Genomic DNA, 72,089 nt, shown 5'->3' with positions numbered 1-72,089 from the left:
AATCTCTAATCATCAAACCGACTACCTTGAAAAGAAGTCTGGTCCTTAACCTCTTCTCAAACTCCAAGCAACAGTGCTCCTCTGTCACTACTAACTCTGGTGCAAACCTAGAGAGGCTAGTAAAGGCTGCCTCAAACTTGGCCACTAGTGTGTTTAACTACTTGAGCTGAAAAAACTGATCCTTCAACTTTTCTCTAACAGTAGGAGGAAAAAACTTGTCCTAGAAAGCGTTAACAAAGGCCTCCTAAGTCACTCCAATACACCCACGTGCATACTTCCACCGCTGACCCGCATCTTCCTTCAACTGGAAAGATGCCATGGTCACTCTTAGCCCGTCGTCCTCGATGCCAAGTATCTCAAACGTCTTCACTATCTATTCTAGCCACTCATCTGTCTTTAGTGGCTCATTGGGATCATCCACAAACTCATCCAGATTTGACCAAAAAAACTATCGCTTCAGAAAAGATGGCCCTACCTCAGCTACTTGGGCCTAGACTTGATTCTTAGCCCTGAGAATGTCCATGGAGTCCCTCAAAGCTCCGACCATTTCGTGGGCTAAGGCGCGCATGGCCTGTTGACCAACTGGTTTGGCCACATTAGCCTGACCAACCCCTTCTTCTTGTGCCGAAATTTCATCCAGTAAAGGCACCTCATGCCTTCTAGACCTACCACCCCTACCACCACCACGTCCACATCCTGACATCCTAATGAAGGTAACAGAATAGATTAGCACATTTACAAATGTGCCGAAGCCAACTCACTCACGTCCTAAAGAAGTGGACAACAGTAATTCACTCTACATAAGCACATAGTCACGTAAACACATATGAATTTCATTACCGGATAATGACCGTTCCGCAGTGTTGCCAAAGTTCCAGTTAGAAATAGCAGTGATCAAGTGCTTTTCTAATAGGACTTCTAGAAACCTGTACACTCAATCAACATCTTAGAAATTTAAATCTCATACCCACATAATCACATAAGTATGTTATCATAATAGCACATCGTATCTACTAAAGTCTCTATCAAGCGAGACAAACCCGTTGTGGTAATAACCGCTCCTCACGTACCCAAAGTATTCAAACCTTATATGCTCTAATACCAAAGAAGGAGCGATGGTTGCTTTGACCTTTGCCTTGGACTTTTTCGTCCTCTTTGGTTTTTGAACAGAAGGTCGGAATTGAATTGGTTGGATGAAGACCACATTGGAAAAGCTTGCAAGCAGATCATCAGCTACAGCTGGTTTGCGACCTATCTCTTCTGAGATGGTAGTGATGGTCACACCGGTGCCAAGTCTGAAGGTAGGAAGAGCGAAAGGTAGGTTGGCGGATCGTACGCCGATATATCGATACCTCGGCATTTTTTGCTACAAGACCTTCTTGCCGAGGTGTCGGAAGGTCGGCGACGACGCTGGCATTGAGCTGGCGGAATGTGCTGAGATGGAGTCGAGGTTGACAGTTGGTTCACTGGTTTAGAAGTGGAAGCTTGGTCTATGCGTGGAGAGGATGTTGTTGTAGAAAGGGGCATTTTTCTTCTAGAAGGAACGTCGGGCAGAAGAGATCTGTATATCAGTACGTAGTTGAGGATAATGAGGGCCTTACGCTCCTTGATGGGGCAGTTCCAGAAGTCGGATGAGGTCTTGCCGTTCAATGTAGGATTTGCGGAAGGACTTGCTTGGTTGAGGAAGTTCTACAAAAGAGGAAAGAAAACATGAGAACTCGACTAAGTATAGGAAGCAGTGTTGAAAGTGTGTAGTCTAGGAAAACTAAGTACTTACCCTCATCTTCTCTAAAGACCCTTCTGCGCAAGGGAAAGAGGCACAATTCATCATCTGGTGCAAACTCCCAGCTGTCCGAGACAATGAGATAGTCTTCTCCAGCACCCTTGTTAGAGTCTGGAAGGTCGGCTGTAGGTGTTGATTAATATAAAAATAAGGCACTTCTGTGAGTCTAAGGTATACTTTTACTTGTGCACTGTTTATTTGAGTTGATATCTTGTGAGATAAATGATTGATTTGATCGTCAGAGTGTCCTTGAGTGGACGAGCTACTGTGGTATTTCTTACTCTCTTGCATAAAGGTGTTGGCTTAATCTGTTATGGCTCATGCTCTCCAGCTAAGTTCTCTGTTTGGTTATCTATACTATTATTAAAAGCCAATAGGAACTTTGGTGTCCTGAAGCCTCTCTTAGAAATTTTTTTTCATTTTTCCCAAAATGGCCATAATTTCTTAAATAATTATATTATTTTTACACTACTATCAATATATAGTTAAGGGTAACCTGATAAATTCAAACCAACCAATTCCACCACCCCACGTTTCCAAACTACACAGCAGTTCTAAATCAGCTTCAACATCTTCGAATTCTATTTTGAACTATTGAAACCGAGAGAGAGAGAGAGAGAGAGAGAGAGAGAGAGAGAGAGATCAGATCTGGTTAAGGAGAGATTGGTAGCAATTGTGCGCCAATAAAAACCTAATCGTACTCGAAGAGATACGAAGAAGTTCAATCTCCTCAAATTCAACACCATCCAAAGACAATTCTTTAAGAACAGGGCATCCATCAACAACCCTCTCGAACGATTCTCCATCGACAAATCCAACATAATCTAAATAAAGGTGCTTAAGTTGCGGCAAAAAAAACTGAATCCGGAACATTCAAACCATAGTGCTGGCTCAACAACAAATCCACAAGCGTTGTGGAGTCAAAAAGACCAGGAATTGACACATGAGTGCTCTTCACATTGAAGAACAACGAAAGCCCAGCAATAGATACCCATTCATCAATGTTGGAATAGCCATAGTCGTGATGACACTGGAGATGGAGTTTGTGAATAGTTGGGACGTCCATGAGAGTGACTGTGAACAAATGGTTCATGAAATTGATGAAATTGGAATTGGTGGTGTTGTTGTGGGGATTCAAGAGCAGAGAATCGTCAATGTTGATGGTGGGATTGCGGATTGAAGCAAAGAGGTTGTTCCATTTGATGGATAAGATGGTTGTGCCGGCGGCGAATATGATGGGGAGTTTGGAGAGGATGTGACAGAGAATCGATTCTGACAAATTGCTGATTTTGTCTTCGCCATTGTTATCGACATTGGCTAGGGTTCCATGGCGAGTTGGTGATGGACGGTTGTGAAGGTGTTTATGGCGCTTTAGAGTTGTATCCATGGGAGGTTTTGTTTTGGCCCGGAAGTCATGATGAGGTATAATTGTTTTGATGTTTATTCAATTTGATACAATACTACTGAACAATTTGATATGCTATTTAGGTTGCTTTGTAATGAAATGTAAAACAATTGTTACTGATTAGAAACATTAAAAATAATTGTATAGATTTTTTATAAATATATTATCATTGTGAGTATATTTTTATTTTATTTGAGATAATGTAAAAATATATGAGAATGTGTGTATATATATCATATTAAATTCAAAAAAAAAATAAAATTATGCAATTGAACATATAAATAAAAAATAAAAAAAACAAATTGAATGAGAATGTATTAAAATTTTTATCAATTGAGTTTCCAAATGCGTGTGCCCGGTCGCTAGTGAGGTTAAGAATCAACACCCACATCTACCGTTAGAGAACTCTAATAAATTAATATACTCGATTAATTATAATTAGTCAGATAATCGGATTATTCACAAGTTCAACATGTGATTACCTGAAGACCCCACACAAGACAATAATTGTGTTTTCCACCATTATGGTTTCTTGACTAGGATTGTGCAATAATTACATGAACTGCTTTGCAAATGGCGTTTTCAAATGATTTGCAAATACAAAAGGAGAAAATACTTTTTTAAAAAATAAATAATAAGAGTTCATTAAAAAGACATTAAGGGAATGCTGCCTCTCCACACAAAAATGGAGGGAACCTAATACCTGTCTTAGACACTACTATAAGCAAAAGCTTTATGCATTCGGTATAACCTATGACCACCAAAATTCAAAAATGAAAGAAAAATTGTAGAAACTCCTAGACATCTTCGGAGTAATAAAAAAAAAAAAAAAACCCTTACAAATGCTAGACATCTTCTGAATAAATAAATAAAAAAAAAACCCTACAAATGCCAAAGAAAAAAAAGAAAAGTTTACTTTTGAGCATTCATTTAAGGGTTGGCATCTGGTCAAGCTGGGTGCTGGAAATGAAACCGAAGCCCGTTGCAGGTTAAACCCAATTGGCTTTTCTGGAGGGCTCATGCAAGGTTGCACCACATACTAGGGATGGCAATTTGAAATCGGCCCGACGGAGACCCGATCTCCCGACCCCAATTTATACGGTTTTTTCCCAAAAAATTCCCCCGACGGGACGGGGACGGTGTTCAAAAATTATTCCCCGATTAATTTCGGGCCAGGGACGGTGATAAGTGCCAAATCCCCGACCCCGGCCCGGCCCCGACACGGCTGTCCCCGACGTGCTATATATATATATAATATAGTATGCTTTATATAATATAATATAATATATAATATAGTATGCTTTATATAATATAATATAATATAACTTTACTTTTCTCTCTCTCTCTCTTATTCTCACCAACTCATCACAGTCTCTCTCTCTCGTCTCTCACTCACTGACTCATCTCTCTCTTCTCACTGCGTTTCTAATCTCTGTATCCCTCATTGAGATCTCACTCAGATTTTTCTCACTTCTTATCATCATCAGCAATATTATCCACATCGACCACCACCACTGATCTAAACAGATCGTGAACCGTGGTCCGTCCGTGAAGCCATTCGTGGTCCGTTCGATCGATGTCTTGATCAATGGAAAGATCGTGAAGACCTCTCTCTCTCTATTCAGATCCTATCATATTCAGATTTGACTCTTTGTTCTCTAGATTTACATCCACCATTGAACAGATCTGTTATTGTTGGTGCAAATCCTATCACTTTCTCTCTCGAATCGTATTTTTTTAATTTTTTATTATGTAAATTTAGATCTGTTATTGTTGTTGTTGTTGTTGTTGATGATGAAACGGATTGCCACATAGTAATTTTATTTTTCTGTTCTTGTGTTTCGACTTTTTTTTTTTTTTTTTTTTTCTTCAGATCTGCGTTTCAGCCCTCTCCTCTTCAATTTCTGATTTTTTTTACATATGATGATTGTTGTTGAAAACAGATTATTTTTTATTTTTCTTGTTCTTGTGTTGTGTGTTGAACAAAAAAAAAAAAAAATTGGCCGGGGATATTTCGGGGTCGGGGAAACCCGATCCCCGTTAGGGGGCGGGAGCGGGGGGAATGATGGGTTCCCCGTCGGGGATCGGGGGCGGGGACAGGGAGTTTTTCACCTTCGGGGATCGGGGACGGGGAGTGCGATCCCCGGCCCCGGCCCGGCCCGTTGCCATTCCTACCACATACCAGAACCTTAGGCCTAAGCCTTTCTTAACGGGCTTGGCCTAGAAGGGCTCGTGGGCTGAGATGATGAGCGGGCTATTAGGCCGCCTCTTATGAGCGAACATGCTGGGCTTGCCATTGGGCCTACGCTAATTGAACTTATCAAAAATTTAGATATTTATCAAAAATTATCGAAGACTGATCATGTTACCTACGTCTCATAAGTCTATACAATTATTTGAATATGACTCAACGTGCCTTCAGTCCATAAAACTTCATGAGTGGTCTAACTAGAAACTTATAGGAATCCACATAATAGACCAATCTATTTTCTCTAGCAAAATTTCACTGCCAGTACATGAAAACAACATTTTCCCTAATCAAGTAAACTATATTCCACATAATTTTCCATGTTAAGCAAAAGTTTTTTTTTTTTTTTAAATTTTAATATTGATTCCACACTAACCAAGTAAATTGGAGGGGGGCTTGCAACATGAGGTTTACCAATGACATTTTTAAAGGAGACTAGATTGAATTTTTTGAGGGCCATTACTTGGGCTACAAAATTTTTTGAAAGATAACCCTTACATAAAAGTGGTGTTTCTCTAATTTTTGGGGGGTCCAAAGACCTGATTGCAGGGGCCACCAACCATGGTTTAGTTGATTGTAGGGCCTCCAAGAATTGAAGTGCATAGAATACACTAAATAAAGAGCATTCTTTCAAGCCAAATCTTCTGATATCTAGGATGAAAGGAGGTGATAACTATGTATGGGATTGAGTACAAATTGAAGGTCAAAAGAGGCAACTCGTAGTGTTCTTCAATGATTCTTTGATTTGTTCTTTTAGACTTTCATATGAGAACTTATTAAGGGCTAGTTAAAAAATGAATAAATAAATGATGATGTGAAAAGGAAAAAAAAAAAAAAAAGGAACAAGTCTGCACAAAAAAATGCTTATATTTTGAAGGAAAATAATTTTACCCTTGCAACATGCTCATCCTTTATTTCTTATTAACACCATAGCACGCTATGATGTGAAAATAGTCCGTGGTGGAGGCCTATTAAGCATAGGAGGGTAAACCTAGTCTTTTGTAAGATTACAAAGAATTGCAGCTATTATAGAGGATTAGGCACCCTTGAATAGCTATCACAGTAGTACAAGCCAAGTACCTGTTCCTCCAAAAATGGTAATAGAAAAAAAAAAACTAATGCCTTACTACCAAAAATATAATTCAATAGTATCTCAAAAACGTACATATTATTATTACCTCATGACCGCAGTAAACTCGAGTTGGCCTTGGCAACAAATGTATGATCCCTGCTCTGCTGTGCCTTGACAAATTTGCCACAACCAACAATAAACCGCACATATGAATGAAAAACCAAAATCAATTGTTTGAGACCACAGAACTTGTCACCTCACCATATTCCAATTTATTATAGTAAACCCCTTCACATTATCAACTGAACCACCATAAACCCTTATCCCAGGCACCAATTGCTTAATCTTCTCATTTTCCCCTGCATGATCCCTATTATATATATATGAGATTTTTATTGATAAGTCCAATTTAGAAGTGTTTTAACCCAAGAAGTCTATGAAGAAATTTTTTAACCCATTTAGTCCCATGTATCTATAGTTTTATTTCATAAAGTCCATTTTCTTGATTTACACTATTTTCTTGGACACTTATGCCCTTATATTTAATTTTGATACCTTTATAAATATTTTTTCAACGATTAGCAATTTAATGATGTGAACATTCATATTTTAAAATTCACATTTGTAGGAATGTAAATTGGCCCGTGGGCCGCCCGAAACCCGCCCGCGAGCCAGGGTGGGCCCGGCCCGTTGACAATGTGAATATTCACATTGACATGTTAACATTCACATTGATAAGAGTATAAAATTAGCCCGCGGCCCATGGACGGCCAAAAGCCCGCCCGCTACCCGAGGCGGGCCCGGCCCGACCCGTTGACAATGTGAATATTCATATTGACATGTTAACATTCACATTGATAGGAGTGTAAAATTGGCCCCCGTCCCGTGGCCGCGCGAAACCCGCCCACTGCCCATGGGCGGCCCGAGGCGGGCCCGGTCCGGCCCGTTGACAATGTGAATATTCACATTGACATGTTAACATTCACATTGATAAGAGTATAAAATTGGGCCGCGGCCCATGGGCGGCCAAAAGCCCGCCCGCAGCCCGTTGACAATGTGAATATTCGCATTGACATATTAACATTCACATTGATAGGAGTGTAAAATTAGCCCGCGCCTCGTAGCTGCCCGAAACCCGCCCACGGCCCGTGGACGGGCCCGGCCCGGCCTGTTGACAATGTGAATGTTCACATTGACATGTTAACATTCATATTGATAAGAGTATAAAATTGGCCCGCGGCCCATGGACGGCCAAAAGCCCGCCCGCTGCCCGAGGCGGGCCCAGCTCGGCCCGTTGACAATGTGAATATTCACATTGACATGTTAACATTCACATTGATAAGAGTGTAAAATTGGCCCGTGACCCGTGGGCAACCCGAAGCCTGACCTCGGGCCAGGACGGGCCCGGCCTGTTGGCAATGTGAATATTCACATTGACATGTTAACATTCACATTGATAGGAGTGTAAAATTGGCCCGTAGCCTGTGGGCGGCCCGAAGCCCGATCGCAGCCCGAGGCGGGCTTGGCCCGACTCGTGACAATGTGAATATTCACATTGACATGTTAACATTAACATTGATAGGAGTGTAAAACTTGTCCGCTGCCCGAAGCTCGCCCGCGGCCCGGGGTAGGCCCAGACCCAAACCCGGGCCACCCTGGGCCGCCCATGGGACGCGAGTCAATTTTACACTTTTATCAATGTGAATGTTAACATGTCAATGTGAATATTCACATTGTCAACAGGCCAGACCGGGCCCGCCTCGAGCCGCCCACGGGCCGTGGGCGTGTTTCGGGCAGCCACGGGGCACGGGCTAATGTTACACTCTTATCAATGTGAATGTTAACATGTCAATGTGAATATTCACGTTGTCAACAGGCTGGGCCCGCGTCGGCCCGAGGCCGGGCTTCGGGCTCCCCACGGGTCACGGGCTAATTTTACACTCTTATCAATGTTAATGTTAATATGTCAATGTGAATATTCACATTGTCAACGAGCTGGGCCGGGCCCGCCCTGGGCAGCGGGCGGGCTTCGGGCCGCCCACGGGCCACGGACCAATTTTACACTCCTATCAATGTGAATGTTAATATGTCAATGTGAATATTCACATTGTCAACGGGCCGGACCGGGCTCGCCCCGGGCCGCCCATGGGACGCGAGTCAATTTTACACTCTTATCAATGTGAATGTTAATATGTCAATGTGAATATTTACATTGTCAACAGGCCGGGTCCGGCCCGCCCCGGGCCGCCCACAGGCCGTGGGCTAGTTTCGGGCAGCCACGGGGCGCGGGCTAATTTTATACTCTTATCAATGTGAATGTTAACATGTCAATGTGAATATTTGCATTATCAACGGGTCGGGCCGGGCCCGCCCAGGGCAGTCCACGAGCCGCAGGCGGGTTTCGGGCCAGCCACAGGCCGCGGGCTAATTTTACACTCCTATCAATGTGAATGTTAACATGTCAATGTGAATATTCACATTGTCAACGGACCGGGCCGGGCCGGGTCCGCTCCAACCCGGGCCCGGCTTCGGGCTGCCCACGGATCATGGGCCAATTTTACACTCTTGTCAATGTTAATGTTAATGTTAATATGTCAATGTGAATATTCATATTGTGAACGGGCCGGCCCGGGTCCGCCCCGGGCGACGGGCTAGTTTCGGGCCGCCCACGAGCCGCAGGCTAATTTTAAATTCTTATCAATGTGAATGTTAACTTGTCAATGTGAATATTCATATTATCAACGGGCCGGGTAGGGCCTATTTTTTTGGCTTGTGGGCCGGCCTGGCCTGACTCGAATTTTTCCGGGCACCCACGAGGATCGACATGAGCCGGGCCCCTACACATTGACGATATAAACATTTATATTGACGGTGTGAACATTCACATTAAGGGTATTTTGGTAATTATGTCACCCATAGGACTTATTGAAACATAAGAAAATAATGTGAACTAAATAGAATATAAGTAGATAAAAAGGGTATTTTGGTCTTCTTATCTCAAATTGGACCTAATGGAATAGTAAAAAAGAATATGAGTTGGATGGAATAAATCTCTTAGAAAATGGATTTATCAAAAAAGTTCCCTATATATATATATATATAAGCATCCACAAATATAGCTAACCACTGAAGCCAAAGACTATTGTTCTATTTGATTCATTGGAATGGAATAGTGATTCTTGGGCTTCATATGGAATGATCACTCCTTTTTGACATAGTGAACATGATTCTATTTGTAATGTATTTGTCATTATATTTTTAGTCTAAGCAAACATAACTATGGATATTTTGATAGAATGATCATTCCATTCCGATTCATTTCGATGAACCAAACACTACCTAATTGTCAAGTCTATTTTAGGGTTGCTATACTTGAACAATTACACACACACATATATATATATATATATACACTAAGAACCTGCACAGCGATAAGTGTGCAACTTGAAAAAATAACATTATTCTTTATAATGACAAAAAAATATGTTCATGTAGTATGTGTTGACCAAATGGTAATAATCTTCATTATTAAACCCGTTGTCATGGGTTTGAGTATTGTTCTACAACGAATAATATTTCATCCACCGAATTTTAATTTTTACAAAGAATAATATTTCATCCATCAAATTTTATTCAACGAATGTAACAGTATTATTATTTTTTATATAATAGAATAGAAAATAGATATTTTAAGTATATATACACGCTCAGTCTTTTTAATCAAATGAAAACTATAGTGATAATCTCAACTCAACAATCCACAAAATCAGAACACATAAAAATAGAGAATGAATCGGGGTCTTACGTCTTCCAAGCACGGAACGTGGATTATCTCTGCAGGAGTCTTTTGGGAAGTTGTAAAAAAATCAACTTTCAACTTTTTATTTATTTTGAGTCATATCATCTTTTACATAACTTACTTACAAAAAAAAAATTTAATTTAAAAAATTAATTTTTTACTAACTTTTCAAAACAGTTCATAGTTGACGTCGATTGAAATTGGAATAACCACTTCAGTTCTGGTTGGGACTATCCTAGTTCCGGTAGGGAAAAGTAGATGGGGTGTGCCTCGTCGGCAGCCCAATGCCAATACGTGGCAGATGGGCAGGCTTTGTTTTGATCCAGCTGTTCACCGACTGATGTGGACGACAAGGACATTCACCTTTGTTTGTTTGGTTACAGTTGCAAACGTATACCTGAATAGTCATCATCATTCAGCAAATTTTCTTTTTCTTTTTAAAAGAATAATAATTCAAAAAATGTCTCAGAGCTCTAGAGCGGCTCTAATGACCTGACAATTGTTTGGGTCTCATTTTCTCCTATCGGAAGTGCTGTAGAGCTCTAATTAGAGCTGCTGCAGTGCAGCTCTAATGAGTTGTCTATCTTATAAAAAAAAAATTAAATAAATAAATAAAAAACAATGAATTTAAAGACAAAAAATGGGGAGGAAGAAGACAAATTAATGCTCCATTAGAGCTCTCTTTTTAGAGGTCTAAATCATTTTTTTTTCTCCTACTCCCCCTTCTCTCTCCTTTTCATTCTACCTTCTCTTGATTTCAAAATTATTTTCCTTCTCTAATCTCTCTATTCGCAGAGCTATGTCCTTGTCTCTCTCTCTTTGACCTTTTACTCCTCGACGATCTCAACTCTGTTCCAACCCCACCGGCCCGACGATCTACTCTCTCTCCGACCGAGCCTATCTGTCTCCCTCCATCCTCACTCCCGAGCAAGGATGGATCTAGGGGGGGCGGAGGGGGGCGGCCACACCCCCAAAAATTTGAAAAATATTATATATTATACTAGAAATTTTAAAATAATTTAAAATTATAGGAGTTCGCACCCTCAATTTTTTTTTAGATAATTTCAAAATTATATAGAGTAACCCCCCAATTTGTAGTTTGATAAATATGTTCAGTGCTAGTTGTGCAGTCCTAAGAAACATAATTAATGATAGAAGCAAATCGAATCAACGAGCTGAGGCAGATGGAGTTTATGATTCCATTACATCTTTTGAGTTTGTCTTCATCTTACATCTTTTGAGAGATATCATGGAGATTACTGATGATCTTTGCCAAGCTTTACAAGTAAATCTCAAGATATATTAAATGCAATGCATTTGGTGTCTACAACGAAGATACTTATTTAAAAATTTAGAGAAGATGGATGGGTTCCATTGTTGGAGAAAATTAAATTATTTTCTAATGATCATGGTATACAGATTCCCAATATGAGTTGTCCTTATAAAGGAGGCCAAGGTCGGTCTCATTCTGAAAGAGATCAACTCACCATGGAACATCATTTTTGAGTTGATATTTTTATGGTTACAGTTGATTCTCAGTTACAAGAATTAAACAATAGGTTTAAGGAAGATGTAATGGAATTGCTTGTTCTTAGCTCAGCTTTGGATCCTAGGGATGGTTATAGATCATTCAAAATTGAGGATATTTGCAAATTTGCAAATAAATTTTATCCCATGGATTTCTCCGAGCAAGAAAAATTGCATTTGAAATATCAGTTGGAAAACTATAAGCTTGATATTTCCATACTTCCTGAGTTTCAGAAGCTGTTAACCATTTCTGAGTTATGTCAATTGTTGGCAAAAACAAAAAAGTTGACAAGTTATCCTCTTATTGATAGATTGATCCGCCTTGTGTTGACTTTACCTGTTTCAACTGCTACATCAGAACGTGCATTTTCAGCTATGAAACTCATTAAGTCTAAATTGCGCAATAAGATAGAAGATGGTTTTCTGGCTAGTTACTTGATTATGTACATTGAAAAAGACATTGATCGAGGGTTTGATGTAAATTCTATCATCCATGCTTTTGATATTATGAAAGAGCGTCGAGTTCAATTGAATATGCCTAATTTTAGTATATAAATGTATGTAGAAATAATTACTACTTTTTGTAAGTGAATATGGGCAAAAAAATATTCTCAATTGTATAATCATCTTTTGGTACTCAACTATGTTGAGAAGGAATATATAGTTCAATATTTTATCGTAACATTATTGATTTTTTCCATGTTAGTAGAAATTGGTATTGAACTTCAAATTTTATTTGTTAGAGGTTAAACGTACTTTGGCCCCCCCAAAGTCATAATCCTGGATCCGTCCCTGCTCCCGAGGATCGAATCTCTCTCTCATCCTTTATCCGCAGTCCCGCCAGACGGTGGAGTTGTCTCTGTCTTCTCTATACTCTCCGACGATCTCAACTCTGTGTTCCTTATATGGTTTTATTTGTGCACGTATTTTTTATTTTATGATAACAGGAAAGTTGAATTTGTAAAAACATTTAATCTAAAAAGTAAGAATTTTGAGCATAGTGAAATTAACACCACAAACATTTAGTTTTGATTTATGAACACAGTCAAATTAACACCACATTCATTGAACACAATCAAATTAACTCTAACATTTACTTTGCTTATGTTAATTTTGGTGAGTGTGAAGTCTGAACTTGCTGTTGTACAAATAGAAAACACTGTCAAATTAGTTTTGATTTGTGAAAATGGACTAGTATAATATGGTGTATAATATGGACAAGTAGAAAGATGATATGAACTGCCCTTGCATTCATAAAAATGGACAAGTATGAAGATGATATATTACAGTTAAGACATACAAAGCAACAAGTCCACAGTTGTAGCAGCAGCATGAACAGCACTTTGGTAGCACCAAATCATCTATAATGTAAATCCAGTCCAAATTACAGTCCAAAATTCATCAACCAATTACAGTCCAGATTTGGGAAAGAGGGAACTGCAAAATATTTTCTAAATATTCATAATCTCTGTTTCTTCATCAAACAATGCAAATCCAAAGTTGGGGAGCAGAGTTTACTTAAGAAGAGGAAAGACAGAGAGGGAGAAGCTTAGATGCCGATTGCCGGCGGAGGTAGAAGACGCCGGACGGTGGAGGAGGGCGAACACGTCGGACGATGGAGGAGAGATCTGCAAATACCGAAGAGCGAGAGAGGGAGAAGAAGCGAAGATGCCGATCGCCGAAGAAGACAGAAGACGTCGGACGGTGGAGGAGGGAAAAGACACCGGACAGTGGAGGAGAGGGGCGACGTCCACCGTCCGGCGGAGGACGGACCTAGAGCTGGAATAGTTTTACACAACTTGACACAATCACACAACCATAATCACGTCTTAACGACATTATCTTACCACCATCGCATCACTGTTGTTGCCTCTATTGCTCCCATCATTACCACTGCACAATCACTACTACTTGTGCTATATTTGAACACTAACATATTAAGGTCAAGTTTGGGGAATTTGAAAAAAAGTTAAAAAGTTATTATTATTCATCAAAAGTTAATAATTACGGCTGCATAATTTTTAATTCTAATTTTTTTCTACAAACAAATTTTTATAATTTTTTATTATACATTTTTCTATAAAAAGTCAAAAAGTTAACCCAAACATCTATTATTTTTTTCTCAATTTTTTAGTTTAAAAATACAAAAAGTACACTCATTTAGGACACCCCAAACAACCCCTAAGTTATCGTTTGGTATAGTTTATTTTTTTGAGTTAGGTTTTTTTTGCCTTGAGATTAAAAAGTTCGTTTGGTTTGAATTTTTTTTTTATTTTTTTGACTTTTGTTAAAAAAAAAGTGAAATAATTATAATTTTGATGTGACATTTTACCTTATTAACTTATTTAACCTATTTTATTTTTTGTGTTTTTTTAACCCAACTAAATTAGCTAAAGAAAGGCTAAGAATATAATAATAAAAAGTTAGTAACTCAAAATTAATAGTAGATAAATTTATCTTATATGTAACTCACTCACATAATGATAAAGAATAGGTGTTGATAAAAAAATATATGATCAAGAATTGGTAACTTAGATTTAACAGATAAAACTTACCTCCGAATGTATCCCTAAAACTACAAATTTTTGTCTTCTTAATCATCATTTTAGGTAGAAATAAGGGGGTGTGCAGTGAGATTCGGTGTAATTTGAGGATAAAATTATAAATCAAATAGTAAATAACGAATTAGCAAATGACCAAATTGTAATTTAAGCGGTTTTAATTTACTAGTTGATTGAAAAATAATATTAAACAATTATCAAACATTTGCATAATTTATAACACTAATTAGTTTCACATAGTTTTTCATATATATAACACTAATTTGTAATAAATTTCACATATTAAATTTCTTTCGCATTGATTTTGACTTTAATATTTCATTAAAGGTAAAAAAAATATATATATGTATTAAGTATAGTGGGGCATAATGGTTTTGAAAACGGATTATAAATTTTAAGTCGTGGATCAAATTAACCCCGTATTAGCGAGTAAATCAAAATAAATTAGGTAATTTTAACAGATTAAGTGATATTTTGTCCAACCTTAAGTAGAAATAATATTCATTCATGAACCATCTTTCTTATGTAGTGATTGTAAGATGAAAAATACTTTACAAACTAATCAATTTTATAAATATTTTTTATTTATTATTACAATATATTATAATAATATAATAGAACTCACATTGTTAAATAAAAGAAAAAATTATTTATAAGTCATATTAGGAGAATTTATTTAATATGAAGTGCTGTGTAGTTTCTTATAGAGTTTTAAATCCTATTTAGATTAAAAGGTCTTTCACAAGGTCTTATGAATTATGAATAAATGGTATTGGCATACTATTATACCCTTTATATGTTTCTATAGTATAGATTATTCTATCATTCAACCTATTAAGTGTTTGGAGACTTTTACGAAAGTGGAATGTATATGCGTCGTCCGTGGGAGTGAATGTTGCATTGATCCCGAAATCCGGTGGATTTTGAAAATGTTGTTGGTTTGGATGTAGATATGGGTGATGCTGTCATCAAGGTTGGGAGTTGTATTGTTTGCGTTTGTTGATTTGGACTCCAAGTGTTTGAGGGAAGGAGATAAGGTGTTTTGCTTCTGATATGGTTTTCACAATATGTTACAACCATCCAATGACGTGTAATGTTACAATACATATGTGATTTTTTGCATCTGAATGTCACATCTTATATGATTTTTTGCAATGTTGTAGCCTCTATTGACGTTACATTTAAGTTGTAATGTAAACCTATATCTATAATGTTGGCATGTTTTGTACGTGTTACGTTAGGTTGTATTTGTCTTTGAATTTATGTTGTGACGTTGTTGTATTCAATATTTATGTACATGTCACGTTACATTTCGCAAACTTACTGGGTTTTGTATTTTTTTAATTAAATGTAAAAATGTTGTTAGTTTATGAAAAATAATACATGCGTACATTGGCACACTTTCATTAGCCTCCAATGATATTACATTTAAGTTGTAATGTTAATCCACATTTACAATGTTGACATGTTTTGTGCGTGTTATGTTCGGTTGTATTTGTCTTTGAATTTGTGTTGTGACGTCAGTATTTACATGCATGTCACGTTACGTTTCGCAAATTTACTAAGTTTTTGATTTTTTAAATTGAATGTGAAAATGTTGCTTATTTGTGTGTTTTGAAATTCAAAATTCACATTTATATAGATATGATCTATGGTAACATTCAATTTCCTATATATGATTTTGCCATTATTTATGATATTAACAACTAATATTGAGGGTAAATGTGTATTTTGAAATTCAAATTCACATTCATATAGATATGATTTATAGTAACATTTAATTTCCTATATATGATTTTGTCATTATTTATGATATTAACAAGTAATATTGAGGATAAATATGTCAACAAACTTTTCCACAGAACTTATGAGAACATAAGTATTTTAGTAAGGCTGTAACGCCCTCAAAATAAACCCATAATAACCATAACATTACCATGCATTTATAAAAGAAAATGAATCATTTGAGTTATTCATCAGAGTATTCTTATTGAAAGACATCACATGTAACATCCTGCAACATCAAAATAAATGCCCTAAGGGCTTACATCTTTCCAAGCTAACACTTGGACACAAAAAGGATGAGTACTAACTCATTTACAAGTTAAGCCCTAGGCTTGAATGTTTACATGAAATCTCAAAAATAACAAAATAAAACATATAACTAAAGACAAGTCTTCAAAATCCCAAACATCAAATCCTTCCAGGCTAAGTCCGTGGAGGTAGCTTATCACCTGAACCTGAAAATGATGTTCCCATAAAGGGTGAGCCACAGCCCAGTAGAAAAAATACTAAACCAAATATAAGCATTGAATAAAGCTATAGCATTCAATAGATGGTTAACTAAGATAATCAATTTTATCATTAAACAGTCTCATGACACTAATGTCTAAGACACATTTCACTTTCCATTATTATCAACATGGCTCAGAACCTGGCCAAACTTACAACAGTGAATTGTATATCATATTCACATTACTTCCAATATCAACAAAACAAACGAGACTCATGCTCATATCAAAACACTTCATACTTCCCATTTGATACACATTTTAGTGCTGTATCAATAATCATGTAGAAACACTTCAATATAATAAGCACACATAAAAATGGTGCTAATGGAGTCCATCCCCTATCTCCTCCCAAACAAAAATCCGGTTTAGAGGTCCATCCCCTATCTTCCCCTAAACCGTGGAGTACATCCCCTATCTCCTCCTAAACAATATGCATATGCAATGCTCAATCAATACATGTAATTTCTGTATTAATTCAATAGTCTAAATTTATGACTTAAACAAATTGATTAGTTTCAATTTTCCCTAATCCGCATGCAATGTCTACAACAAGCACGACTATCCTCCACCGATAGCCCAAAACAATTATTTCTAGACTCGACAAATGAATATACCAACAATTCAATAGGCGAGTGATTTATATTATCCAACTACACCATTTAATCAATAAATTTCCCAATTTCATGGATTTAACCAAATTGCCCAATTTCCTTAAATTAATTACTCAAATCAATTTAGCAATTCAACTAGGGTTTTTTTTTTCCAACATTATCAAAGTGTCCCCAACCTATCAAAATACCCAACTTAGAACAAAGCATATAAAATGGAGTAGGAAAATCCCTACCTCGAAGAAAATAATTCGTATAGAGAAGATGTAGATGAAGACCAAAGACCAACGTGCTCCAAATCCCAAGTTTCTCAGATTAAAACGAAGCCCTCAACTTACTCTAACTTTTTAATAAAGGATCTAAGGTAGAAACTCACTCTAAGTAGATCAATCGTAAGAGAGAAGGTGTGTAGAGGGAGAGAGAGAGATAAAAACACTCCAGGGGCGGTTTTTAGAAGGTTATGAAGGAAAAGTAGGTCAAAAAGTGATCCAAAAAGTGAAATCACGGACTGATATAATCGACTCTACGCTCGAGCGTAGAAAGCCCCGCTCGAGCGTAAGACACAGAATCATGCTCGAGCGTGAAGAAAGCCGCTCAAGCGTCGATTGCACCCTTCCAGAAGTTTTGCAGGCGCTGCACCCGCTCGAGCGGAGGAGCAAAAACAAGGGATCACGCTCGAGCGTAAAAACTACCGCTCGAGCGGAAGAACTGCAGAGCAAAATACTGGGAGATGGAAAATCACGCTCGAGCGTCAAAAATCCCGCTCGAGCGGAGAAGCAACAACGAAGGGACCGCTCGAGCGTTACAACTTCCGCTCGAGCGTGAAGGCCAAAATCTGGGCATCACCTATCGGCATCTAAAATCAACCAACCTGTAACAGACCCGTCCAACACAACCTATACTTCAAATACAAAGAGATTAAAGGACAACAACAACCAATAAGTAATGACAGGATCCACGGAACCTAAGTCCGGATACAATAATTTAAAGAGAAAAGACCGGGGTCGCTATAAAGGCCATATGTAGTATATGGCTTCCTGATAGGACTTATAAATAATTTTTTAAAAATAAAAATATAAAATTTATTAATTTGTCAGGATATTATTTATTTATTTATTTATTTTTATTTTTTTGGGTGACCAAGCGAGGAGCAGATGAGAAAATAGTATCCATCTAAGGAGCAGCGAAAGAAGTCCTCTCCACTGTCACATTTCTCTTAAGTATATATAGTTACAAATCAACGATCCTTTTTGATCTTCCCGAGTTTGTGTATTCGTGAATCTAAACACACAGGGCGATAGAAATGTCAAAATCCTCGTCAAGTTTCATCATCAGATACCTCCACCATCACCACCATCACCACCATCGTCACATCCCATCAAAACCCTCACCACCCACATACCCAAATTCCTCTAATGGCATCTCACAACTTCTCTCTCATCACCACCCAAATCTCACTCCATGGAGAACCCACTTCTCATCATCATCAATACCAAGAATCTTCCAAAACCCACCAAATCAATTGACCCCACAACCCAATTTGTTGCTCAATAGAAGCTTTCTAGGGTTTAGGTACTTCAGTTTCAAGAATTCAGAACTGGGTACTAAAATTAATGGGAATTTTGCTAAGAATGCTGTCAAGAATCCAACTTCTGCGGTCCGGGATGCGTTTTCGCGGTACCAGGAGGCGGTTGGGTTGCAAATTGAGGCGTTCTGGAAGAGGAATTCTCTGGTGCTTTGGGGTGCAGGAGGGCTTATGGTATGCATTTTGCTGTGGAAGGCTTTGTTTGGGGTAGCCAATATGTTTATTGGGTTATCTGAAGGCATGGCTAAGTATGGGTTTCTCGCTCTTTCCAGTGCTATTGTGGCATTTACAGTGAGTTCTTTTCTGAATTCTTCAATTCCTTTACTGTTGTTGTTTAGTTGAGACTTTTGCTTAAATCTATGTTGTGAGGGTTAAACCAAATCAATTAATTCCATAGGTGATTAATGCATATATGTATTTAAGCAGAATTTAGGGGATAGTAGGATGTTTGATAGATTCATAAATGAAGTACACACTGAGTTTTCGATTGGTTTGTCAAACATGTGGATTGGCCATCTCATTTGCAGGCAAGTGCACACAGTGCTTGTGATTTTTATCTCATACATAGAAGCCTTTCACATTTTATTGGAACTAAACCAATGTAGTTTGTTGGAGGATCCTTCATGGAACTTGTAAGTTCTAACAGGAATAGTGATTTAATTTAGCAATGATAAAGACATTGGCAAATAACTTTTTTAGATTAGTAGACAAGTACTATTACTCAACCTTGTTTTCATCTGAGTAAATTACAGTTATTCAGGAGTGTATTGCTTATCTTCTTGTTGGTCTTGCTGGCAAGACAGTAGCAATTTTGTGATCGTAAGCTCAATATTTGAATTACATTTGCTAAAACAGTGGCTTTGTTCTTAACTAGTGCAGTCAAAATCCATTAGCTGGTATTGTGTGAATTGTGATTGTGTAGATCCATCTGCTGATCTTTCTTTCTGCTTCCTTATTTTGATTATTTTCTTGTTTAAGTGGATATTTGATTATTGGCATGCTATGATCTAAATTTTCACAATGCTTTGCTTAATTAAAGAATGTTGATTGTATTTGTTTGTCCCAACTACATTAAGAGGCTCAGCCAATGGTTTTTGGCGCAGCTAATAGGAAACAAGTTTCTTTAATTGCAATTTCTTCCTGTTAAGAGAGTTATCATATAAATCACCATAATTAATTATAACAGGAAAATAGAATATGTGCAAACTCCGCAATATGCTGTTGGTGACTTTGTTGTTTCTTAGAAATAGTGAGACCAACAAGCCCTAATGAGATGTTTCACATTTGTATTTATACTTTAAATTACCAGATATGATCAAATCTCATGAATAATGGTGGGGCCAAGGTTTTGAAAAGCGGTTGCGGTCGCTGTAACGGTGGCGGTGCCGCGGTTGCGGGGTGTAAAGGCCGTAGCGTAACGGTTGCAGTAATCGGAACCGTGAATTTTTTTATTTTTCGCACAATTTGAAAAAAACTTACCGATACGCATATTTTTTTTCCATAATCATATTTATTGGGTTTTAAAATAAATATTGATCAATTTTTATAAATTTTTAAGTATGATTCACTATATTTCATATTTTTAAATCATTATAAACTGAGTTTTTTATATTTTATTTTACTAATTAAAGACTTTATATGTCCTAAATCCATATTACACTTGTGGTAAAAAAAAAATTATTGGAGTTAGACGTATAAATTTATTTTTTAATTATTATACTTGTAGAAGCATATGCAAATTTTAACTTGAATAGTTTTTAAAAAATAAATTAGACATGCTAATATAATCATATAAAAATTAAAAAATAAATTATAAAGAATTTTTTTTGGGGAGGTTTGGATCAATTGAATATTCATTCTCTTTTTAGATAATCTGTAAATAAAAATAAAATAAACTAATAAAAATTGACATGTGTAAAATATCTATTAATATATAATTATAGGTGCTATGTTTTCTAGATATTTTATAAAAAAATCAATCACTAATTATTATATATAAGATAAACCAAAGCAAAAGTAAGAATAAATAAGAGTCTAAATATATATATATATATTTTAATCAAGCCAAATCGATAATGATCACATTATTATTATGATTTTCAAATAATATATAGATAGATACATACAAACAAAATGGTTGACTGATAGTAGCTGAATAGAATATCATAGGCCTTACAGCTTCAACAAATCAATAACATATTATTCATCTTCCCTCTTCTCTCTCTATCCCCTTTTTCCTATTTTCAGTTTTTTTTTTTTTTTTTTTTTTTTTTTTTTTTATGTTTTTTTTTAAAGAAGCAGTTCGGAACCGTTACGTAACGGTACGTAACAGGCCGTTACGGCACTGTTACGACCGCTATAGCGGCCGTTACGGCCAACACACCTGTGAATTTCAATCACACTGCAAAAGCGGCTGTAACGGGTGGCGGTAACCACCAAAACCGTTACGTAACGGCGTTACGTAACGGTTGCGGCCGCTTTTTAAAACCTTGCGAGTAGATCATCTATTTTTGGCTTTCTTGCTTTAGGTCAGTGGCCTTTTCTTCCCCCCTTTTCTGTTTTTCATCTGAGGATTTTCATTGTTGTTTGTTGTATTGTTTTATTCTATTTGAAGGGCTTGTATCTCCGTTCAAGATTCACGATCAATCCTGATAAAGTTTATAGAATGGCCATGAGGTGGCTTAATACAAATGCTGGAATTCTTGAGGTTATGGGTGCCCCTCTCACTGGGACTGATCTGAGAGCATATGTGATGTCAGGAGGAGGGATTACGCTCAAGAATTTCAAGCCAGGGCTCAGGAACAAAAGATGTTTTCTTATATTCCCAATACAAGGTTCTGAAAGAAAAGGTCTAGTGAGCGTTGAAGTCAAAAACAAAAAGGGCCAGGTTCACTTTGATACTTGCCACTTTTAAACTTTATATGATGAAGCAAGAATTATTTCTATTATTGAGCAAGTACCCGTGCTAATTTATGTTTCTCTTCTCGAAAAAAATTGGAATGTTATTTTGGGAGTGTTTCTTGAAGTTTAATTTCGGATATGCTTTGTTTAGAATATCGCATTGCAAGCTTTGCCATCTAAAACATACATTGCAGTTGAGGGCTCCTGCTAGTATGATTTTCCACTCAAAACTTACTCCTGTTCAATACACATATCACGTGTCAAGTTTGTAGGAACAAATTAAATGCCTACCATTCACCAACGTTCTTTTGTGGTTGCTTCATTAGTTAACCAATGAGGGGTGTTAGTCACTCCCATCTGAACTTATAAAGGAAAAAAGATGTTGTGGGCTCATTAGATTACCTCTACGTAATATTCAGAAATGAAAAACGCAAAAAAAAAATCATTCTCAAAATTAATCTTACCTTTCATTCCCACCTGATGTAGTCATGGTTAGATGCATCATTCTAGGCATGCAGAGAAGCGATTTTGGTTAGACTTCAAAACAAACACATGCTTATTTTGAAGAATAGGCATGTACTAGTCTTAGGAGGCATGGTTCCTAATGTTGTGCTTGGTTCACTTGAATGAAAGTAGAATGGATTATGGAATGCTCATTCCTCGTCCTCCACTTACGGAATGACCGACGGTTCAATTAGCAATGTATTTTTTGTCAATTTTATAGTGAACCGAGCATGAGAATGAATATTGTTTTTTCTTTTCTTTTCTTTTTTTTTTTCGCAGTATGATATGAAGTTATTAGCAGTGGACATTCCCATGGCAACAGGGCCAGACCAGCGTATATATATTATTGGGGATGAAGCAGAGTACAGGGTTGGTGGTGGACTGATTTCTGAACTCAGAGATCCTGTTGTGAAAGCGATGGCAGCAGTGAAGGAGTTTGAAGATCACGACAAAAGGGAAGACGAGGAAGATGCTAAAAGAGAACTTCAGGAGGCAGAAAGAAGACACAAGGAAGAAATTGAAAAGCTTGAAAAGGGTAGCTAATGGCGGTGAGATTGTTCACACACATTGTGTTTCTTTTCTGTTCTTGTTTTGTTTTGTTTTCACTGGAGTTGTTTAAAGGAGACCCAAGGCTTTGACTGTGCGAAGATAAAATGTAATGTTACCTTACATCTGTACTAGAGTTGCGAGGGTTACATTTGTTGGGGATAATAGTTTTTCGGTAACTTTAATTTGAAATTAAAGCGGGATTTAACCGCCAGTTGAGGTGGGTTTGAGTGGTTTTGTATTCTTTTAGTGAAAAGATTGCAATACAAAAATAATGAGCTGAAATCATTAAGTTATGAATGAGAATTGCCTCATAAAGTGGGCATCAATTAAGTTGAGCGTAGATTTGGATTTAATCTTGGTTTGGACTGAACTTGTGCATGTACTAGATTTGGTCTTGGTCTTGGACTTGGACTTGGATTTTGACTTAATCTTGAGCTTGGACTAAGCTTTGTTGTGTTAGGTTTAACTTGTGCATGTGTTTAAGAATTGGGCTTATATCGGGTTGTAACCCAACATTAGTATCTATTTTGTAACTCATTTAGTTGGTTTATTCAAACATCATTATGTACATATTTATTTGTATATATAAAGTACATGAAAAATGTAAATTTTTGCAACTCTCATCTTTTGATAATGGAAGTTGATGATCATATTAGTGGTCATAGGTTTTCAACCTCTGTAACTCTAGCCTTAATGGCTAGAGTTGATGGCATTGGTTAATGACATTTGCTGGCCTTATTGATGTATAGCTTTTATGGCTAGGGATTACCCTACTCGTATAAATAAAGGCATTTCTCCTCTAACTTCGTAGGATAATTTTTGGAGAGATTTTTTTGTGGAAAATAGAGATGGTGTTTTGAGATAAAAAGTTGGAAATGTGTGTTTTGCACGAATGAAAATTTTTCCTATATTCTTTTGTTAACCCTTTTTTTTATTCTTGTTAGATAGAGTGCATCCATTGTCAAGTTTGCCGAAACTATTTAGAAGGTATTTTTGCATTAATTGGTTTCGGCCGTCGTATTGTAGGAGATAGACGCCAGCATAGCTTCAGCATTCATTGGGAGGTGATGAATCTATTTTAAAGAAACTGTGATATCACACAAGTTTCGATTTGTTTCTTTTCTTGTCATTTGTTCTTAAATATTTTAAAATTTAGTTTAGGGTAAACTACTAATAGGTCCTAATAGTTTGACTTAATTCTCCTATTAAAAAAAAGTCTTGATAAAATTGTCGCCAAAAATAATTTTTTTGTAACTAGTTTTTATATATGTTGCAAAAAATTAACAATTAATGATTTTTTTTGTCATGATTTTTATAAATTGTCGCTAAAATTCATAATTAGTGACTTTTTTTATGACAAATTTTTTCCATAGGACTTTTATTAGATAATAAGCCGACTTATTAGGACCTATGTAAGTATATCCTTTTAGTTTACCTCGATAAGTTCTTTAGTTATCCATGTTTATAATTTGTTCTATTAGTAATGTAATTTAATTTATTTTTGTATTTTTAGTTGTGTAGTTTATTCTGTATTTCATTCTTTAATAAAAAAAAATTATTTTGTCATTTCTATTTAATTCATGTTATATATTTTTCTTGTATTTTTATGAAAAAATAATAATAATCTTAAAACAGATTCATATTTAGGCCAAGTTTGGGAAGACTAAAAAAGTGCACTTTTTGTCTTTTTGGACTAAAAAATTGAGGTTGAAAATATGGATGTTTGGGTTAACTTTTTGACTTTTTATTGAAAAATGTGTAATAAAAAATTGTAAAAATTGATTTTTAGGGAAAAATTTGAATTGGGAGTTGTGCAGCCGTAATTGTTGACTTTTGGTGAATAGTGTTAACTTTTTAACTTTTTGAGTAACTTTTTGGCTTTTTGGCTTTTTTTGAAGTCCCCAAACTTGGCCTAAATGTTCAAAAATTAATATTTAATTACTAAAACAAAAATTTCATACTACTGTTTCCTGAGAACCTAGGATATATACTGTGCTAGTTCTTTATTTATGTTAATAATAATTGACTTTCTTAAAACAGAATTATATAAATAGTTTTGATAAAACAATTTAGTTTTTTTATTTTATTCTAGTGACTTTTGGAATTAAAATTAATTTAATTTCTTAAGAGTAATTAGATTGCTTTGAGTTGTTTATTTCTAGTAAATTATTCATGTAATTTATTTTATGTTAATTAGTTATTATTATATGAGTTCTTTGATTGTTAGAGATTAAGTTGGTAGAAGTTTTATAAAAATAAAATAAGAATTTTATTTCCTAAAATTCTTATTAATTTATTTGATTTTTGATTTTGTTTTGCAACTAATTTTCTATATAGGTTCACCTAAGTACGATTGTAGGATACAAATGAACAACGCAAATTGGTACAAATATATGGGATTATTAATTTGTGATTTGAACAGGATTATCTTTGCATAGAACGAGGAATAAGATTGGACTTTCAGTTTTTTTTTTTTTGGGACATATTGTGAATTGAAATATTCACTTTAATGTTGAATTTTATTTCGGATTTATTTTGTATATTGTTTTGAAAATTTGGTAACAATTTTGATTTAATTCGATTAATTAAATTATGGAAAAAAATGAAGTGTTGGAATTTGTGTTTTGAAAATTTTAGAAAATTCGTCTTGTCGAGAACTTTCCGACGATATAAAGGACGTTTCGGATGAATCCACACGGTTGTCAGAAAGTTTGGTAGTTTTTGTCATCAAATGATGACGTCTTCATGATTCAGAGATGATGTCAGTGCCATGTAGTAGCTTGGTCAACGACCATGTCAGTGACATGTGGCAAACCAATCAGCGACACGTCAGTAAGACTGTCATGTTATTAGTAATTTTCAAAAATTGCATTTTGGCCGCTGAATTCAGGATAATTTCATTTTGCCCCCAAAAATTTTAGAACTGCAGTTTGGCCTCTAAATTTTTTTAGTATTTGCATTTTAACCCCCCAAGTATATGATATTTGCAATTTGATCCTTGGAGTTTGTGGTACTTGCAATTTAGCCTTTGGAAGTTTATGAAGTTACGTTTTGACCCCTAAAAAAGTGGAGGAGTATATTCTTGGCTAAACAGGCCATTTCGGATGCAACTGTGAATTATGTTTTTGCAGATTTGGACAATTTTTAATTATAATGGTTTCATTTCAATTTGTAGTAGTTTTAATTTCTAGTTTGTAATAGTTTCATCATAGTGAAAAGAAATAGGGGAATGTAACACCCTCAAAATAAGACATAAGTCCACCATTTATAAGATCCATAAACGTAAAATAAACATTATGGGTATGTTTGGTTTGAGTTTGGGAGATGAGTTTTAGAGATAAAAAGTACGAAAAGTTGTTTGGTTTGGTTTTTTTCAAAAGATGTTTTGGAAAATTATTTTGAAAGAGAGTTTTGGAAAAAGTGATTGATTTGATGTGTATGAGAGAGAGATTTGTTTGGAAAACTTGTAAACCAAACAAGTTTTGGGAAATTTTTTTGGAAAAATTTGTTTGGTTTGATTACTTTTGAAAACTTATTTGTAGAGAATTTTTCCCAAAAATTTTTAGGAAACACAAACCAAACAATATTTTCATGCATCAGAGTTTTCTTTACAAAAGCTATTACATGTAACACTAACTTCTAATAACAAAATGAGTGTCCTACGGGCTTACACATTTCCAAGTCATCACTCGGTTACAACAAAAGAGTCCTAGCTCTATACATAATAAGCCTTTGGCTTGAATATACATTTATCATCAAAACGAATAACAAAATAGAGTCTTCAACTCCAAAACCTCCCAAGCTAAGATCTTAGAGGCAACATATCACCTGTACCTGAAAAATGGTGTCCCAAGTAGGGTGAGCCAAAGCGCAGTAAAAATATGCTAAACAACATATGAGAATTAACTAAAAGTTTAGTATCCGATAAATGTTTAACACTAGAAAACCAAATTACACTATTTCCATGACCAATCAACATTGACATCCATATTTCAATTCACTTTCATTTATTTATCCAAATCAGTTCATTAACATGGTTCACTTTTATCCAAACAATTCAAAATGAGACGACAACTCATATCATCAACACTTCAATCATCAACATCATTCAGATGTATATAAGATTTCGGGACTTTCACCCTGGACACTCCGGCCAACTTAATTATCAATGGAGTACATCCCCTATCTCCTCCCAAATAATGGAGTTCATCCCCTATCTCTTCCCAAACAATGGAGTATATCACATTTCTCCTCCCAGACAAAGATACATATGCAATGTATTTAAACACGTTGTCATATACAATGACCAATTAAGTCACATATTCAATATGTTAATCTAACCGTCATATTCAATGACATAATCCAGTTGATTAGTTTCAATTTATCTAATCATCATGCATTTTCTACAACAATCATGGCCATCCTCCACCGATAGCCCAAAACAGATATTTCTAAACAGATAAATAAATCTATCAAACAGATAATTTATTAACTTTTCCATAGATGAGTGATTTATTAATCCAACTACACCATTTATTCATATTTTTCCCCAATCTCATAATTTCCAAACCAATTTCATATTTCCACAATTGATTTTATTAATCATACAAATGATTTATTTAATTCAAATTAGGGCATTCTCCCCATTTTCTCAAATGTTGCACCCAAGGCTAAATTTCACCCAAGTTATACAAACAACCCCATACTCAAAACCTCACATATACATATGGAGTCCAAGGTAGAAAACCCCTCTTTCATAATTTCAAATACAAACCCCACTTCACCCAAAATCCACAAATCCCTAAATCACACCATTTATACAAGATGGCCAACATCTATGTTAAAACCCATATAGGAGAGTAGAATATCCCTACCTCAAAAAGAGAAGATAAGCCAAGCAAGGGATGAACTCCAAAGATGACGAAATCAACTTCTACTTGGATGGAATTGGAGATCTTGAAGAGCTCAATCTTTTTATCAAAGGAAGGAGGGTGAGAAGATCACTAAATCTAGGTCAAAATGTAGAGAGAGAGAGAGAGAGAGAGAGAGAGAGAGAGAGAGAGTATTTTAGAGAGAAAGGCTCTCAACTTAAGGTTTTGGAAAGTTTTAGAGAGAGAAGGTACAGAAAAAGTGATTTAAAAAGTCACTTTCGCGATCTGATATACGTACAGTCCGCTTGAGCGGAGAGTTTGACGCTCGAGCGTTAGACACATAAATTCGACCTGTTCGAGCGCAATAAAGGCCGCTCAAGCGTCAAGACACAACAGCACGACACTATTCGCTCGAGCGCAATGAGACTTGCTCGAGCGTAGAATACACTCGTCTAGTATTTTATAGACTTCAGACAGTCGCTCGAGTGCCAAAAGGGCCGCTAGAGCTCAAACCCGCTCGAGCGTAAGAAACTCCGTTCAAGCGTTAAAAACACTTCTGCAGTATTTTTGTAGACACACAAAGTACTGAATGATTGCAAACCTCGCTCGAGCGGAAGACCAAAATTCTGGGCAACAAGGTTCTAGACCAACTAGCAACCCACCTATTCTGAACACGCTCAAGACATTCCAAAACTTAATTTCAAAGAGTAAAAGGAGGAGAAGACATAAATAACAACATTAAACCACAAGACCCGAGTTCATAATACCATACGAGCCGGGTTAAAATCTAGGATCGCTCTAACTTATAAACCTTCGAGTTTAGAGAAAATCTTTAGGATTAATTTTATTATTTCCAAAGTGGTTTGATTTTTTGTAATATAAACCAAAGTATTTAGTCTTGGCTAAAGAGTATTTTTGAGTTATGTTCAAAAATAATAACTAAGATGGATTTGGTTTCAAACCTTTGTGGTTAGAAGAAGTCTTTGGATTTAATCTTTTTATTCCCAAAGTGGTAGGAAATCAAGTTTTGAAAAAGTCTTTGGTTATATAATCTGATTATTTCTAAAGTATTTTATTTTGAGGAAAGAAATCAAATTTTAGCATTAGCTAAAATATTTTTGAATTATTTTCAAAAATAACAGGCTTAGTTTTGGAAATACTGGTTAACTTTTATGAGTGGTGTAATTCTGATAGCAATTTTTAATTGCTTGTAAGTTTTGTAAACTTGATTTGTTTTAACCTAATTTATCTCCTGAAAAATTTAATTCTAAATTTGTTTTTCATGGATTAGGATTCAACATGCTCTTGAAAGTTTTGTCTAAGGTTAACTGAGTCTTAAGTGAGACCGGTGTGATCCCTCCAATCTTCCTGAAAACTTTTCTGACCATGTTCAATTTTAGGATAAGAGGTGAGATCAATTTTGAATTAAATTTCAGACTTTGGATTTTTTAGTATTAAGTTTAGTTTATGGAAAAACAGAATAGTGAAATTCTGTTGTGATTTTTCAAAAATGGCTTCAAGAAGTGACAACAGAAAACGTTGTTCCACTTGATAACCTTAAGCCTTGCGAGGTTCTTAAAGGAAAATCTAGAGAGATTAAGTGTGATTAACGGAAATTATAAAATTACATGATAATATCTCCGAATTAATCAGAGGCAATTAGTATGTTATCCTTGTGTCAATCATAACATGTATAATTGCTATGCGACTTTGCTTAAGCAAAGATAAGACAAGCCATCAGGGTGGGTAAATGTATTTTTTTGAATTTTTATAATTCTGAATATATTTTTGAATTGGTGGCTCCTAGTGAGTGCAAGATCACTAATCACAGAGATAGAAAACTGGTGGTTCCTAGGGGGTGTTAGACCACTGACTATTTAGTTATGAGATTGTGGTTCTTAGTAGTAAACAGATTACTAATCACATATCAAGACATGATGATTCATAGTAATAAAGGAGTTTACTGATCCTATGTCAAGACGTTGTGATTCCTAGTAGTGGAGTGACTACTGATCACATGTCAAGATACTATGATTCTTAGTAGTGAAAAGTCTACTGACCACATGCTGAGAAATTAGTGATTCCTAGTGATAAGACTACTAGCCATATTATGAAGTTCCGAATAGCAGACTATTGAACACTAGATCTGTATTTCCTAGGCTATTGATTTCAAAGTGACGACTTGTTGGACTAAACTTGTTTGGTGCCTTGAATTCGGAAAAGACCTAATTTGGCTGATGAAGGTCTGAGAATATGTTTTCTATGACATGATTTTAAGGATTTTATAATCATTGTGACACAAGGAATTGTTTAAAGACCCTGTATGAATTTTTGGAGAGGACGAGAGCCTTCATATAAATTCTACAAATGTGGGGATGTTATGCAAAATGTGGCAAATGTGGGGGTCTCGTGCAAAAAGTGGCAATACCTAAACCCAAGCGAGTAGGATAAACCTAAAAATTTGTTGATTTTGAGTTCAATAGTTATGCATAATATAGTAATGCATATCAGTTTTCTTGTGGACAAATCTGATTTTCAGATTTGGACAAGAATACAATCATGGAATTGAGGAAATGATTTTCATGAAGAAAGAGATAAGCCTAGAAGATGTAAACAGATTAAGACTATAAAGTTCTTCTATCTAATCTTCTTAAGCCTATATGGTGGCTAGTGAGGCTACAAACTTATTTGAAGTTGTGATTTCTCTATAAAGTAGTTATTAAATTAATGTGACCCTGCAGAAGTAGTAATCCTTGGGATGTAACTGAATAAAAGCCGACAAGATAGGCTTATTATCAAAGGATGCCGACGAATAGAATGTCTGGATTACTTTGATACGTGATCATTAGTTATATAGTGAGTGTGATAGAAATTATATGAAGTCTGGAGATACATCAAGATAGATATTTAGATAGCTTTCCCATATAAAGATTTAATTAAATAAATCTTTATAGAACAACCCAAAAAGGTTTGTCTGTTCCAAGACGAGGAAAGATTGTAAGCTTAAGAATCGTTTTATGATTTGAAATAAGCACTAAAACAATGGCATGAGAAATTTGACTACACTATGTTGACTACACTATGTTGTGAAGTGGGTATTGACAAATGTGTTTATTGACAATAATATATGTCGTGTTGTGTCTGTGTGTAGGTGACATGTTCATTGTTGGTAGTTATGAGAAAATATTCAATACTACCAAGTGGATGTTATACTCTAAGTTTAATATGAAAGATATGGGCCTTGTAGATGTGATTCTAGGTATTAAGATTACCAGAACATTTAGTAGTATTATACTTTCTCAGTCTCATTATGTTGATAAGATACTTGAAAATTTTAGTAAATCAGATACAAGTGTGTCGAGGAATTGGTAAGCTTGAGTCTACATTTGGCCGAGAATAATAGTGAAAGTGTATTTCAACTAGAATATTCTCGGGTCATTGGAAGTTTAAAGTATCTGATGAGTTGTACAAAGCCAGGTATAGCCTACTCAGTTAGCAAAGTTAGTAGATACATGAGTAATCCAAATGCTACTCATTGGAAGGGCATTATGTGAGTGTTGGATTATTTACACTACACTCGGGATTATGGGTTGCATAACACTTGCTATCTAGTTGTAATAGAATGGTACAAAGGCGTCTATTGGATATCTGATATGAAGACTACAAATCCATTAGTGGATATGTTTTCTCTAATTAGAGCTGTAACCGTGTCTTGGAGATCTTCCAAGTAGATGTGTATCACAAGATCGATGATGGATTTAGAATTTAGTATTAATGTAGCTAAATGACTTTTTCGTTTTCTTGAGGATATTCCATGTTGATTAAATCTTGCGCTAGCAATTTTCTATACTTTGCGACAACCAATCAAGTATTGGTAGGGCACAGATGGAAAATCTAGACATTCTCAAAGGCATAGTTACATACGACGACTACTCTCGTGTGTTGTCACTATAGACTATATACAGTCTAAGGACAATATTACGGATCCATCAACCTAAGGGTAAAATCGAGAGTTAGTAACGTCATGAGGAATGGGGTCAAGGCCTTTAGCAAATGTTACCGGAACGGAAAACCTAACCTAGTTGACTAGAAATCCCAAGATCTAGGTTTAAAGAGATAACCTAATTGGGTGTAATGGGTGAGTCACTGAAGAGGTGAATTCTCTTGCCCATTCTTTTATACAGTGATACCCTGTGGGGTAAAAGGTTAAGCTGATACATTTAATGACCTAAGTGCTGTAAGTAGTCAACCGTAATATAACGAGATGCTTTATATAGGTCATCTATGTGAGTGCGAAGTGGGGCCGCTTCTTTCAGATTTGACAAGGCTGGATTCTTTAAAACCACTCATTGAACCAGTCTAGTGTTCCAGGGCCAAACCGGACACAACAGTGAGAACATAATGACGGTTGGAGTAATTCCTGTGTAAGGCCTATTGTCTCAATTTATACAAACGGCAGAACAGTTCAAGACATCACATTCACTGGTTAACTAGTAAATCCGATAGGCTTTCACTACAAAAGGTTCAAGGCTAACAACTACCTTTTCTGATGTAGGGTTATTCTGTGTACTCTTTCTCCAAGTCTTTGTTGTTTAGCGTTGCCCGTTTTTCTTTATTTAGCCAATTTTATTAATGTGGGGATTGTTGGAGATAATGGTTTTTTAACAACTTTAATTAAAAATTAAAGTGGGACCTAACCGCAGGTTGAGGTGGGTCTGAGTGATTTTGTATTCTTTTAAGTGAGAAGATTACAATACAAAAATAATGAGCCGAAACTATTGAGTTATGAATAAAAATTGTCTCATAAAGTGGGCTTTAATAAAGTTGAGCTTAGATTTGGACTGGGCCTAGGCTTGTGCATGTGCATATGCTGGGTTTCATCTTGGACTTAGACTTGGATTTAATCTTGAACTTGGGCTAAGCTGTGTTGTGTTGGGTTTAGTTTGTGCATGTGTTTGAGATTTGGACTATAATCGGGTGTTGACCCAACATTAGTATCCATTTTGTAACTCATTTAGTTAGTTTATTCAAACATTATATATATATATATATATATATATATATTTGTATATATTAAGCACATGAGAAATATAAATTTTTATAACTCTCATCTTTTGATGATCGAGTTGATGACCATATTAGTGGCCATAGATTTTTAATCTTTGTAACTCTAGCCCTAATGGCTAGAGTTGAAAGCTTTGGTTAATGGTATTTGATGGCCCTATTGATGTATAGCCTTCATGGTTAGGGATTTCCTTACTTGTATAAATAGAGGCATTTCCTCTCCAACTTGGTAGGATAATTTTTGGAGAGATTTTTGATGAAAAATGGAGATGGTGTTTTAAAATAAAAAGTTGGAGATTTTTTTTTTTTTTTTTTCACTAAAGAAATTTTTTCTTATTTTCTTTTGTTAGCCTCTTCTTTGGTTCTTATTAGAGAGAGTGCAACTATTGTCAAGTTCGCCGATACTATTTAGAAGGTGCTTCTACATTAGCTGGTTTCGACGGTCATATCCTGAAAGATAGAAGCCGGCATACCTCCAGCATCCATGATGTAGGACAAGATTTTAAGAGTTTTTATATTTTTAGTTTTAATATTTTTGATATATTATTTTATTAGGATTCTTATAATTTAGTATAAATATTTTAGAATTATTAGGTTTCTTAATTTGTTTTGACTTTCTTTTTCTAATTTCTTAGGTTTTTTATTTTCCAAGAATTAGATTAGTTTATTATTTCTTAATTTGAGTAATCTTAGTGTCCAAAAATACTTGGTCTTCAAGGTTTATATTATTATAAATAGCTATGTAAGCCTCATGACAAAGAGAATTTTTATTCAACTTTTATTCAATAATATTAAGATATTTTCTCTTCCTTGTGGATTCAAAATTGAAAGATACTCTTAACAATGGCAATGGATCGAAGTTCCCGTGAGGGTGTTTATCACACAAGACGGAGTTGATAATTCGGAAGCAAACGGAGTGTTTATATATATACTGTTTCTAGTTTTTGGAAGTAAATCATAAGACCTATTGCTCCAACTATTTATAAGTATTTTGATAACTTTTGCCAAGAGTCATCAGGATGTATGGGAATAGATACAATGCTATGAAGCACTGTGTCTCTTTGTGTTTAAATTCAAACACCAAAATACTTCCAAATTATTCTACATCTTGCGGGAAGGTTTACTAATCACCAAAAGAATATTATGATATGGTGTGATCACCACTCATATCTTCATCTTCCACTTGATCACATTATAATATTGGTGATAAAACCTGAGTTGGGCATGTTAACCTTGGTACCAAAATTTTGCCTCATGCCAACTTTCATCTATGAAATTACCTCATAGATCGACGTTTGATTGTGACTTGGCCATACGTGCACACGTTTTTGTCACCAATCTGACCACACTCGTACGGATGTGTTCTCTCACTATCAACTCATTCCAGATGACTTCAATTCACTATATAACAAGTGAACAGCATCAATTTTCAGTGATAGGTTCATAGTCCATACCCAATCACCATTGACGACTTCAGCCGTACACATTTTTCATGTGTCGACCTGCACTGAAATTATTGTTAAGTACTCCCTTTAAGAACCATTCCTAAAGGTTTTCCTTAACACACCTTATCAATGACTTTTTGTTGATCAAGCAGACAATATCATCTAGTTAGCATGTTGCATATTATGGACTTTACATCTCATTCTAACTATGATATCCGTACCTTGTCAGTTCCTCTATCTTGTTACCTGACCAAAAACATGTTTCCATGCAAGATAGAGTCGCAAAACATCGGTTATCTAGGCGTCCCCAGAGTCATCCGATTATGCTCTTATATAAGTAGCTAAACCACCTAACTAAGTATTTTTCAATCCCATATTAGCTACATGTTCTCTGAATTTTTCCAGAGACAACCCTTGGGTCATAGAGTCAGCCACTATCTCATCTGAGGGTATATAGTTGACTTTAATTTCACCTCTCTCTACTATGTCCTGAATATAGTGGTAACTAACATCAATATGTTTTCCCTTAGAGCTATTTGCTCCACTTTTTATTAATGAGATGGCAGACTAATTGTCACAAAACATACTGACTGGTCTAACAGGTATACCTAATTGTAAACTGTCAACGAATCGTTTTATCCAGACTGCATTACTAACGGCTGTGCTGCAAGCTATGTATTCAGCTTCCATAGTATACTTTGCAACACAACTCTGTTTCTTACTTAACCAAGAAACAACTGTTCCACCAAACAAGAACACATGACCACTAGTAGATTTTCTATCATCTACATCTCCTGCAAAATTCACGTCAGTGTATCCTTTTATGTTTAGATCACACAAACCAAAACATAACTTCAAATTTTTAGTGCCTTTTAAATATCGGAATATTCTTTTGACTGCTTGCCAATGTTCCTTACCTGGATTGGATTGAAACCGACTTACCAATCCGATTGCATGACAGATGTCAGGTCTAGTGCTTGTCATGGCATACATTAGGCTGCCTACTGCCTGAGCATACGGAACATTTCTCATTTCCTCAATGTCAGACTTAGTTTAAGGACTCATACTTTTACTAAGACTTTGTCCCTTGCAAACAGGCATACTTAAAGAATTACAGTTATCCATATTAAATCTTTTGAGCACCTTGTCTAGATATTTCTCTTGGCCTAGATATAATAATTTTGAATTTCTATCTCTTGAAATTCTAATTCCTAGAACATAGGTTGCAAGACCCATGTCTTTCATTTCAAATCTAGATGCTAAGAAAGTTTTGGTTTTTATAATCATATCTGGACAATTTCCTGCTAACAATATGTCATCCACGTATAAAGATAATATTGCTAACTTGTCATCATTTTTCCAGATATAAAGACAATGATCTAATGGACTCACAATATAGCCCATTTCTAAAATGGCTTGGTGGAATTTCAAGTACCATTGTCTTGAAGATTGTTTAAGTCCATATAAAGATTTTTTCAACTTGTAGACTTTATCCTCATTGCCTCGGTTCTGAAAACCATCAGGTTGCATCATATAAATTTCCTCTTTTAATTCTCCATTGAGAAAAGCTGTTTTAACATCTAATTGATGCAATTTCAAATCTATCCTGGCGACTACCGCCATTAGAATTCTTATTGAGGCAAATTTTGCAGCAGGAGAATATGTATCTACGAAATCTATTCCAGGTTGTTGAGTGAAACCCTTGGCTACTAACCTGGCCTTGTATTTCTCTAAACTTCCATCTACTTTGAATTTCTTTCTAAGAACCCATTTGCAACCAATGGCTTTTCTTCTATTTGGGAGATCAGTTAATTCCTAAATATCATTTTTCTTGATCGAGTCAAGTTCTTCATTCATTGCCTCAAGCCATTGTGTAGCATCATCGCTACTCATTCCTTCATTATAACTAGTAGGATCATCTACTAAGTTATTAAGTTCTTCAACTTGAAAAACATAATGATCTTTCAAAACCGTAAATGGACGTCTTGCTCTCTTACTCCTACTTATCTCAGAATTTGAAGCAGGGAAAACAACGTCATGTAATTTGCGTTTGCTCCCACTATTAGATGGTTCGAGGAGAATATGTGGACTGTGTGACAAAGAAGGAAGAGAAGAATCCTGAGATACGTCAGAGAGCAATTCAATATGTTCAATAGGAGTAACAAGATTAGTGGATTCAAGAAAAATAGCATCTTGACTTTCTATCAATCCACGTTCGGGATGGTAAAAACGATAATCACTCCCATTTTCGACATAACCAATAAACTTGCATTCCCAAGTTTTGCTTCCCAATTTGTCCCGTAAAGGTTTAGGAACAAGTACATGTGCCTTACATCCCCAAACTTTGAGATTTTGAACATTAGATTTAGTTCCATGTCAGCATTCGTAAGGAGTTAGAGGTTTGGTTTTTGTTTCAACTCTATTTAATATGTACGCAGCGGTAGACAAGGCTTCCCCCAAAATATGAATAGGAAGATCAACATGAGCCAGCATAGACCTTGTCATTTCCATGAGAGTACGATTTCGTCTTTCTGCGACCCCATTTTGTTGTGGTGTGTATGGCATTGTAAACAAATATTTTATGCCATTGTCCTTGCAGAAAGAATCCATAGCTTCATATTCGCCACCTCTATCATTATTCAAATGTTTAATGGACCGACCAAGTTGCTTTTCTACCTCTAATTTATATTCCTTAAACTTTTCAATTGCTTTGGATTTGTGTTTAAGAAGGTAGATATGTCCATATCTTGAATAATCATCAGTGAAAGAAATAAAGTATTCCATGCCTCGATGAGTTTTAGTTCTTAAAGGCCCACAAATGTCCGAATGAATTATTTCGAGTAATTCTGATGATTTCCAATGTTTAAAAAATGGCTTGTTAGTCATTTTGCTTTTGATACATGGTTCATATATATCAAAATCATCGGAACATACTTTAGGCAATAAGCCACTTTTAAAAATTCGAGACATTTTATTTTTATTAATGTGACCTAACCTTAAATGCCACAAATCAGAACTATTACTAGTAGAAACATGCAAATAATCAGAAATACATACTTTATTATCAATAGGAAGAGAGTACATGTCATTCACTTTTACACCTTTCACTAAGACACTCCCTTTCTTAATCAATACTGTGTTAAACCTAAAATTAACCTCAAAACCTTTTTGAGTCAATACTGGAACTAAAATTAAATTTCGCCGAATGTTGGGTACATAAAACACATTATGAAGAAGTTCCATTTATAGAGAATTGACAGTTGCCGATGCCCAAAATATCACTATAGGAGTTGTTACCCATGTAGATTCTGTGTTCACCAACCTTCTTTTTAGTAAACTCCACGAACATGTCTTTATGTTGCACAATATGCCTAGTTGCAGCAGAATCAATCCACCATGAATTTGATGAAGGTTCAAGCACCATTGCTTCAGAAACTATCATGGCAACAGGGTTATGCTCCTTTTTCTGCTTCTTCTAAGGACAATTGGCTTTGATATGACCTTTTTGACCGCACTTGTAACATGGGCCAATTTGATGCTTGTGATGTTGTTGTTTTTGCCATTTTTGTGGTTTCTTCCATCCTTTCTGAATTCCTTTTTTCCAGTTTTTCTTAAAAAAAGTCGTCTTTTTCTTGTTGAATGGAGTGTGGGTATTATTCTGTGGTTGTGGTAAAGATTATTCCATCAACAAATTAGAAGACAATCCTTCTTTACGCCTGCGCTTCATTCTTTCTTCTTCCAAAACTAAGAGTACAGACAATGTTACCATTGAAATCTCTCGTCCACTATGAGTTAGAGATGTGATAACATGATCCCAAGACAATGAAAGACTATTAAATATGGTTGTTACTTGTATGTTGTCCGACAAAGAGTGATCAGCGTTGGATAATTCTTTAGCAATTAATTCCATTTGATTAACATGATCACCAACACTATCATTATCACTCATACGAGTGTTATTATATTTGTCCAAGAGCAATTGAATTTGAGTATCCGATCGAACTCCATACTTACTTTCTAGTGCTTCCATTAGTTGTCCGGCAGTTTCATGTTCTTCAAAGAGCAGAATAATGTTATCTTTCATATTATGTAACATAGTTGCCTTTGCCATTGCATCATCTTCTATCCATTTATTTTGGAACCAATTAGAATCATCATCTGATTTAGAAGTGGATAAAGTATGCAATGTTTTCTCATGTGTAAGAAGATAAGAAATGTGGCGTATCCATACTCGAAAATTATTTCCATTAAGCATTTCGATCCTTGAAGAATCCATGGTATTTTTAATAGCCATATGAAAAACAAAATGTGTTACTATGTAAATTCAAATGTGAATATTACAATACTAAAATAAAAATAAAAATAAGCAAAATTAAAAACAACAACAATAAGGAAAAGCCTTGTAGTTGTTGAATCAGTCCCTGTGATGAAAATAATGTAAAGGAATAAAACAGTACTGTTGCCTTGGGTAAGAAGAATGATGAAAACCCAAAGGCCTAGTAAACCCAATACTTTGCTTATGAGCATTGTAATAATATTTACGAGCCCAAGGAACACAGTGGTGCCTTTTAAACAATGTTTCTTTGGATGTTTTCCTAGGTGACACCCTTGGATAGCCTCCTCCTCGAATTTTGTTTTCAGAAAATTTGGTACAACGATCCACTGAAAAATTCTGGAAATTTTGGCTTTTCAATGACTGAAAATGGCCTTGAAATGAGCGAGAACGAGCCAAAAAATCGTTTGGACCAGGCTGCTGCCGGTCTAAGTACTGTGCTGGACCGGTTTGGACCGGCTGAGACCAAATCGGCATGAACCGCTGGTCAATGCGCGGATCAGTGCGCGGGTCAGAACGGGGGTCGGGCGAAGCAGACGGACGCGGGTCCGGGCGCGGTGCGCGGGGTGCTGGGGCGACGCGCGGATCTGGACGCGCGTTGGGCAGCAGCATTAGGCTATTGGGCTGGTCTGCGCACTGGGCTGGCTGTGTTTCTAGGCCACTGGGTTGCTGGGTCACGCCTATGGTCATGGGCTGCGCCTGACTGTGAGCTGCGCCTGGACTTTTGGGCTGAAGAAAATTCTTTTTAATTTTGCAGCCCAAAGGAATTGATTTCCTTGTAGTGATTCTTATTTTTGGGCCTTTTCTTTTAATATTTGAATTCAGTCCAAGGGAATTTAAATTCAACTCAGACGCTGCAACGACTCCAAAGGTATTATTTCGGTCGTTTTCTTCGGCAACTGGAGTCGGAGAGCATGGACTAAAATTCAAATTTTGAGGATCAAATCTTCGCCGTTTTTCACAACGAATTTCACCGTTGTGATCAAAATTCTGAGAAAAACAAGATGGTGTCAATTTGGAGACGCAATCCGAACCGAAAAATATTTTATAAAATTGTTTCCAATGATACAATTCAGACTCACTTTCGGCAAGGTTTGAAACAATGGCACCACAACAGTTATTTTCTTCGGATAGTTTTCTGGAAATACAATATGTTGGTGATGATTAAATAAACAAATGGAATTAACCAAAGCTAAAGATTGATGATCGATTATACTCTAAATTTTTGGTAAAAACTTTTCAGGAAATTTTTGTTCTTCCAAATTGTAATTTGACATCTGCAATTATGTGTACAAACTTGCTCTGATACCACTGAAAGATAATCTTAACAATGGCAATGGATCGAAGTTCCCGTGAGGGTGTTTATCACGCAAGACGGAATTCATAATCCGGAAGCAAATGGAGTGTTTATGTATATATTGTTTCTAGTTTTTGGAAGTAAATCATAAGACCTATTGCTCCAACTATTTATAAGTATTTTGATAACCTTTGCCAAGAGTCATCATAATGTATGGGAATAGATACAATGCTATGAAGCATTGTGTCTCTTTGTGTTTAAATTCAAACCCCAAAATACTTCTAGATTATTCTACATCTTGCAGGAAGGTTTACTAATCACCAAAAGAAGATTATGATATGGTGTGAGAGGTTTCACCATATTATGGTGTGATCACCACTCATATCTTCAAAAATTTTATTTTATTTTTTTGTGAATTTAAGAGCTCTTTTGTTTATTAGAATGATATCTAATCCCTGTGTATTCCGCTGTGTCATTCCATCGGAAAGTGGTGAATCTGTTTTAAAGAAACTGTGGTATCACACAGACTTCGGTTTGCTTTTTTTTCTTATCATTTGTTCTTAAATTTTTTAGAATTTAGTTTAGCTCGATAAGTTCTAATTTGCAATTACCCATGTTAATAATTTGTTCTATTAGTAATATAATTTAATTCATTTCTATATTTTTAGTTCTATAATTTATTATGTATTTCATTATTTAATAAAAAAAATATTTTGTCATTTCTATCTGATTCATTTTATATATATTTCTTATCTTTTTAGAGAAAAATACCAATAACATTACCTTGTTCAGCTGATAGCTGATTTGACAAATTAAATTACTTTTGTATTGTGCCCGGGCAGGCATTCTATGACAATTAGTGTTGTTGATCTTCATGTTACCTTGCAATACAATAATGTTTTCCTCCAGAACTGTAAAAGTCTTGTAAATCAAATTATTTTTTTTAATGAACTACTTATTTTGCAAGGGTTTGTAAGCTATTCTTGGGGAGAATATGGCTTTAATGGGGTTCTTGGAACTTAGAACCCGGCTTTTGTTAGACTCTTCTTCATTTTAGCTGAACATTCTCTCTTATTTCCGTCTATGAATAATCAACTCAAACTGTAGATGCTGGGAATAGTCAAGTGCATGTTGAGCATGTTTGAAATTTAATTGTTTACCGTTATATATTTGTTTGATCATTACACACTTAATTTGATTGGTAAGAAAACTTTTCAGATAAAATTGATGTTGAAGCTTTTACAGGTGCCTTCGAATCATTTCCTAATTTCTTTACAAATAGTTCGAAACATCACTAAAGATTTGAATTTGAATTGAACAGACTATTACATCTTCACTTTGGCATTATATCTAAGCAAGCATGCATACCAGCTAGTGATTTTGTAATAGTGTTTACTGTTAATCTGTTGGTACATGGCGAACGGGCATGTAGTATCAGGTTGTTCGCTCAAATTTAACTGTAACAATTATAATCCCTTTGTTCAGAACAGTTGGATCTTGCATTAGATCTCACCACTTAAATCGCTCCGTCTATACTCGGCTTGAATGGTTCAACAACACTCCCTCCAGCTTTGAATGTAGGGATTGTTCTTATTTTACCTCCTATTAAGGCCCTCAAATTTATTGGATTTTCTAAAGACAAACTTTATAAATTTCAATACGAATAATGATATGGACCAAGAGTTGTGGAAAATGACTATGCTCACAGATTTGGCTCAATAGAAGAGCAGTATCACTGCAAATGCACATTTAAGACCTGATTAGGTTTAAATTGGTTGGTTATCTGATTGTATTTTTCTTGTATTGTTTTGTTGTGATGGGTTTCATCTGGTTTGCATCCTATGGTCTCCATCTTTGTTTCTAGTCCACTAATTTTCATCAATGGAACTTTTGACTATTGACAAAAACAAGGAAAAAAGAGAGGGGTTGGTTTGACATTATTCAACTCGTAGGGGGGAAAAATTTACCCCATTGGAGAAAATTTCTGAGCAGGCATGTATGATACAATCAAATGAGTAATGCTATAAATCACTATCTATTTCTACGTTCTAATTTTACCATCTCATGTGTTTTCCTTGTCAAAACTGCAGATACACATTAGTAGTGAGATCCATGAGAGTATCTCCAATTCTTCATCTTTTCTTTCATCAAATGTTCATCAAATTTAGTGAGAGCTATTTTATTTTATTTTTTTGCCTTTTTTATTTTTATTTTTTTTTATTTATCAAATTGAGAACTCATCAAATTTAAATTTAATGAAAATTTAAAAAGATGAAACATTGGAAATGATTTTTTTTCATTAAATTTGATAAAAAGAAAATTTTGGTAGAAGAGGGGAATTTTTCAAAAGATTTTGATGAAAAGATTGGAATGATTTGTATCGAATCAAACGTTTTACTAAAAGAAAAATGATTTATACCCCCACTGGGGGTCGACCCCCAGTGAGGTGGAGGCCCATGATTGGGCGAAAAAAAACAATTTTTTTTTTTTTTTTTTTCTCGGTTGGCAGCCAGTGGGGGCGCGCCACCTCACTGGGGGTATAAGGCACGACTGTTACTAAAATTTGAAATCGAATTAAATAAAAAAATTAGTGAAAGATTGGAAATGCTCGTATATCAATATTATGTTAATAAGTGAGACAATAAACAAAATATAATATAAAAATATGATGATTATTATATTGCGAGGTCATCTCCTGAGTCCTGATCCATTTTAACGAAAAAGCATGCTCCATCTAACGCCAGAAAATGATGGTTTGAAAGAACTCCAAGGAAGGACCCTACCATGTGACTATTACATGAACCTTTTATGCAGAAAATCACAATAAAATTTTGAATGCATGAGAGTGAGGCCAAAACAAGGAATAATGAGTAATTTGATTTCTAATCCTAATTCATCATTTGTTCCTAGAACTAGCAACAAAATTCGAATTCATCATTATTTGACCAAACAAGGTGCTATTTTTATTTTTATTTTTTTGGGTAAGCAAATGATGGTGTTTAAGAATCTCCTAAACTAATTGAAGATTGTGATGTTGCTTGTTAATGAAATTGTTTGCTCTATACCAACCATGGCAATTATTCAGATTAATGGGACCACCTTTTATATAAGTAATTTTTACATTCATGAATCATGAGGAAATAGAAAGGAAAAAAGCTTGCAATCATAACTAAACCCTATAAAACCCATTAAATGCTAATATAACAAGCTAACAAGAAAAGAAAGAAAATGGAGAGCTACAAATATATGCTTGGTTTTGAGGTCCCACAGGAATTAGGCCATTGTGCATGAATGAATGTGGTTGTTGAGCATACTAATGTGATTTCAAATTTTAAATTTAATAGAAAATAAAAGAATTTTTTTTTTTCTAAATTAGGTTTCATGATTATATAATTTTAAATTATGTATAGTTGAAAAAACTTAAAATAAGTAATAAATATGTTTGGTGCAGTTCTTAATAATCTGTGAGAAAAGTAAAATGTGTTTGGTTAAACTAATTAATTACAAAAAAAGTCACTTTTAACTACTAAAATATTGGTCGCCAATTGTCTGTTTTTTGGTCGCCAAAGCCATTCTGCGACAAAAAATTTTGGCCGCTACATTTGTCGCGTTGTTATTGTCACGTTGTCACGTTATTTTAGCTTTTAGCTACTAAAATTTTGGTCGACAATATTTAGCTACTAAAAGTCACTTTTAGCTACTAAAGTCACTTTTAGCTACTAAAATTTTGGTCGACAATATTATCACGTTGTTATTTATTTATTTATTTTCATTGTACAAATATTCATAATACCCTCAGAACTTTTGTTTGATACAAAATGGATGACACTATTTTGTGTACAAGTATTTAAGCATTTCAATATATATATATATATATATAGATATTGTAACTTTAAAAAATCTTTCTTTAAAAATTTTATTTATCAAATAAGCTAAAGTTCAAAATTGTAACTAGACATCATTAATTAATTTTTAATAAAAATAAATTAACTTACAAGTGTTCTCAAACGGGATCCATATGCTTGTAGTTACATGTATTGATGGACTTTTTTTATGTAGTTAGATGGTCAATTTGATATAATTTCTATGATATTCTCTCTAGTCCAGTTCATAGACTACAGGGTGTAATTTGAGTCTATCTAGTTCATCATGGAGCTTGTTTTGATATTTTGAATTTTTCATTTTATCGAGCCTTTTATGCATATCATCTACACAAAAAATTAAGTTGGATTGATAATTGTAACTTATTTAATTTATAACATTTGTCTCTAAAAAATAGATGATAAGTATATTTTTTAAAAAATAGACTATCAATTTTTTAGTAACAAACGTGATAAATTAAATAATTACAACTATTAAATCAAAAAAAAATTTATTTTTTTATGAAGGTTATATACAAAAGACCCGACAAAATAAATAATTTAGATGATTGAAATGAGACCTATCATAAACTTCATGAACTCGAACAATGTTATCTAGTCCAAATCATAGGTTGAAGGGAATTAAGGTCAAAAATACTAGAAATCCAAAAAATTCGACCAAATTTTTTACTAAATATTTCACATAGATGTGAGACAAACATGAGATCTCTAGCATTATTGGGTAATGTTAGAGACCCCAAAAATTTTATCAAAAATTTTACCAAGTGGATCCCATGTGAGTCGTACACCCATATGGGATATTTGGTAAAATTTTTGGAGTCTCTAGCATTTGAGTGATATTACATGTACCAATTAGTATACTAACTAATGTACCAATACTAGTTATAACATTATTATTAACCTCACTCATTAATCACATTATAAATACCAAAAATCTCTTAAATTATACAACATCATTAATTGATATATTAATTAATACACTAATTAGTGAATATAATATTATTCCTAACACGTTTGTTACTCAATTTAGGTCCTTATAAACAGTTGATTAGTGCAATCAATGGTCATAAATGGGAGCCTATACTAGTACAGCTCATCAAAAAAACTGCCGTAGAGTATACAGAGAGGAGCAAGGCGTGGTGCCAGGTATGAGTTGAGGAGAACAATGAGTTGTTGGACCATGGGGACCATGGGGGATATGGACTTGACCCACAGACGTGAGCTGGGGACCGAGACCGTTCAAACTCTTGAAGCCCCACGAAATAACAACACGCTACACTATACACTCTACAAATGGCATTTTCCAGACGTATATAAAAAAACAACGCATATATATCTATACCTATATATATATATATATACACGATGTGTGTGCAATTTAAATAAGTAGAAATAAAAAAAAAAATAATGAAATTAATATTATAATGTGTATTTAGTTTAAGTGGTATGAGTCCTCGTACTTAAATCTATGGCCATGGGTTTAAGCCTTGCCCATCTCTTTGTTTAACCTTTTTTTAAAAAATAAAAAATACTGCCACATGGCATGAGGAGAGTAAAGGCATGAGGAGAGTAAAGCTTCAGGACACCATAACAGTTATGTGTTCACTTTATAATAGCATAGATAGATAGATAGATAGATATTTATACTATTATTAAGTGATAGCTTAAAATTAGTTTGGTAAAACTTTATTCTTTATGTCACGTGATAATTTTATATATGTTATAATAAAAAATATTATTATACCCAAAGTAAGTTTAAATTTCATTAAAAATATACTTAAATTTTTGTTATTTATTTTTATGGTTAATTATCTGACTGCTAGTATATATAGTTGGAAGAGAGTAAAATCGCATTTTGCACAATTCCTGAGTCTCAATGTCGCTCCTCTCCGTCCCCGAAGTCTCTCTCCTCTCTCTTTCACTGAATGTACGTTACACTCTGCCCAATTCTTCTCTCTCTCTCTCTCATTTGTCTCATATGTATGAGCTTTTCTTCTTCTTCTTCTTCTTCTTCTTCTTTTTCCCTCATGCATTTTCGTTTTTCAGAGGTAAATGTAATCTGTTGGAATTTTGAGATCTAGTAACAAGGTGTTAATTTTCCTGAATTTTTTTTTGTTGTTGAATTATGTGTTTACAGATTACAAGTCATTAATTCCTCAAAGACATTCTGTTCGTTTGCTTTCCTTGTGAGTCCCTCTCTCTATTGTCTCTCTGTTTGTAGTCAGATTTTGAATTACATGAATTATAATGTGCAATTGATATATCTTCTGTTGATGGAACCAAAATGTGTGCTTTGTGATGCTCGATGACTCAAATGCATGTGTGTATTGTGTGTAAATTTCTCTCTTTTTGTGTGTCTTTTGCTTTTGAGTGTTATTTGGTTTTTTGACATGAACATCTAATCCAAAGTCACTGTTAATTAGTGGATAAAGTTGCCAAATATTTTCTTTACTTATTCTAGGGCATAAATCTTGGCACATTACCCTTTGTTAGTCAAGGCAACAAACATGACTTGAAATTTGGTGCAAGTTTTTTTTTTTTTTCTTTATTATTCTTTTTTAATAAATTAACAGGAGAGGATTATAGGAAGAAAGCTGCAGTCGTTAAGACTTGAAACCAGGCATCATAAGTACCTCATCCACTAGTTGGTGTGAGTTAGTGAGGCTATAGAAGCACAGGTGGAGGTGCGGATGTGGGTGCGTTATGGGTATGCTGAAGGATATTACAGTCCAGTACCTTCATAAAAAAAAAAAAAAAAAAAAAAAAAAAAAAAAAAAAAAAAAAAAAAAATTGTAATTTGTATTAGTACATAACAATTAGAAAATCAAATGTAAAAAAAAAATGAATATAGTTTTGAAATGCTAACACAGAGAACCCTATGTATTTTTTTTATATATATTTTTAATTGTAAAAGCACCTAACACTTTTAAAATTTTAAAAAATAGGCACAATATAATTTTTCTAGTACCTACATATTTTTTAAAAATTATATTTATGCTTCAACGAACCCACGTACCCATGATGTATTGGAGCCATACCCATGATGTATCCAAAGCATTTCACGTACCAAATACATATTTTGGGTATCTGATACTTGTGCGGCTGTACTTGTATGCCTATCCATACAAGGTAAGTACCCGGTACTTGTGGACAATAATTTTGGGCTACCAATGTATCCATACCGAGTAAGTACCCGGTACTCGTAGGCAATAATTTTGGGCTACCAATGCTTCATAGGTGACACAGAAATCTTGAAAATGCTAATTACTCACTTTCCAGCCTCGAATACCTTCTCTTTTGCGGAACAAGGAAACAGGTGAACTTTTGCTTTTCCTTTATAATTTATTTATTTATTTATTTATTTTTTTTTTGCTCCTTTTGGTCTGGATTCTCTTTAATGACATAGCTTTTTTTTTTAAAATTTTTTTATGTAGATTACTTTTGCTAATTGTTTTTGAAACTTCTAAGTGCAGTATTTCTATTAGATATATTTCTTTATATTTTTAAAAAGTGACCTGCTTTATCACTATGGAGAAGTCAATCAAGAACATTTTTGCCCTCTGCTTTCTCATTTTCCCCCCCATAATCTTCAACCTAAAGTAACATTGATAGTTCCCAACATTTCAAAGTTACACAACATATTTTTATGCACCTGTAAAAGGGAATTATGTGTTTTACGGCCTCGGTAGTCTTCTTTGTGTAAAAAAGAATTCCATGCCCTATATATTAGTGTGAAAATTATTATATATTGAACTTAGAATGTTTTGATTCACAATTATAATGTTGGAGTGTAAAAAAAAAAAGGAGAAAACCTTTATTTTTCCACATGAAGCATTGGACTTTAAAATTGAATTTAGCTCATTCGCTATAAAGAGGCTAGGGGTGGGAAGGTACAACTTTTTAACTTCCCAAGTTCTTACAGTATATGTTGCTATCTAATTTTATATAAGTGGTAAACAAAATGGTTGGGGTGTAGTTTTTTTCTCTTTAAAATAATGATTCTCCTATGTTCTCTCTTACCAAACTTTTAACTAAGTTTTCTATTTCTTTTAGAAAGGATTTTCAACAGTGGAAAGCAAAAGGAAAACTGTAGAAAAAAAAAAAAAAAAAAGCTTTACATTTTAGTATGAAAACGTTGACAAAGGGCACCTGCAACAAAAATTCAAACTGCAATGTAAATAAATGATCATTTTGTTGAATTGTTAATCCTTTAACTTCAATGCTTTACTTTATTCAATGCTTATCAGCTTCAGGACTACCATCAACTGATACTATGCTTACATGTGCAAAAGGAAGTACTATAAACAATTGTCCTTCAGATTTAAAGGTATTATAAGGCAAGAGTCAAGAGAGAATTTGGTGCTAGTTGTATGATAAGAGTAGAACTCGGTATATTGCTTGGAAACTATGTTTTCAATGAAGCATCAACAGAATTTACATGTCCTCATTTTCTGCAGGATGTTCAGAGAGGAATTGTCTTCTTTTGTTTCTCTTCCTTGCCATGGACAATTTATGCTCAATTTTGTGTTGGTGTTTATCTGTCGTCGTTTTTTTTTTTTATTTTATTTTATTTTTAAAATCTTTACAATCTCCCTTGTGCTTATTTATTCTTATCTGCGTCTAAAACTCATTTGTTCAATTGCTACCTTTCGAAATTAAGGCACAATCAGTCTTCAGAACTTTTTGCTGTTGCACACCTCAGATCTTTCCTATGCTTGTAATGAAGCAACTGTATTCTTATTAGTACTAATATTGTTTCTTCCTCCACATACATGATCGACTAATTTTGTTTCACCATGCTTGTTCTTGAACAGGAGAGCAAAAGAGCCACTGAGGCCATATACCCCACTCTGAAACTCCCCATGAAGCTCCAATTCTTTCCAGTGGGTACCTCCATTTTCCTCCTACTGCCTATTCTTCCGCTGATTATCGGTGACCTGAATTCTGATAGGCAGGCCCTCCTGGATTTTGCTTCTGCTGTCCCACATAGCCGAAAACTCAACTGGAATTATAATCTCTCAGTTTGCAGCTCTTGGGTTGGCATTTCGTGCAATGATGATGGAACAAGAGTGATTGGCATCCATCTGCCAGGTGTTGGACTATCTGGCCCCATCCCAGCCAATACTATTGGAAAGCTAGACGCTCTTAGACTCCTGAGCCTGCGATCCAACCATCTCAACGGAAATCTCCCTTCCGATATCCCCTCCATACCTTCCCTTCAATCCCTTTATCTTCAACATAATAACTTTTCTGGCAAAATTCCCTCTTCTCTTTCCTCCCAAATCAATGTATTTGATTTCTCCTTCAACTCCTTTAGTGGTAATATTCCACCCATAATTAATAATTTGCCAAGACTCACTGTGTTAAGCCTCCAGTTTAATTCATTCTCCGGCACTATCCCCAAGCTCAACCTTCCAAGACTCAAGCTACTGAATTTGAGCTACAACATGTTCAGTGGCTCAATTCCATATTCAATCAGGAAGTTCCCAATTTCTTCGTTCGTGGGGAACTCTTTTTTATGTGGACCACCTTTGACTGATTGCTCTACAAGCTCTCCCCCTTCTCCTTCTCCTATAGTCCCTGGAAAACAAAATGCTGGCCACAAGAAGCTTGGGACAGGTGCTATCATTGCCATTGCAATTGGGGGCTCTTCATTTCTTTTTCTTCTAGTTTTAGTGGTCTTGTTCTTCTGTCTGAAGAAGAAAGATAGTGGCGGTAGTAATTTATTGAAAGGAAAGACTGCTACTGGTGGGAGAAGTGAGAAGCCCGAGGACTTTGGAAGTGGGGTGCAAGAAGCTGAGAAGAACAAGTTGGTTTTCTTCGAAGGATGTTCATATAACTTTGATCTCGAGGATTTATTGAGAGCTTCAGCCGAAGTTCTTGGGAAGGGATTTTACGGAACAGCTTATAAAGCTATTTTGGATGAGGGTGTAATGGTGGTGGTGAAAAGGTTGAGGGAAGTTGGGGTTGGAAAGAGGGAATTTGAACAGCAAATGGAGGTTGTAGGGAGGGCGGGGCAGCACCCTAATGTTGTGCCACTTCGTGCTTATTACTATTCCAAGGATGAGAAACTTATAGTTTGTGATTACATCCCAGCGGGCAGCTTGTTTGCTCGCTTGCACGGTATGATTTGCTTTAATCTCGTTTTAATTAATTAATTTTTTTTTTGGTTGTAAATTGCAGTAAAATGTTCAGTAGTGCTCTATTTTTGTTGTGACTGAACTATTTTAGTAGGAGTGCCTTACAGAAAATTACTTGATTTATTCATTATTTTCAACATAGGGTGAAGAATACCTAGCTATATATGATCTATTTAAGCAACATGATAACTACAAACACGAATAGGATGCTTAAAAACATTACAGAAAAAAAAAAAAAAAAAAAAAAACAACAGAGAAATATAGTGGGTAGGGACATTTATAGTATATCTGTGCAATAAAAGCTCTTAGAAGAAGACTTCCACTAATTAAAGCTAGAAATTTTGTTGAGTTACTGACCCTTGTTAGAACTATTTCTTTTGATGACTTTCGGATAAGAAAGTAACTTATTTATTGGGACAGTATCTAGATTATAGAATGTCCTTGAACTTGGATATGAATGCCCAACTCAACTATTGGTCTATGGCTAATTAATAAGCAACATATACTATTTGTAAGTGATTAATTACTAAGGCTACATTGGTGGGCATTATTTAACTCCTCTATGTTGAACTTGTCATTGTGACAACTGAATTATAAAAAAATTTGGGTTAAAATGTACTAGTGAGCTGTGACAGCCCTTAAAAATAAAACTTGGGTTTGAAGATCTCTCATTATTCAATCACTTATTCTCTACTTTTAACAAATAACAGGTAACAGGGGCATAGGAAGAACACCACTAGATTGGGACTCACGGTTGAAGGTATCACTTGGAACTGCTAAGGGAATCGCCCACATCCATTCTGAGGGCGGCGTTAAGTTTACCCATGGAAACATCAAGTCTTCCAACGTCCTCCTCACCCAAGATCACAATGCTTGCATATCCGATTTTGGCTTGACTCCTCTAATAAACTTCCTAGCAACCATGTCGCGAGGTCCTGGATATCATGCTCCAGAGGTGATTGAGAACCGAAAAGTCACTCAAAAGTCCGATGTCTACAGTTTTGGTGTCCTCTTACTTGAGATGTTGACAGGCAAGGTCCCTCTCAAATCTTCACGGCACGATGACGCAGTTGATCTCCCGAGGTGGGTCCGGTCTGTTGTCAGGGAAGAGTGGACAGCTGAAGTTTTTGACTTGGAGCTGATGAGGTATCAAAATATTGAAGAAGAGATGGTGCAAATGCTTCAGATTGCACTTTCATGCGTTACGAAGGAACTGGATATGCGGCCCACGATGAATGACGTTGTTAGAATGATTGAGGAAATCAGACAATCTGAATCGGATAACCGACCATCCTCCAAGGACAGCAAATCCAAGGCCTCTAATGTGGGTACGCTGCCGTGAAGTTGCTCTATGGAATTGATTCTGCTGCTACTGATCAGTTCTAGAAGTTTCCTTAGTTTGTTTTAAGAGGCCATATGAAAACTTCTTGTACAATTCATTGCAATGCATCCTCAATGTTGTGCATTTTGTGTTGTTCCTTCTAATGTAATGTTCAATTTTATGGATTTTTTAGAATCATCAGATTTACAAATATTTGAGCATTTTTCCATTTTTTTTTTTATTTGTGATGGAGCACAAAGACATTTACCAAGTTTTCCTTTGGCTCATGTTTCAAAGAGTTGTTCTAAACTACACTGAATTGATTTACTTCCCCCAACCAAACTAGACAGGTGGTAATACAATTGTTGCGCAGACCTCTCTTTAAGTGGTAATAGAATTAGGGAAATTCTGTTTGGGTGTGTATATACGATGTTTGTGATCTTTGGTTTTGATTTATTATGGCGTTAGTTATGGCTTTGGTTATACATATTATGGTGTTCGTTATAATTTGTTGTGATGTTGGTTATAATATTGTTTTAGTTATGATGCAAAAAGATTTTTAGTTATATTTTAGGGTAATACTATTTATACACCACTCATTTATTCAGTACTCACCATCTTTTAAATTTTTGTTATTATAATTTTGTCCCTTTGTTAAATTACCTTTTTAGACAAAATCTTAACCTTAGTTTTTTCAAGCACTCCAACACTAACCATTGCACCTCCTACTGCCTACCTCAAACTCCGACGACCGTAGCCTAGCCAGCCCCCAACTCTGGCGAACGTCGCCTCGCCAACCCCATCATGGTTCGTCTCTTCTCTCCTCTTCTCTCTCTCTTTCTCTCTCTCTCGCTATCTCTCTCTTCTTCTTCTTCTTCTTCATCTACAACTGGCGTCGCCCTCATTTACCATTGCCGTTGCAACTCGCCTCACCATCGCTAGAAATCAAGATTGGCGCCACCTCACACCCTAGATCTAGGGTTTTCAGATCTAGGGTTTGAAAAGAAGAAGAAGAAGAAGAAGAAGAAGAAGAAGATGGAGGGTGTGATAATGGTGGGTAGCGATTGGGTTAGAGAGGTAGCAAAGGTAAGAGGCGGCGGCGATAGAGGTGGTGGTAATGGGTGGTTGTTGAGGGTTAGGCTAGGGTTTGGGATAGAGAGTTCAAGAAGATGGGGGTAATTTAGGATTTTTTGAAAATTGATGGTGTGAATTGAGAATAAATTAAAAAATTGAAATGGATATAGTGTGTATTGAGAAAATGGTGTCTATTGAGAGTGTGGGTGTTGATTTCCGGCCACATAATCAAACAAGGAACTTAGCTGGAGAGCATGTGACATAATAGATTAAGTCAACCACCTACTAATAAGAAAATGAGAATACTGCGGTGGTTCGTCCACCCGAGGGCACTCTGACGATCAAGTCAAGTAAGTAATCTCTCAAAGATATCATGCAAGTACTCAATGCACAAATTAAAATGTATCGTAGACCCACGACGGTAACTCACTTTTATAGCTAACAATGACCTAGTCTCTTAGAAGTCTCACTTCATAGGACTCAAGCACAATGCTTATCTCGAACTCTCAGCTAGATAGGGACAAACTCCTCAATCGAGGACTCTTGTCCTCTATCCAGATATCCCATAATCTCAATATTACCGCACCGAACCTCGACAATACCGCGATCATCTCGGTAACTATGACTCACTCATGTGGCACCTCGGTCGACATCTTGAAGACACCTTGGCCACGTGGCGTCATTCTCAAAATACTTCCTCATAACTGTCCTCTAGGTTCTATTACCTCGGCAATCTAACGTGATGGAACCAATATCATCTGATTTTCCAACATGTCAGCTAAACAACATGCTAGAAATACTCCTCTGATCGAGGTCATGACTCGTCGGAGTCAAGAAACAAGGACTCAAGTGTCCACTTATCAAGAATCAAGAACCAACATATTCTTTCATCCAAGATTAACATCTCAACCGAGATCACACTACTAGCCAAGATTGTAACTCACTAATTCAAGAACATCAAGATTCGAAATCTGTAGTCTCAATCGTCAAACCAACATCATGACATGTCACCTCTTCATTGGTTCCCAATATGCCTCATAATTGACACACGCCGCCCATTAGACGTCGCCTAACATTAGCCATCACACGTCTCTCAAGAAACTTGAATCATTATAATCTGTCACCTTTTTCCATTCCAACAAAACCTTTTCATTTTCCCATTTCGTCTTTCTTTGTGTCTCCAGACTCTTTCTCTCTCTTGGCCTCTGCAAACCATCATTGTTGTTGTTGAAGCATTCATTGTTATGAATATTTCATTCGTGCCTAAGGTTCAAACTCTACCAGATGAACCAGACTAGCATCCAAGCACTTTATCAGCTACTCCATGCATCAATCCACCATCTCAATGGTAGTGCAAACGCCGGCATAGCAACAATCTTGCAGCCAGAACCAGGAACAGGAAACATCGAGGTCCTAAGCTCCTAGCCTTAGACCATGACAATCCTTCAATCGCCTTATCTGCGAGTAATCATTGCCGTAACCAATGATGACATGTCTCGTTGAACTCTTGTCGTAGAAGACTTTCTTGCCGACATCTTTGATGTCATAACTGTGCAATTCACTCCATCTCCTGATTGTCAATCCAACATGCTCATGCCTCCAATAACTTAACATCTCGGAAAAGAAGCATATTAAGCAAAAGGACCAAGTTACTGCTGCCAAAGTCGAGGCCATTGTTAAGGCCGCTAAAAAGAAAGCTGTCAAAGTTGAGAAGAAACTAGTAGAGGCGCTAACCAGCAAGGAGCAAACGCCAAAGCCTATCAAGAAAGCCAAGACTCTGTCTGAGATCAATATAAGGAGCAGGTCAACATTTCGGATAAAACCATCATCCCTAGTCATGTCATCTCAAGTACAATTATTATCTCGGATACCTTCATCTCTCCAAATTTTTTGAAAATTTCACCAAATATCACTTTCAAATCACTGACTTAGTCTTCATTAACTCATCTCTGCTCTCTGCCCCCTAATGTAAATGTAAATACAACTTAGGTTCACATTAGGAATGCATCATCTGAGTCTTGTCTAAGTCTGACTTAGACATCCATGACCGAGGTCATCGTGTTTGGCTCGCCCAAACAGAACACTCAAGGCTTAACCTTAGTGCACCAAGAGTACTACCTACCTTGGCTTTTCGTACAAACTAGCCAGATCATGGCTGGTTTCGCCTTGTTTTTATTTAAAACATCTCTTTAACTTAGTTCAGCTCTGCCTTCCCGATAAGCCTAAGATAAAGGAACATTTCCTTGCTAGAACATCCCTTAGTTTCAGCTCTATCTTTTTGTCAAGCCTAAGTTAACTCGCTCAGGAGTTGTTCCCCACTTAAAGGTCATTCTCTTCGATTTATTCTTAACTTTGGTTGAGGTTATTGACATCATGAGAGCCGAGCTTCAAATTTCGTCAAGCCACATTCCAAGGCCTCGACAATCCCTTACTGTCAAGATCTTCTAATCTCGGGTAAGCTTTGTTTTATCTCAACTTTGTTCACCTCCGGTAAGTTATGATCTTTTCAAAATTGTTCACCTAAGTCAAACTCCTTTCATATCAGATCTGCCAACCTAGGCTAAGGCCTTCTCCTCTTGAATCTGTATACTTAGGTTGAGCTCTTGCCTTCTCGGACCTACTTATCTAGGCTGAGATCTTGTCTTTTGGTATTTGAAAACTACTCACTTAGGTTAAGCTCCTCCATCTGGGATCTACTTCACCTAGGTCATGCTCTTCTATCTGGGATCTGCTCCATCTAGGTCATGCTCTTCCATCTTGGATCTACTTTACCTAGGCCATGCTCTTCCATCTGGGATTTGCTCCACCTAGGTCGATGTCTTTTCTTCTCTTTCTTTTAAGTGTTGGATGTTTGTCTTTCATAACTGCTTTGTGTATGCTTTTCTATCTTCTCTATCTTTTATGTTTCCATACTTAGACTTTTTCTTATCCTTCGAAGTCTGACAACCTAGTTGCTTACCTCGAATCAAAATACCTCGGGTATAGCACTTGTAATTTATCTTGGACTGATCATCTCAGATTTAGCTTAGTGATCAGCCATCTCAGGTAACATATCTCGAATAACTTGAACTTGTAAACTTTTTCTAAATTTTTTTTACAAGTGTTATACTTATTCATGTTTCCTGCCCTCTAATGTGAACCTAAGTATCACGTATGTTCACATTAAGGATGCATCGCCTGGTTCTTGCCTAAGTCTAACTTAGACGTCCATGATCGAGGTTATCGCATTTGGCTTGCCCAAACTAAACACTTGAGGCTTGACCTCAGTGTACCGTGAGTACTTTCTACCTCGGGTTTTCGCACAAACTAATGAAAACATTGCTAGTTTCACCTTGTTTCACATTGAAACATCACCTTGTACTTAGTTGAACTCTACCATCACGGCAAGTCTAAGTTAATCGCATTGTTTCACATTAAAATATCGTCTTGTACTTAGTTCAACTCTACCATCATGGCAAGTCTAAATTAATCATATTGTTTCACATTAAAACATCGCCTTGTGCTTAATTCAACTCTACCATCACGGCAAGTCTAAGTTAATCGCTTTGTTTTACATTGAAACATCGCTTTGTACATAGTTCAACTCTACCATCACGGCAAGTCTAAGTTAATCGTCTTGTTCACCATGGGAACATCGCCTTAAGGCTTTCTCAGTGCTGGCGTATTTTTCAATCCGCGCCATTAGTTCTTCCATATTCTTCGGAAGAGTCTTTGCAAGTGATTGCTGGAGTGGGCCATTATTATCCAAGCTGTTCTTAAAAGATACCACTGCAAGTTCCTGGTTACAAGCTGGAATCCGGTTGTAAATCTCATAGTACCTCTTGGTGTAGGCCCCAAAACCTTCGTTATCGCTGATCTTTAACACTAGTAGGGAGTCTACCCTCAGTGGTTGCAATCTGTTTGTAACAAACCTAGCCACAAACATCTCGGCCAGGCCTTTCCAACTCCTCACACATACTTTCGCCAATTTGTGGAATCAATCTTATGTTATTTCCCCAAATGATGATGGGAACACCTTGCACAATAGCTGCTCATTCCCACTCCATAAAGCCATTGAATTTAAGTATAATCCGATATGAAAGTCTAGGTCAGACTTACCATCATAGATCTGAAATCTCAGTATGCTAAACCTTTTCGGTGCTTTGAACTCATCCAACTCCACCGAGAATGGCATCTTCGGATGGGTGTTGGATGTGATCTCAATATTGTGTCTGTTCCTTTGGAGGTAATTTCTCAAGTCCTCCTTTGTTCGTTCAGGTGCTCGGCTATCCTACAATTTCAGTCTTTTCGGCACACTGTTTCCTATGTTAGGGTGCATTCTCTTGGACTTCTCCACATCCATTGTATCGTCAAAACAGAGGCCCTGTCCTTGGATCTGTCGAGATCCCCTGACATAGGTGTGTTTGGTTCGTGGTGCCCTTTGGAACTCCCCTTACACTGACTCTGTCCGCCCGGCATCTCGTGATTGCTGATGTGAATTTCTCTATCCCTTAGCATGCTATGGGATAGTTGGTATTGCCTTCTATCCTCTAATATGGACATTGGCCTCAGCTGCTGGTGCCGATGTGTCTTGCAAGGGAAACGATGGTTGCATTACGTTGTTTTGCATCATGAAGTTGACCATTGTCTGCAAGTCTGTTAACTTGCTAGCCATGTCCTTCAGTTCCTCATCTTTTCTCAGGCACTTATCCTTCCATACTTGGAGATCGCCTTCGTGGTAGTACTCATCTCGACTACCCTTCTTGTTCCTGCTTCGGCCCTTGCCGACCTTATTTATCTTGGGCTCAACCCCTTGTACTGTTTTTACACTGTTTTTATGGGTTAAAACTTGTGGCTTAAAGCTATCAAAGGTAGAGGGGTTAACAACCCTTCTTTGAAACTTGTTTTCTAAGCTTTTGCCCTTGTGTTTCCCATTCTTTTCTCAATTTTTTTTCAATCTTTTACCACTGTTTTTCAGAGGCTAAAAATGTGATTTTGAGGTCCTAAAAGTAAAGGGGTTAGCCACCTATCTTTAGGCTTGTTTACTAGCTTTATTTCTTCATTATTTTAGCTTACTTTTTCTAGCTTTTTTCATGCTAATTCCAACACTGTTTTTAGCTATTTTAGGACTGTTTTAGGTTGTTCATTTCGTTTACGCTTTGTATAGTATGCCTGTAGCGTAATTGACCTCACAGGTTTGGAGGTTTAGGCATTAGATACCAACCTATTTAAGTTAATAGCATGAGTTAGTTCAATTCTAATTTGTAATAATTAGCTAGTGTAGTTAGGGCTGCAAATGAACCGAGCTGTTCATGAACAAGCTCGGCTCGTTAACGGCTCGGCTCTGCTCGGCTCGTTTAGTAAATGAGCCGAGCTCGAGCTCGAATATTAGGCTCGTTTAGTAAACGGGCTGAGCTCGAGCTCGCATAAACTCGGCTCGTTTATCTTTATTTAAATTATATAATAAATATATTATTTATATATTAAATAATATATGAATAATTTTATATATTAAAAATATATGAATATATATATAAATAATAATATAAATAAAATTTTTATATATTAAATAATATAAATAATATTTTTTTATTTAAATATTTATATTTAAATAATATAAATAATATTAAAAAAAATTTGTTGAGTCGAGCCGAGCCGAGCTCGAGCTTCATTAAAATTAACGAGCCGAGCCAAGCCGAGTCGAGCTCGAGCCCAGTTCCTTATCGAGCCGAGCTCAAGCTCAATAAATGAGCTCGATAAGTAAACGAGTCGAGCTCGAGCTTAGCAAAGCTCGACTCGGCTCAGTTCGTTTGTAGCCCTAAGTGTAGTTAATTCATTTTGGTATTGTAAAAGTTAGTAATTAGCTAGGACATTCATTCAGACCCTCCTACGTGAGGGCCAATATGTAATAATTTGTGTATGTCTTCCAACCCTCATTTCTTTCTCCCTTTTATTTATCGATTTACTATGGTTGTATAGTATCATGTTTTACTTAGCATTTTTCATGATTTGCATCCATTCATTTTGCATACATAAGGGTTCGGCTCATCATACTAATCAAATATCAAATTCAAATCCCTACTTGAATACATGCACTATCGCATGCTTTGAGTTGAGCCATATGTCATGTTAGGAAACTGAACTTATTAGTTGCATCTTTACATGTGTTGCATTAGTCATTTTCATTGTTAGAAGCATGCATCTCTTCTAATTATTTTATCTTCTTTGGCTTGCCTTAGAGTACTAGGCAAGAAGTTTTGCTTTAGCATATCGCATGCGTGTGATTGTTGCCATATTTAGAATATCCATGAGGCTAAGTACTTATTTGATATACCTGTTTGAATGCCTGTGGATGAAGGCTAATTTGCTTAAATTGGGATGATTTGATTAATGCATATATGAGCTTACTTTTTTAGGTAACACATATTTAAAACTCTTTTTAAACAAACATGAAATCAAAACATTCCAAAGTGGGCAAATTAGTCTATACTTGTGTGCATCACCTAGTCAAGATAGCCTAATAATCAAAACAAGAGCATATAATGTAAATAAGAATCACATCATGATTAGTAGAGGTCAATTTTTGATCGGGTGAGTGGGGTGCTCAATTCATGACCTTCCCCTCTCGTACCTAAGTTCCCGAGTCGAGACACTTTGGTGATGATGGATAAGTGGCCTTTGGCGCGAGTCTCAGGTTTAATAAATTTCCCCAAAATATTTAGGTGGTGACTCTGAAATCTGACATAGCAGTCCATTTTTGGCATTTTTGATTCAAAATCGATTTTCCAAAAGAATTGTTGGATTTAGACTTATTTATGCTTATCTATTTCACATTGTACTTGTGGGATCAGATTTAGAACCACGGGAGTCTGAACTGTAGGGCTAATCGAATCTGAAAGGAGCACGAAAAGTAGGCTACATTTTTTGGCGACTCTGCCGGGGACATTAGAGAACTTGACTCGGACTTCATGATATAACATTTTATTTACAAATATATGTTTTTTGCATTTACATTTGCATTTGCATTTGCATTTGCATTTGCATTTGCATTTGCATTGTTACTTTAAGTCACTGTGTTTTTCATCTGCTATTCCTGGACGGTTTGTCGGAAGCTTGCCCAAAAAGCTTGCCAAAAGGTTGACCGGTCGTGGGCTCTGTATGTTGGAAATATAACCCTTGGATCTAGATTATCATTGTACCGTTTGATCCTCCTTTCACTTCTCGGTGTTAGGTGTGAGAGGTATATTAGATAATCTTGTTGAGGTACCCTTTTAACCAATCGGCCTAGCTGCATATAATAAAGCTATAGTGACTGTTCTAACTTATGACAGGATGCTCACCCGCATGCAAGATTTTGTGAAACTACTTGCTTGAAGTAGTGAAACCCTAGTGCATGTCAAAACTAGGACAAAGTAACCCCATCCCCTCATAGTGGTGCTTTGGCTCTCTTTAATTGGTATGTGCTTTACGGTGAAATTGTACAAGAATATTTCATATCAGTGGTACAGCTGGTATCTGTTGTGGGGCAGAATTCAGTGATGAATACAGTCATTCTATTAAAAATTGGGCTGAGGTGCTGTTTGTTTTCTCTTTTGTAAAGGTAGTCCTAAAACCATAGCTTCAGAAGACTTTGATATCCCCCAGGTACTCTAGACTCGTGTCGATAGACTTTGTTAAGTCGGAAATTTAGTTCAGAGGTAGCCAATGTTTGTTTTGCTTTCATCGGTGGCAAAATGAAGGAGGGCCAAACGGGGTTCACCAGTTCCACTGTTCCGTTATTCACTAGTTAGATCACCTTTGTTCAGCTCATCCCGAGCATCTACTCCTATCATGGCTCAGCCTCCGACAAATCTAGAGGATTTACTAATCTGTTTTCAGCAAACAGTAGATTCGCTCCATCAGGATATGATTTTACAAACTGAGGTCACTAATAGGTTGCAACAATAACAACAGCAGTTGGCTGCGGCTTCTGCTTTTCATGCACCTAATGTGGCTACTCCTATGTCAGGCACCGTTGCCAATACAACTCAGGATCCACTGGGAGTTCCTATTCCTGTAGTCCAGACAGAGCCAGTCCCTATTCAGATGTCTAGAGCTCCAACCGAGGCATTTTTCGAGTTTGAGTTTGACCTGACCCTGTTCAAAGTAAACAAACTTGAAAAACTATTCAAGAAAGCGCAGGGGGTTAGCTCCATTCTGGGTATTGAGGATGGATATACTGAATCCGCTGTTACTTTGTCGGAGTGGTTCAAGATGCCACATGTTGACTACTTCAATGGCTTTGGAGATCCAATGGTGCATCTGCACCTGTTTTCTGATATCTTGCGAGCAATGGGTTTGACCTGAGTTCGGAAGTTGTCACTATTTGGCCAAACCATGTCTGGAATAGCTATCATCTGGTATGCTAAATTGGAGGACTGTGTGAAACAGAGTTGGTCGAATCCTTTGTTTCCCAATATTCTTACAAAACGCAGATCAAGGTCACAACTCGTGATCTTGAGACAACACGTCAAGAATCAAAGGAGGGCTTCTCAGAGTTTGTTATTCGATAGAGGGCAAATGCGGCTATGATGGCAAACAGACCTTCAAAGAAAGAGCAAGTTCGTATAATTGTTAGCAATCTGCACAAAAGGCTATTACAGAAAATGGTAGTCCTCCCACTTTTCAACTTTAAAGATCTCCATGGAATTAGGGTCCAAATCGAGGATGCCATCAGACAATGGATCATTGTGGAAGGTAATGAGCCTATGAGGAAGAATGTTGTTTGCGTTTCCAGTGCTACTACCAGTAGTAGCACAACTGTGAAATGCTTAGAAGTAAACACTGTCACCAGTCTCATCAAAAACCCTTTTATTGATGATAGTCTAAAACCAACCACTTCAACTTGGCCTTAAGCCCGAAATTTCCATCCTCTTTACATGAATCTTTCTCAAGCCTTGAAAATGCTGCTAGAAAAAGGGCACCTAGAGCTCCTAGAACCCCGACCCCTCCCAAGTTCTCTTCCACCAAGGTATGATCCTACTAAACACTGTGCTTATCATCAACAACGTGGTCATGATACAAACCGTTGCATTCACCTCTATCATAAGATTCAGGATCTTATTGATGAAGAGATCATAGCTCCATCGAAAAGACTTCAGGCCACTACTAACCCATTACCTCCACACCTCAACCTAATCCATACACTATCATCCACCTACAACCGTAGCATATATATCATTTCAACCCATTTACCTGAGCTTGAGGTGTTCATTTCAGAAAGCACGAACTTGTGTATGATGAATGCACTTGAATCTCAATCATCTCAAATCCCAACAAATACACTACAGGCACCAATGGCTGAGCCCTCTACTTCCGAGATATTGAGCATGATTGAAGATCTGTTGAAAACTATGGTAGATTTAGCCTTTGGGATCTTAGCTCCATCATTGACCACATCACATGCCAGGAATTTCACGTCAAAACGCTCTCCAATCTTAGGGAGAGCTGCAATTGAAAATGGCTAACCTGAAACTATCTCAAGTCTGGGTGATGACATGTCAACAACAATTGGGCCTCGCCTCGACGTAGCCACCTAATCTCTTGGCAAAGCTGAAGCAAGATTCAAGAACAAGGCTGGGGCAAGTATTGATCCTTATGCACATCTTTGGTGGGCTATCAAGATTTTGAAGGCCAAGGGGCTGAACAAACAGCAAATGCTTGCAATTTTTGCAAAGGCTGTGGATGACACTTTTATCGTTCAGGTCGGGGGCATTTTAAATCTAGGGCTAAACCATGAAAAGGGATGCCTGACTAGAAACACCCCTTTCCAGCTCCAATCCTACACCTGTAGGAGGTCTCCTCCAAACCCAATCAATACCTACCAACCCCTTTGTCAATGCTTCTAGGACTGGTAGCCCAACCTACAATCCTCTTTTCATGACCTTATCCAAAGCTCTCCAAATCCTCATAAGACAAGGCCATCTCAAACCCCTTGACCCTCAGCCTCTCCCTAATCCCCTTCTAGCCAAGTATAATGCTGCTAAATATTGCGTTTTCCATCAACAAACTGGCCATGACACTAACAGTTGTTTTCATCTTCACCGTGAAATTCAAGACCTGATTGACAGCAAGGTCATCACCACACCAGGTCTTGCAAAGTCTATCGGCGTTAGATCAATGAACTTGGGGGATAATGTGACTATGTGGTCGAAATTGAACCACCTGCTAACGGCACTCATTTGACTCCAGATGTGGTGGATGACACACATTGTTTTAGCACTTTGAAAAATGTTGTTTATTTTACTTTCTAACTTGGGTGTTAAGTTAGTCTTGTTGTATTGAGTCAGTTTTGTTGTGTTAGGGTTAGGTGATTTCAGGCATGTTAACTTGGACATCACTACACTGTCTTGTTTTTGTTTTTCTTTTAACTCTTTTTTTTTTTAGTCTGTTTCCATCATTGAGCTAGTTGAGCCAAAAGTTCTGAATGAAACTGCAGTTATTTTCACCTACTTCTCTGTGCCTTTAAATCATTGCATTGACCAATGTTTTTCAAAACTTTACTAACACTGTGATGAAAACAAAGAGGGAGGAATTCCTTGGGATTTGTAAAATTTGATCGATTGAGAGGAAGACAGGCGTGCTAAGCCCTTAATGAATGAGATCATGTTTATTAACATGGGCACTAAGAAAGATCTTGGCTTGGTCCATATTGGTTTTGCATTGTTTTCAGAAGAGCATAAGCAACTAGTCACTTTATTAAAAGATTTCAAAAAATGTTTTACATGGTTCTACAAAGACATGCCTGGAATTGATCTTGAGATTGTACTGCATATGATCACTTTCGACCTCAAGACTCGACCCCTTTTCTTTCAAACTTTGATTCAGAATGTTCAACGGTTAACCAAAATATGAGGCTTGTATGGTCGAATTTGAAGCAACCCTTGAACTAGGGGCAATAAGGTCGTATGTCATCAAATAAAGCTTGCATAGCTAGATTAGAAACATCCCTTGAATTAAGGGCAAAAAGATTAGATATGCTCGAAGATTCAAAGCTTGGTCATTTCTCAAGCCAATGGAGATCGGCAAGAAAGCCCAATCCTAGAATCTGAAAGAAGAAAATTTATTGCTGAAGAACAATCGAGTTCCTATCCGCGACACTAGGGGAAAATTCAGACCCAATTGGATGGTCCCTTACATCATCAAGACTATTTGGTCAGGAACAACAGCCATTCTTGGGGATCTAGATGGCCTAGAGATCTCACAATCGATCAACATAGACAAGTTAAACTTTTTTCTTGTCCTTGAAATGCTTACTGGCCCGAAAGCCCGGAAGGGCAACCCAAGCAAAAGTTAGAGCGAGAAAAAAAAAAAAGAAATGAAAAAAAAGAAAAGGAAAATGAAAAAAGAAAAGAAAAGAACAAAAAAGAAAAAGAGAAAAAAGAAAAAAAAGAAAAAAAGAAGAAAGAAAAATAGTTTGCAAGATTGAAAACCTAAAAGGGCGGCCTTGGCAAAAGTTACAGTGCAAAAGGAGAGTGTTAATACCCGAGTGCACCTTACCCAGGAACTATGTAAGGCCTGATTCCTATATTTGGGATACGTAAGCAATTTTATCCTGAAGTTCGGCCCCAACTATGTTCTGCCTGTTTGTCTCATCCATGTTGATTGGCTTATCTTTATTCAAACTCGGTTATCCGATCCATGTCTAGTTGGCTCATTTTTGTTCAATTTTGTTTGTCATATTCCATTAAAAGATTCAGATTGTGCATCTCAATAGTAAATTCTACGTTGGTCGAGTAGTAGCCATTTGCAAAAACAGTTCCAAAATCGGACCATTTCTTGGACTCGAAAAGAAAAATTTTCAGTACTCACAGTTTGACTTGCATGATTTCAAATCAGAAAATTGAACAGGCATGTTAACCTGAACTTTCATGTTGGTCAAAATTGTTTTAGCAGCAAAATCAGAGACAAAAAAATATGGTCAAAATGATGAACTAGGGGCACAATCGAGTCAGGTTTCTTGTCTTTTCCCTATTGTTAACACACTGGGCCAGACACTCTTTCCTCTTCTATGCAGCAATGTATCAAGCCAAGTGCGAAACACGATCGACCCCCTTATAGGGTTCATAACTTTCAACTCATCCATCAACCACGCTAGGGAAAGGATAAAAAATAAGAGAAATTAAAGAATAAAGAGATGTGCGTTGAGAGAAAAAGTAAGGAAAGGGCTTTTCAGAGAAAAAGAGATTGAGGGCCAAAGTTATGTGAGAGCCATAAATGAGAAAATGTTGAGAAACAATACCTGGAAAAACAGGCTCCTTGTGAACCGAGAGGTCTCCCGCAGATGGAAAGCAAATATCCAAGTGTTGTCTTTGTGGTTTTTGGTTTATTTTGAGTTGTTTTAATTTCAATAGGTGTAAATAGATTAGGTTATTTTACTTTGGTTCTTCCTTTATTGAGTCGTATTTTGTACTGTGGTCAGTCGTAGACTCAATACCCGATTAAGAACTCATTCTTAGTTCCAATTTCAAAAGATAAATCGCTTTATGGTTAGAATGCCTTGTTATTCTCAACATGATCTGCAAAACAGGATTCGTTCTTTCATAAAACTGCATGGTCCAACCTCAATCAAAAGAGAGAGCAATAGAATAAGGACCTATCTGAAGCTACATAGGTTCCAAACTGCAAAAACAAAAGAAGAAAATGTAAATTTGCAGTATCTAAGTTTGTTTCAACTTCAGCAAATTCCGAGATTGCATTCTGGATGCACCTTCGCAGGCCTCGTCATTTCTCTGGAGTATGAGTGTACCTTGACCCCAAGCTCAAGCCTACTTAGTCAGAGTAGCAATCATAAGTGCTCTCCCCGAACACCATCTCCCCACCAGAGGCATCTTGGCTGTGTTTGTAATGAGTTCCTAGGAGACCAACTGCGACAGTGAAAACTAGAGTTTGAATGGCAATGCCTAGAACACAAAGGTTTGGAATTTCCTAGACTAAAGTTCGGTTTAAATACCCAAGGGTGTATCCTCGGCTTGAAATCTGTATGGCAGCCCCATAGATTGAGATAGCATGTGTGTGCCTCAATTCTGGATACTGAACCAACCTAGTCTATCACCCCGTTGGAGAATAAGGAAAGTTGTGAATATGATTAGGAAGAAAAGCGGCATCCATGGCTTCTGCATGCAGATGTCACCCCTTGCTAGTATTTGAGGACCTTTAAACTGTGAGTTGAAGGTAAGAGTTTGAAGAACACAAGAGGAAGATCCCCGTCAGAGTAGAGCAGTTCATCGCCACTCACCCCGTGATGTGCTTTTCAAAGTGCCGCTTTGCTTGTTTATTGCACTTTCTAAGCATCATTCATTACATTACTTGTCACACATACCACATCGTTCATCTATCGCACGATCATACCACATCGTGCATTTATCGCATGATCATCATGCTCTTTGCATCTATCGCATTATCACACTTCCTCTTCTCACGTTTTTAGCGTGATTAGAGTATCTCAGGGTATGCGGAAGCACTACCCTGAACAGTTTTTCTCTTTCTCTTCTCACATTTTTAACGTGATTAAAATATCTCAAGGTGTGCGGAAGCACAATCGTGAGCGGTTTTTCTTTTCATCTTCTTATGATTTCAGCATGGTTAGAGTGTTCTCAAGTGGTTAAAGTATCTCAAGACGAGTGAGACGCGACCCTAAGTGGTAGGACCTCTTCTCATGATTTCAGAGTGGTTTGAGTGTTTCCTTTCTCACATGATTTCAGCGTGTTTGGGGTTTGTTCTTCTTCTTCTCACGATTCAGCGTGTTTGGGGTTTGTTTTTCTTCCTCTCACGATTCCAGCGTGGTTGGAGTATGTCACCCTATTCATTTACTACATTATCCATCGCATCCATTACATCATACCATTTTATCACATGCATCATTTCCATGTTAAGCTTAGTTTGGCATGTGCTCATACATTTCCCTCGTTGAAACATGGTTCTGTCATGCGTAAGTACCCATGCTGTGCTAAGGCCAGTATTGAGGGTGTCGGCACCTTTTCTGTGTTAGACGTGGTTTGTTTTGTGTCCATGCCTTTTCTAGGTAAAACATTGTTCGGCCTACGCCTCCCTATCCATTTTATCCATTGCATCCATTGCATCATACTCTATCTTGTTGCACCTATCCTTTTCGCGTAAACGTGTTTAGGATCATTCTCATCCCATTGCATTATTATTTTCCAGTACATCTTTTCCCTAGCAGATCATTTCTCACTTATATCATATCAGCCAATTGCTTGTACTCGTTCTACGAAAGACATAGTTCTGTATGTGCTCATACCCCTTTTACGTTGAAACATGGTTTTGTTATGTGTAAGCATCCATGCTGCGCTGAGGCCAGTATTGAGGATATAGGTACTTAGCCTGTGTTAGGCGTTGGTGGGCTTGTGCCCACTTCTTTTCTATATAAAACGTAGTTTGATGTCCATCTCCATTCTTTTATGGTATTCGTGTGTTTTGCACTGCTTGTGGTTTGATTATTTCGTTACATTGTGTATCGTTTTGTGTTAGGCGTTGGTGGGCTTGTGCCCACTTCTTTTCTATATAAAACGTAGTTTGATGTCCATCTCCATTCTTTTATGGTATTCGTGTGTTTTGCACTGCTTGTGGTTTGATTATTTCGTTACATTGTGTATCGTTTTGTGTTAGGCGTTGGTGGGCTTGTGCCCACTTCTTTTCTATATAAAACGTAGTTTGATGTCCATCTCCATTCTTTTATGGTATTCGTGTGTTTTGCACTGCTTGTGGTTTGATTATTTCGTTACATTGTGTATCATTTTGTATTCTGCCCCTAAACTACGCTAGTTTGATTCCTTGCAACGGGATATGTAGGCAATCCTTGGTTTTAACCAACTGCATCTGCATCTGCATCTGCATTTTGTTTGTTTGCCCAAGTCTTATGGTTTCGTCAAAATGGGTCATCTTCAGGCTTTGACATTCACTCACGTCATTCTATGACTTCGAGCTTTGTCAAGGAGGGGTAACTGTAGACATCCCAGTTTTGACCGCCCTTAAGACTTAGACGTCTCATGGTGAACATTCAATGATGAAAAGTTACGTTGTACGATCGCTCGATTTTTTCGGCAAGAAGCTTCAATTTTTAAGCTTTTAATCCCAACCTTATACCCCATTTTGACCAAAACTATTTTAGACCTTAAAACCCTTTTTTTCAAAATATTTTTCCAAATGTTTTTACGATGTTTTGAAGCTCACATTTCGTTTAAAATATTGCACTTTTCGGTAAACCGAGTAAGGATAAAGTGAAAATAAGTGGAATGGAGGTGAACTCTTTGAAAAATCTTTAAAAACATCTTATTTATAGGTTTGGAGTTGAAGGAAATAGGAGGAAAGGGAAGAAAACTAGTTGAGGAAAAGGTTAAGCATCGAATCGTTAAGAGAGAAATAAACAGTTTTCACTAAATTAGGCATATCTCTTTGCATACTTAGAATTTAGATGTGAGGCTACCACCGTTGGAAATTAGACTTCTGAAGCTTTAATTTAGACTTAAGAATCACCTAAAACTGAGTTCAAATAAAGAAGTTATGCTTATTTGAAGTCAGACTTGAGAGTAGTTTTTTGTGGCCGGCAAGCCACTAAGTAGCAAGCCGACCACTAAAGGTGGCCGGTGGGCCAGTTGATAAAAAATAGGCCATTTTGAGTGGATTGGCCAACTAGGTGTCCCCATAGGTCAATTTTGGTGGCGGGGCGTCCCCCAAGTAGTCGGCCAGCCATGTTTTCCAGCACATCAAATATTTGCAAATATTTGTTGCCAGCTGTTCCCATAGGTGCATGTACTGCACCAGCTATCTCTATACAGATATTTTCAACAAAGGCACATGTTTTTCTATATAGAGATGACCACCCCTCTTGAAATTAGGTTAGAAAAAATTCCTAAAAGGCCAAAACTTGCATAGCACTCTCTCTCTCTCTCTCTCTCTATATATATATATATATATATCTTGTAAGCTGCATACTCTCTCTCTCTCTACACTTCCTAAACCAAAAATTTGGCTCTTCTTGCTGAGGTCCTTGAGCTCAAATCTCAACCCTTAAGAGTGAATACCTTGTGGTTTGTGAACAAAAGAGTGACTCCTCTTCAAGAGGTATAACTTTGACTATCTTTTCCCTACTTCTTCCTTCTCTCTTCTTACTATTTTTGTACTATTTTTATACTTTTTTTTATGAGCTGAAACTTATGGCTTAAAACTATCAAAGGTGGAGGGGCTAACCACCCTTATTTGAACCTTGTTTTTTAAACTTTTGCCCTTGTGTTTTCCATTCTTTTCTCAACTTTTTACCACTGTTTTTCAGAGTTTTTCAGAGGCTAAAAATGTGGTTTTGAGGTCCCAAAAGTGGAGGGGTTAGCCACCCCTCTTTAGGCTTGCTTACTAGCTTTATTTCTCCATTATTTTAGCTTACTTTTTCTAGCTTTTCTATGCTAATTCCAGCATTATTTTTAACTATTTTAGGACTATTTTAGGTTGTTCATTTGGTTTATTCTTTGTATAGTATGCTTGTATTGTAGAAGTGTAAAAACCGTAAACGGCCCGGGGTAGGCCCAGACCGTTTAGGTTCGGGCCCAAGCCTAGCCCAAGGCCTTAGGCCTAGGCCTGGGCTATCATTTTGAAGCCTGGCTTGGCCTGGCCCGTGGCTTGGCCCATCGGCTCACGCAAGGCCCACTCAAAAGCCTAGCCCGAGGTTTGGCCCACCCGAGGCCTAGTGTTATTTTTAATAGAAAATAATAAAATTTTGGTAGAAAAAATAAAAAATAAAATAAAAATTGTTTAGGCCCGCCCAAAGCCCGAGTCTAGGCCCAAGCCCAACGGCTCGGCCCACTGACCTGTCCAAAGCCCGAATACCCCTAGGCCTGGGCTTGAGCTTGGGTCTGGGCCTAGTTTTCTGGCTCGTGGGCTGGCCCGATTTTTAGTGGGAGCCCGCAAGGCCCGACATGGGCTGGATCAGGCCAGGTCAAAATTACACGCCTATTGTAGTGTAATTGTCCTCATAGGTTTTGTGGTTTAGGCATTAGACACCAACCTATTTAAGTTGATAGCATTTATTTCATACTTTTCATACTTGTGTTCATATATAATCACCTCTGTAACCTCCCTCATTTCTTGTCTTTTTATTTCTTTGAGAGTTGTTTCAACCGAGTGTTGTTTGAGGTTGAGAAAAAGAACCTTTAATGCTAAATGGTTTAATCTCTTCGGAGGTTCATTACAAAGGAATTACCTCTCTTTCATGCCCAAAACAACTTCTTGTTTGACACTTCTCTCCATTTAGTGGACTGAATTCTCATTCTTGGACTAAAATGACTAAATAATGGAAATGTAAGTAAAAGAAGCAATAAAATTGGATTAAAAGAGGTAACAAGATAATAAAATCAAGTTTGGGGTTCAACCGGACGTTAGTTGAACCCGTTGAGTCTTGAGTCGTTTCATTCTCTTTAGTGATGATAATGGCTCAAGATTCAAGTCTACCACTTTCCTTAATCAATTCCATAATAGGGAGGAGGTTTGTCGGTCTTTCATTGTCATTTATTGAGATTTTTTCCCTTGATTCATAAGTTATCACGCAATGAGTTTGCGTCGATTGATGACTTGTGAATCAAGCCTACCCATCATTTAATCTGTTTGATAATAAGGAGAGGTAAGATGGACAAACATCCCCTGGAAATACTCTATTTGTGCTCTGTTTCTTTTCTATTGTAGCAGAGGAGAACCCAAAATTAGTGGCCGACTGGCTACCTCACTGTATGGCCGACCACTTTTACTGGTCGGCCGGCCACCTCATTTTAGGCCAATAGTGCCATTTTCATGGCAGAACAGAACAGAGGTTGGGATAAAAACAGCTCAATTTTCTAATTGCACAACAGAACCATTTTGGCAGCAGAATAGAGGCATTTTCGGGTGAAAATTCGCATTCATGCATGAACTATCCCTCGTTTCTCAAGGCCTGTTAAAATTATGTTTAAATAGTAGTATGTTGTACTTAAAGTAGTGAACTTGTAATAATTAATTACTTAGTTAATTAATTTCGTATTGCAACTAATTAGTTAGTTCAATTCTAATTTGTAATAATTCGCTAGTGTAGTTAATTCATTTTGATAATGTAATAGTTAGTAAAGTTAGTAATTAGCTAGGACATTCATTCGCACCCTCCTGCGCGAGGGCAAATATGTAATAATTTGTGTATGTCTTCCAACCCCTATTTCTTTCTCCCTTTTATTTATTTGTTTACTATGGTTGTATAGCATCATGTTTTACTTAGCATTTTCCATGATTAGCATTTTGCATGATTTGCATCCATTCGTTTTGCATGCATAAGGGTTCGGCTCATCATACTAATCAAATGTCAAATTCAAATTTCTACTTGAATACGTGTGCTATCGCATGTTTAGAGTTGAGCCATATGTCATGTTAGGAAACCGAACTTATTAGTTGCATCTTTTCATGTGTTGCATTAGTCATTTACATTGTCAAGAGTATGCATCTCTTCTAATTATTTTATCTTTTATGGCTTGCCTTAGAGTACTAGGCAAGCAGTTTTGCTTTAGTATATCGCATGCGTGTGATTATTGTCATATCTAGCATATCCATGAGGCTAAGTGCTTGTTTGATATACCTATTTGAATGCCTATGGATGAAGGCTAATTTGCTTAAATTTGGATAATTTGATTAATGTATATATGAGCTTACTTTTTTCAAGTAACACATATTCAAAACTCTTTTTAAACAAACATGAAATCAAAACATTCCAAAGTGTGAGAATTAGTCTATACTTGTGTGCATCACCTAGTAAAGATAGCCTAATAATCAGAACATGAGCATATAATGTAAATAAGAATCATATCATGATTAGTAGAGACCAATTTTTGATTGGGTGAGTAGAGTGTTCAATTCATGACCTTCCCCTTTCATACCTAAGTTCTTGAGCTGAAACACTTTGGTGATGATAGATAAGTGGCCTTTGGCACGAGTCTTGGGTTTCCTAAATTTTTCAAAAACATTTAGGTGACGACTCTGAAATTTGGCAAAACAGTCTAGTTTTGGCATTTTTTTATTCAAAATTGATTTTTCAAAAGAATTGTCAGATTTAGATTCATTTGTGTTTATCTATTTTACGTTGCACTTGTGGAATTAGATTTAGAACCACGGAAGTCTGAACTGTAAGGCTAATTGTATCATAAAGGAGTACAAAAAGCAAGCTACAATGACTCACCCACGTGACACCTCAGCTGACATCTTGAACACACCTTGGCCATGTGACGTCATTCTCAAAATACTTTCCCACAGAAAGGTTTGGTGGTGTGTAAATAAAATCAGTTTATATTTTATGTGATGTTTAGTTATGACTCTTCTTTTTAGTTAATGACATTTGTATAACTCCACAAATGTCATAACTTATATATAATACACATATTTTTAAATGTGTGTACCATAGCATGATCACTAGAATTAATACTTAATGTTTTTTACCTTTCTTCAGATGGGTCAAAAATAAAAAATTTGGAGAAGACAACTACGTTAACATAGTTACAAAGCATGACAGTACACTTTTCAAAAAATAATTTTTCTAAGAGAATATCAATCAATGTGTTTTGTTAACTTATTTTTTTAAGGCACACGTGACAAGAAATTTATAAAGATTATATACCCATTAATAAAAGGTAATGACTTCTCTCTAGTTTGATGGGCTGGAGCATTATGGGCTGGAGCATTTTGTTAGACCTCCATGCAAGGATGGATATCAGGGTGATCGCACCTCAAAAAATTTTAAAAATATAATATATTATATTAAAAAATTTAAAATAATTAAAAATTATAAGT

At 36.4% G+C, this 72,089-nt stretch overlaps 3 protein-coding genes across 8 annotated transcripts; all 3 read left to right on the top strand.

The window, feature by feature from the left end:
* Positions 1-11,415: 11,415 nt before the first annotated feature.
* On the top strand, positions 11,416-12,389 carry LOC145797548 (uncharacterized). Its single transcript, XM_082884942.1, has 2 exons — positions 11,416-11,592; positions 11,847-12,389. The coding sequence occupies exons 1-2, from the start codon at positions 11,416-11,418 to the stop codon at positions 12,387-12,389; spliced, it is 720 nt and encodes a 239-aa protein (XP_082741068.1).
* A 6,024-nt stretch (positions 12,390-18,413) lies between these two features.
* On the top strand, positions 18,414-23,047 carry LOC114269426 (uncharacterized). The gene is made up of 3 exons (XM_028210736.2): positions 18,414-19,173; positions 21,497-21,769; positions 22,567-23,047. The coding sequence occupies exons 1-3, from the start codon at positions 18,601-18,603 to the stop codon at positions 22,828-22,830; spliced, it is 1,110 nt and encodes a 369-aa protein (XP_028066537.2). The 5' UTR covers positions 18,414-18,600; the 3' UTR covers positions 22,831-23,047.
* Positions 23,048-45,549: 22,502 nt separating this feature from the next.
* LOC114269431 (putative inactive receptor kinase At5g58300) lies at positions 45,550-51,399 on the top strand. Of its 6 annotated transcripts, none has more exons than XM_028210763.2 (4): positions 45,550-45,654; positions 45,865-45,913; positions 48,542-49,850; positions 50,578-51,399. In XM_028210763.2, exons 3-4 carry the CDS (start codon positions 48,590-48,592, stop codon positions 51,207-51,209), a joined length of 1,893 nt encoding a protein of 630 aa, XP_028066564.2. In that variant the 5' UTR covers positions 45,550-45,654; positions 45,865-45,913; positions 48,542-48,589; the 3' UTR covers positions 51,210-51,399. The 6 variants fall into 6 exon arrangements, with proteins under 6 accessions (XP_028066564.2, XP_082733988.1, XP_028066548.2 ...); XM_082877862.1 differs by lacking the exon at positions 45,550-45,654 and adding an exon at positions 45,702-45,775; XM_028210747.2 differs by lacking the exons at positions 45,550-45,654; positions 45,865-45,913 and adding an exon at positions 47,697-48,054.
* Positions 51,400-72,089: the final 20,690 nt, after the last annotated feature.

Source organism: Camellia sinensis, chromosome 1 (assembly GCF_055761805.1).
Source record: "Camellia sinensis isolate YWXY chromosome 1, ASM5576180v1, whole genome shotgun sequence".
Lineage (NCBI taxonomy): Eukaryota > Viridiplantae > Streptophyta > Magnoliopsida > Ericales > Theaceae > Camellia > Camellia sinensis.
This window is presented reverse-complemented; position numbering and strand designations above follow the sequence as displayed.

Coding starts and splice junctions, on each gene's coding strand:
- LOC145797548 (XM_082884942.1), top strand. CDS start 11,416: ATGTTCAGTGCTAGTTGTGCAGTCCTAAGAAACATAATTAATGATAGA. Junction 11,593..11,846: donor ATCTTTGCCAAGCTTTACAA/GTAAATCTCAAG, acceptor GTTGATTCTCAG/TTACAAGAATTAAACAATAG.
- LOC114269426 (XM_028210736.2), top strand. CDS start 18,601: ATGTCAAAATCCTCGTCAAGTTTCATCATCAGATACCTCCACCATCAC. Junction 19,174..21,496: donor GTGCTATTGTGGCATTTACA/GTGAGTTCTTTT, acceptor TTCTATTTGAAG/GGCTTGTATCTCCGTTCAAG. Junction 21,770..22,566: donor TCAAAAACAAAAAGGGCCAG/GTTCACTTTGAT, acceptor TTTTTTTCGCAG/TATGATATGAAGTTATTAGC.
- LOC114269431 (XM_028210768.2), top strand. CDS start 48,098: ATGATAAGAGTAGAACTCGGTATATTGCTTGGAAACTATGTTTTCAAT. Junction 48,254..48,541: donor CAATTTATGCTCAATTTTGT/GTTGGTGTTTAT, acceptor GTTCTTGAACAG/GAGAGCAAAAGAGCCACTGA. Junction 49,851..50,577: donor CTTGTTTGCTCGCTTGCACG/GTATGATTTGCT, acceptor AACAAATAACAG/GTAACAGGGGCATAGGAAGA.